At 35.9% G+C, this 72089-nt stretch overlaps 3 protein-coding genes and 2 long non-coding RNA genes across 5 annotated transcripts in view; all 5 read left to right on the forward strand.

The window, feature by feature from the left end:
* The window catches only part of LOC110912587 (endoplasmic reticulum-Golgi intermediate compartment protein 3), a 7219-nt gene extending 161 nt beyond the window's left edge, over positions 1-7058 (forward strand). The window contains exons 1-13 of the mRNA XM_022157355.2: positions 1-294; positions 1193-1266; positions 2184-2267; positions 2487-2567; positions 2698-2778; positions 2851-2943; positions 4276-4455; positions 4546-4613; positions 4693-4744; positions 6151-6204; positions 6293-6385; positions 6460-6526; positions 6823-7058. The exon at positions 1-294 is cut by the window's left edge and continues 161 nt beyond it. Of these exons, the coding sequence (XP_022013047.1) occupies positions 153-294; positions 1193-1266; positions 2184-2267; positions 2487-2567; positions 2698-2778; positions 2851-2943; positions 4276-4455; positions 4546-4613; positions 4693-4744; positions 6151-6204; positions 6293-6385; positions 6460-6526; positions 6823-6914 (1161 nt within the window). The 5' untranslated portion in view covers positions 1-152 and the 3' untranslated portion in view covers positions 6915-7058. The remainder of the gene's footprint in view (positions 295-1192; positions 1267-2183; positions 2268-2486; positions 2568-2697; positions 2779-2850; positions 2944-4275; positions 4456-4545; positions 4614-4692; positions 4745-6150; positions 6205-6292; positions 6386-6459; positions 6527-6822) is intronic.
* Positions 7059-28160: 21102 nt separating this feature from the next.
* On the forward strand, positions 28161-29019 carry LOC118487409. Its single transcript, XR_004881779.1, has 3 exons — positions 28161-28316; positions 28467-28773; positions 28846-29019. It is a non-coding gene; the product is annotated as an uncharacterized LOC118487409 (long non-coding RNA).
* Positions 29020-31650: 2631 nt separating this feature from the next.
* On the forward strand, positions 31651-32119 carry LOC118487410. Its single transcript, XR_004881780.1, has 3 exons — positions 31651-31736; positions 31823-31892; positions 31997-32119. It is a non-coding gene; the product is annotated as an uncharacterized LOC118487410 (long non-coding RNA).
* Positions 32120-32510: 391 nt separating this feature from the next.
* On the forward strand, positions 32511-33545 carry LOC110914286 (F-box/kelch-repeat protein At3g17530). Its single transcript, XM_022159088.1, has one exon. It carries the CDS (start codon positions 32511-32513, stop codon positions 33543-33545), a length of 1035 nt encoding a protein of 344 aa, XP_022014780.1.
* A 273-nt stretch (positions 33546-33818) lies between these two features.
* Positions 33819-38733, forward strand: LOC110914285. The gene is made up of 4 exons (XM_022159087.1): positions 33819-34230; positions 34314-35005; positions 35086-35323; positions 35426-38733. The coding sequence occupies exons 1-4, from the start codon at positions 33819-33821 to the stop codon at positions 38731-38733; spliced, it is 4650 nt and encodes a 1549-aa protein (XP_022014779.1).
* The last annotated feature ends 33356 nt before the right edge of the window (positions 38734-72089 follow it).

Here is a 72089-nt window from a genome sequence, read left to right on the forward strand (position 1 = left end):
ACAAAATCGATTGTTCATCTGTAACGAAGATCCATTGTTCTTACTTCATAACGGCATATTGAATTTAAGTTTAGAGGTGAAATCTGAAATTGAGGATTTGATATTTTGATCGAAGTGTTTCTGGATAGTAGAATTGTGTGTAGGTTTTAGAAATGGAAAGTGTAATGAACAGGATACGGAATTTGGATGCGTATCCTAAAATCAATGACGATTTCTCCAGTAGAACCATCTCCGGTGGTGTTATCACTATTGTATCTTCCGTTTTCATGTTTCTGCTGTTCTTCGCTGAGCTCAGTGAGTTCTATTTCTGTTTTTGTTTGATTTGTGACTGATTGTTTTGTTCGTATGATTTGTTTCAATCAAAAAAGTTAGGTTTAAGAAGTTTATAATTGGTTATTATATGTTATATTGTTAGACTGAGGAGGGGCTGTTTGTTTACCTCTTAATGAGAGGCTCTTAATGGTTCAGACCTCCGGTTCAGCACGCTCTTAATGGTTTGTTTCGTGAGCAAATGTCTGAATGATTCAGACATTTGCCTCTGAATGGTTCAGACCTCTTACTTACTGGTTCAGCACTTAACCATTTAGAAGTTGCCAAACAGCCTTGAGACTTTTGAATCAGAATTGGTGTGTAGTTTGGATTCTAAGGGAACAAAATTGTCAACATCATTGAACTTTTTGACTTTTAACTGCAAGTAGAATGATGATACTATAATTTCAACAAACATGTTCTATTTCATGCATAGTTATTAGGTTGAACTTTGGAATTATGAGGTGAACTGCTTAATTATTAATTTCTATAGTAAAGTAAAAAAAATAGATTGAGATCAAGTTTAACTAGTTCTCAATCTCTCTAGTCTCTCATTATGATAATCTGAAAAGATAACAAATTATGCTTATGGATAACACAAAATGTCGTGACTAACATCATTCATTTGTGTTGCCTACTACATCCATCAATGAATGTGTTTATAGTTGATGTAATCACTTATTATCAGTTAGACTAGGTGTTTAAGTTTTAACTGGACACAAAGTTCTTCTACTTAACAATGTTTAAATTCATTAGTAGTTAAGCTATGTTTGCTAATCTGTCGGTTTTCTTTTTCTGTATATTTTATAATTGAAATGTATTCTGCTGCGAATCAAGTACCAACATGTTTCACATTAATTGTCATATGTGTGTTTGGATGCAGGATTATATATTCAATCGGTAACTGAAACAAAGCTGGTAGTAGATACATCAAGAGGAGAACGTCTACGAATTCATGTAGTAATTTTACTATCTTTAACATAATTTTATCAAGGGTTATTGGATTTTATCACCCCCAACTATTATTGGCTGCTGCCATCCTCAACTATCACTTGACGCCCGTCACCCCCAACTTAACACTTAGTGTGTTCTGTCACCACGTCGTTAACTAATCACTAACTTTTGATCTTGTTACTATACTTTTGGGGTGTCCTAAGATCCCTATGACACCCCCAAAAGTATAGTACCAAGATCAAAAGTTAGTGATCAGTTAACGGCGTGGTGACATAACATACTAAGGGGGTGTTTGGGGTTGAGTTTTGAAAATAGATTATGCGTTTTGAATAATCAAAATCAGATAATTAGCTGTAACAAAACGTGCTGCAGAAAGATAGTGTTTGGATTTGATTATGTTGTTTGATATCACAATAATCAGATAATCAACATTGTTTGGATTTGATTATGTTGTTTGATATCACAATAATCAGATAATCAACTATTTGAGTGTTTGGCAAGTATATATATTTCAACAAAATAAATAAGTGAAAACGTAAAAAATCAGTTTTTGGATTATCACGTTTTCCCGCAGCAAGGGGTGACCTACTTATGGATTATCACGTTTTGAACTCTACAAAACGTAAAAAATCACTTTTTATTAATTTTTTACCAAACACTCAAAATAGATTTTTTGCGATTTCAAAACACAATAATCAAATAATCAAGTTGAAAACGCAATCGCAAACACCCCCTAAGTGTTAAGTTGGGGGTGACGGGCGTCAAAGTGATAGTTGGGGGTGGCCGCAGCCAATAGCCAATAGTTAGGGGGTGATAGAATCCAATAACCCTTTTATCAGTTATGGTTTTTAGCTTCTAAAATAAGTACGTTTTTATTTTTGTATTAATCGTTATACCCTCAAAATTATTTGAAACTGCAGTTTGATATCGTTTTTCCCGCACTTCCATGTACAATACTCAGTGTTGATGCTATGGACATCAGTGGAGAGGAACATCTTGACATTGTATGTCTTTAGATATTATTATTATTATTTCTTGTCTATTTAATTTAAATCATAGTATCAAACATGCAGACATAATAGTTTTAGTGCTCCTTGAACTGGTATGAGATAACTGCAGATGAAAATTCTTGAATGTGCTATGCATAACTGATCAATTTTTTACCATTGTGCCATCCTACTGTTCTTTCTCGTAGTGACTTATGACCGCGTCCATACGTGCAGAAACATGACATTTTTAAAAAGAGACTTGATGCGAATGGTAATGGCATAGAATCAAGACAAGATGGTATCGGAGCTCCCAAGGTTATTATAAAAAAATATCATTCTCACACATCAATTTGTTCAGGATGTTTAACTCTTTTGGTACAAAAGATCATAGAAGACTATTTTTCTTATAACCGTTTCCTGCTTTGTTATCTATTGAGAACAACAGATTGAGAAGCCTTTGCAAAAACATGGTGGTAGGCTTGAACACAATGAGACATATTGTGGTTCTTGTTTTGGTGCAGAATCGGTAAGCTTCCTAGCTATTTTCTGCCATTTGATGTTATGTGCAAATTCTTCAAACTATCCCTGAGTTTTGCAGTCAGATGAGGAATGCTGCAACTCCTGTGAGGATGTTCGTGAAGCATATAGGAAGAAAGGATGGGCACTGTCAGATCCAGACTTAATCGATCAGGTAATCTGCGTGTCTCTCTATCACACATGTGTACCTGGATGCCTATCTATGGTTGTTTTTTATTTTTTTCCCATGTAGAATCAGGGTTTCTGCTTTTTATTTAGTCTTTTGTCCTCCAGAATTCATTAAGTTAAAGTTACGATGGATATGAATTTTAACTTAAATGCGCAATTAGATCATTCCTTTTGTTCCATGCCAAGTGATTCATCTTGGAGTGCTAATATTCATAAGAGAAAACTTTAGGCAAATTGGAAATAAATAATCCCACCTAACTCAATTGGCCGATAATAATCCGAACTGGTCATTTTTTTTTTTTTTTTGTAAAATAGTTCGCCGTTAAAATAGCTTAACGGAGTTAAGTTTTTTTCCGAATTACAAACCGAAGTTTTAGGGCTTTTGATCAGAACGATGATACGAGTCGGTTGATGCAAAACTTACCTCGAAATACTGCCGCAACCCACGAAAACGGTGATTCAATTCGGGTGTTTAAACTTCCAATTAACAAAAATCAAGCCATTTCGAGCACAATTTCGAGGTAAGTTTTACATCAATCGACTCATATACTCGTTCTGATCAAAAGCCCTAAAACATTGGTTTGTAATTCGGAGAAAAACTTAACTCCGTTAAGCTATTTTAATGGCGGACTATTTTACAAAAAAAATTGACCAGTTCGGATTATTATCGGCCAATAACTGACTTGGGATTATTATCGACCAAATTGAGTTAGGTGAGATTATTTATTTCCAATTCGCCAAAACTTTAAAATGTTAAAGCTTCTCAATTAGTATGTTTATTTATCTTCCATTTTATGTGATTTTAACATTTGGTGTAATTTTCGTGTCTTAGATTTTAGAGCACTGGAACGACATTTACTGTGTGATTTCACAAAGATCATGACAATTGGCAGTCATATTACAATTTATAAACGAAAAAGCTTCTTGATGTAGAGCTTAGCTTCTTTTATCATGCATATACATAAAAACAATCCTTTTTATTAGCTTCTTTAGTTGTACATAGAGTTTCTGTATTTCATTAAATCTTGTGTACTTCTTTTATGGATTAAAAAGGATGGAAATGTTATCTTGAATTATTTATAAATATTTAATAACTATCAGACGCCTCATACATGAAGCTAGCGCCTTCGCCTCACAAGTCACGCCTCGGCTTCCAGGCTCTTTTAAAAACCAAGATCAGGAGGATAAATAGGCATATAATTAGGAGTCTTTAGCCTTTCTCATTCCAATGATCCTGTGTTTTCTTTGGTGGAACATATCAGAAACCAATAATATATTATATGACACTGAACTGAAAACTCTTGTTTTTTTCTATCAGTGCAAAAGGGAAGGGTTTTTACAAAGGATCAAAGATGAAGACGGTGAAGGATGTAATATATATGGATTCTTGGATGTTAACAAAGTGGCTGGAAATTTCCATTTTGCCCCTGGAAAGAGCTTTCAACAAGCAAATGTGCATGTCCATGATCTGGTGACTTTTCATAAAGACAGTTTTAATGTAAGATATAATTGTGGCATATTCGTGTATAATTATGCAAATATGGTATTAGATTATCTTGTAATAATAACTGGCTCCTTTTTAGTACAGATAAGTCACAAGATTAATAGGTTGGCTTTTGGTGACCATATTCCTGGTGTGGTGAATCCCCTTGATGGGTATTTTTCTTCTCAGTTTATAATTCATAGTGTATTATTCGTGCTTTTAAATCATCTCCTCACTTATGTTGATTTGTAGTGTGCATTGGACACAAAAAGCACCAAGTGGGATGTATGAGTATTTTCTCAAGGTAAGTACTCGAGGCATGACACTTGCTATTATTTATCTATTATTTGTGCTTTTAAATCTTCTTAGAAGTTCTCATATAACATTGGTTGCTCTTTGTTTGTTTTTCTCTATTTCTACTTAAATAATTAAACATCACTTGAATAATGCTCAAACTTGAGATCAAATGATGGTATTAGATTTCTCAACTAGATGTTTTTTTTTTCTTTTTTTTTTTTTTTTTCTCATTTAGTGGATTTCACTATGAATTGGTATCAAAATCCAATATTAATCTACCTAGTCAAGTTTTCTGGTGACCGAAAGGAATCAATGCTCAATGCTGACTTGGATATAAATCTACCCTTTGCTACCTTTTGTTAGCTTTATTCTTTCAATTCCTATATTATATAGATCACTAGTTTTGTAATTAACTTTTTTTTTTTTAAATCTACAATGTTATTGGTATCAAAACAGCTGTACATTTTTCTTTAAAATTATTTATTTATATTGTTTTAATAATGGTGAAACAAAATCCTTTTGTTTTCCATGTAAAAGGCTTGAAAAGCTAGACTTGGTTCATTTAGTTTATGTCTTCTCTTCTTCACTGTTAGGGTTATATCTAAGGGGGTAATCGAGCTTGGTTCATTTAGTTTAACAAAGCTCAAGCCTGAGCTCGGCTTGTGAGAAACATTTTCAAGCTTGAGCCTGTTAATTAATTATTTGTTACTATACATATATATAATATGTTCGTTTAGGCTCGCGAGCCTGGCCGAGCTCGGTATATGAAGCTCAGACTCGTTTTTTTTAGGCTTGAGCACTCGGCTCAATTCGAGCTTTTACCGAGTAGCTCTTGAGCGACTCGGCTAGTTATAACTCTATTTAGTTTTGTTTTGGTGTAGTGGGTTTATTTTTAGGAGACACTTGTCACTCTATAATGCCATTTTACACTTCTTATTTTTAGGAGTCTTTGTAGAATAACTTAACCATTATGATTAACATCTTTTTCACTTGATTCACTGTAGCTTGATTATTGGATAAACATTCATATAGGAGTTGATATTCCTATATGGTATTATCATGCCTAGAAGGTCCGTATTTATGAGTAATATTATACTCTTTAGGCTTCTATATAACCACCCTCTTTTGTACGCAAGCAATATACGGTTGCACCCTTCAAGTAAATGTCGTATATATCTATGTGTAATGTTATACTCTATAAAGCCCCTGTATAACCCTATTTTATACACAATTAATATACAGTTGCAGCCTAAGTAACTGTTGTATCTAGAAGGTATGTATGTGTAATATTATACTCAACATAACTAGTTGATATACATTCGCAGCCTTAAAGCACCCCAGGTACCTTGAGGTTATACTTGTTATCTAGAATAACGTTATTTCTTGGAATAACAGAAATATATTGTCTGCCAGGTTGTACCAAGTGTTTACACCGATGTTAAGGGACACAACATTCAATCAAATCAGGTTTTCACAATTTTTCAAAATTATATAAAACTGCTATATAGTATTTACTTATAATAACACAGGGTTCATTTGTTTCTATCCTATTCAGTTTTCTGTAACCGAACATTTTAAAGGTGCTGAAGTGGGATATCTTAAGACACTTCCTGGAGTTTTTTTCTTTTATGAACTTTCACCTATCAAGGTCCGCTTTCTGCTACCTAATACATTTTTTTTTATTATATTATTCTTCTAAATTTAAAAAAAAAAAATTTGCAGGTTACTTTCACAGAGGAGCATGTTTCATTTCTGCACTTCTTGACTAATGTTTGTGCTATTATTGGAGGTAAAATTCCTTTTTTATTTTCTGCACAATTCTTACCCTTGAAATCGTATTTAATCGTTTGAACAACTATTTTGATCTTATAATCATAAATTTACACACTCTAGGGATGTCAAGAAAACCCGAACCACATGGGTATATTCTATACATTCAGGATTTGGTATTCGAGTATAGGATCAAGTCATCAACTTTAAAAGTTTTTGAATTTTGAGGGTTTGGGATACACGTGGTATTACGTGATACCCACCCGATTACCCAAACCCGTTACCAGTAGTTTAATTTCATAAAATGTGAAACAGGTGTTTTTACCGTATCCGGGATACTAGATTCATTCATTTATCATGGTCAAAGAGCTATCAGGAAAAAGATAGAGATTGGAAAGCTAAACTGATGAGTATAAATGTTATCAAGAAACAAATTTGCTAATTTCTTTTAAAAATAGAGATTGGAAAGCTAAATGTTATCAGGAAACAAATTTGCTAATTTATTGTGAAAATCATATTCTTACCCAAATTAGGATTATTATGGTTCGTAATTTCTAAATGTCGTGGAATATATGTATCATATGATATTCATATATACAATGTAAACAAGGAACGGAAACGGGGACCAAATTCTACAAATTATTAAACATGACGCTCGGAACATTTAATACTTGAAAGCGGGTAGGTCTCGGTCTTGTCAATCTGGACCAGGACTGAAACTAACGCGCCGATCTCAAGAAGAAATTAAACTTTTTCAAAACTTAAAAAAACGCGCAGATAGCCTTTATAGATCTTCTGGGCTCAAAACCATCATCAACATTCTATCCAGCTACTATTTGAGATTTGTTAATCACCTGCATTAATGGATTTCAAACCATCAAAATGAATTCCCTTGCAAACGATTGGAACCTACAAAACCCAGAAGTGATTTCAAGAAGACAAGAGGAAGAAGACCCGAATTGTTTGTTCCATGTTCCTTCAATTTGTTTGTTAAAACTGTGTATCTGCTAGAAGTGTGGTTTTGAGCATTTGATATTTCAAAAGCCGGTTTTCAGGTGAGTTTAAGATCGAGTTTTTGCAAGGGTTAGGCTAAACGTACCCCTCTCGAAAAATTACTTAAAAACTTGTCATTTTCTCCCCTAGAAAACTATTATTATTTAGAAATAATTTTTTTTATTAAAAATATTTAAATAACAATTCGACATGCTACAAAAAGGCAACACACCAAAACCAAACAAAAGACGGTGGTTTGTCTTGTATTTTTCTTTTGATTTTTTTTCCGGTTTTGTTTTGCTTGCATGACTGAAAAACTAAAACGTATAACAATAAGGGGCTGTTTGGCAACTTCTGAATGGTTAAATGTTGAACCAGTAAGAGGAGATCTGAATCATTTTTGTTCTTAATTTCTTTTTTGTTTATATATTTCATTCGGTAAATGAGTTTAACACATGTAATTATGTATGACAGGATCCTGTATGTTAGCTATGAAAATGAAGAATTAAAGAGATAGAAAGAACACACAAATATAGCTACTCATTACAACTTATTAACTAGCATATGTACACACACCTAACTTTCCCGCCTAAACTAACAACCTTTCACCACACACAAAAGCTTATTACAATTTTAACGCAAACGGCCCCTATACTTATGTTCATTACATATTTAACCTGTTCTATTAAAACAATAGTAACATAACTCCCTCCCTAACATCATTCTTGTCCTCAAGAATAGAAATCTGAGCTGAAAATCATCAAGATATTCCTGCGAAGCTTCTGAAATAGGTAAATCCTGTCAGTGAACCAAAATCTGTTAAACTGCTTTATCTCCTCTTCTTACGACTCTTTTATCCACAATAGCTCTTCGTTGTAACATAAAACGTAAACCCACCGGTAATGGTAAGACAGGAGTATTGGAACCGTAGGCTTTCTTCAACAAGGATGCATGTAAAACTGGATGCATTTGGGCAGTCTCAGGTAAGTCCGACTTATATGCAGTCTCAGGTAAGTCCGACTTCAAAACTATTCTTCGAAGAATGTATTGTTCTTTTCAGTTTCGCGGAATCTGCAAGTTTCTTCTTGTTCTTCGAGTGATATCTTGAAACCGAGCCTTCAAATAGACTTCTTACGCTCTGATACCAATTGTAAGTCCAGAGATCTTTGTAGGATTTCACAAACACGTTCAAGAGTGCGGAAAACAATTGAAAGTGATGAACAAGAAAGTCGATTGTATATTGATTACACACAAGTTGTTTGCTTGTTTGGTACAATATCGATTAAGAACAGAAACAATCAACAACACTAAGACCTAATGCTTTTCCCTAATGCTTTTCCCTAATGCTTAACCCTAATAATGAACTTAACATAACATTATATAGGGACTACATATAAATCGGTCCACATGGCCTAACCTAAGCCCACTAAACAACTAAGTCCAATAACCTATAAGTGTGTTTGATAAAGACAAGCGTATTTTATGGCCTTTCAAAATTAGGTGATGTAAATCTACATGACCTCTATAGTATCTTAGTCCCAAGAGAGGAAGATATTTATGAAAATTCAAACCCAGAGAGGATGACCCATTGCTCTAATCTCCAAACAACAAAGAATGACAACATCAGATCCTCACTCCTCTCACACCCAAATCCCAGAAATAGAGAATTATGATACCATATCAGATTTCACTGCATTTGCTAAAGCCATAACTTTTCTTACTAAAACTTTTGAGCAAAGGCTAAGAGGAGGAAATACCAAACAACAAAAGAGTGATAGAGGAAGGATGAAAGGAAAATCAAAAGAAAAGGGAAAATCAGAAGTGGTGTGCTACAAATGTGAAAAAAGGTACACTACGCATCAGAGTGCAAGTATAAGAAGTTGAAGGATGTTTCTTACTACGAAAAGAAGCTAGAAGAGGCTTAAAAGCAACAACAGATTAGCTCGATTACTAGAACAAATACTTGGTTAACAGATGATTCATCTGATGACGAGTAAGAAGAAATGGCCAACTTTTGCTTAATGGCAAGGATATCAGATGAAGAATCAGAGCCATCAGAAAACAAAGTAAGTTCAAACAATCAAGACTTGAAACATCAATTGAACAAACTTATGACAAATTTCAAATGTCTGAATGAAAAAGAATTTGCAGAAAACAAAAAATTTGATGAATTGCAGAAGTTGCTAACTGAAACTAAAATCAGAAAAAGTCTTTACTTGATGAAAGTTTAAATAAAGATGCCAAATTTAATTTTACGAGCAAGAAAGAAAAACATTGTATAAAAGATTCATGAAACTGAAATCAATGTTAAAAGCTTTCAACAGGCAAAGAAATTCATAAATTTTACAGAGGCTACACCTAAGAATAGAGGAGAAGGGTTGGGATACACAAAACTAAATCCAACAATCCCACCATATTCGTAAGAGCACCTGTATCAAATTCTGATAAACTAACATCAAAATCTGATGCAGAATCCAACAAATCTGCAAACTCTGATAATCTATCTTTCCCTTTAAGATCTAGTTCGAAGTTTAAGAAATATGGGTCAAAACAAACACACTCAGAAAATACAAAAAGAACTCATTCAAAAATTCAAAGATCTTTCAATCTTCCGATACAATTCAGATCATCAAAAAAATCTAACAAACTGGACTGTATGTATATTGAAATACTGAGATTAATTCAACATCTTTCAAAATCAAAAGAATCTGTAAAGGACTCAACATTTAACAGTAATTCTGATGATAACAGCTCATCTTAAGAAGAAAATACAAACATTTGTTCATCAGAAAAGTACCCAAACAGGCTTGGGTACCAAAGAATTTCTAACCTTTCCATTTCAGAACCATAATGTGCAGCAGATTTGGTATTGCAATTCAGGAAGCTCTAAGCACATGACTGGGGATAGGAGCTTATTCAGTAACTATAAACAAACTGGGTAAATTAGTAAATTTTGGAAATGATGTAAAGGGAAGAACTTTGGGGTATCATTGCATTACATGTGGTTACATTTGAAAAGGTGGCATATGTGGAAGGTTTGAATTATCTTCTAACTTGTGGACAATTCTTGATAAAGGCTTCAAGGTAACCTTCTTACCATATAGTTACTTATTGGTTGGTTTGGAAGATGATCAAATTTATATAAGTGGGGAAAGAATCGGAAAATCAATATATTACTTTGATTTCAAAGAAGAGGTTGAACACCCTCAACTCTGTCTATTTTCAAAGATAACAAGGGTAGTAGTTGGTTATGGCACAAAAGATTAGCCCACTTAAACTTTAAAACTTTACAACTTGCAAGCAAAAATTTGGTAAAAGGCTTGCCATTTATTTCACCAAAAAGGATAAAATATGTGAAGAATGTGAGCTGGGCAAATAATATAGAAGCTCACACAAAACCAAAATTGAATCTTCAATTTCTCGGAACCTTGAACTTTTGCACATGGACATATGTGAACCTGTAAGTACAGGAAGTTTCCAGGAAAGAAATATATGTTAGTCATCGTAGATAAATACTCATGGTACACATGGGTGGATTTTTTAAGAAAGAAAATGAAACCCCAGATCTAATCATAAACTTTGTTAAGAAAATAGAAAATCTATTAAAACAAACTATCAGAAAAATTAGACCTGATAATGCAACAGAATTTAAAAATTCAAAACTTGAGACTTTCCTACTCAGCAAATGAATTTCTCATGATTTTTATGCTCTAAGAACTCCATAACAAAATGGAGTGGGGGAAAGAAGAAACAGAACTTTGGTAGAGGCAGTAAGAAGAATGCTTGCCTATGCTAAATTACGTGCATACTTTTGGGTATAAGCTGTAGCTAATACATGTTTCATACAAAATAGAACTATCATTAACAAATGACATCAGAAAACATCTTATCACATCATCAACGGTAGAGTACCCAATATCAAATTTTTACACACTTTTGGTTGTAGATGTTTTATATTTGATGATTTTGATAGTGTGGAAAAGTTTGACAGAAAAGCTGAAAAAGGATATTTTTCTTGGATATTCTATGGTATCAAAGGCCTACAGAGTATTTGTCATAAATACTCGAACAATAAGAGAAAGTTTGTATGTACCTTTTGATGATTCATCAGAAACAGAGAATTCTGATGATATTCTAAAAGAAATAAACAGATAAAATCATCTACAAAATTCTGAACAACTTCTAGGATATGATTGGGAAAACAACTATAATAAAACATGCAAACATTAATCATATACTAACCCTGCAGATAGTCTGAAATCAACATCATAGATACAAGGTACAAATAATCAGAATTCTGATAAAAATCATAAAACTCAAACACAAGTCAGAATTCTGATCCACTTCACTCAGAACAGAACATTAACCAGGGGGAGCAAGTGGAACTTCATCAGATCAAAATAACGATCAGATAAATTCTTATAACAAAAGAAAAGGATAAGAAGACATTCTTCATCAGATATAACTGGTAATCCTGAGGAAGACATCAGAACAAGATCAAAACCTACTCATGAATGTCTCTACACATGATTTCTGAGTATGATAGAGCCAAAATCTGTCAACGAAACACTCAATGACTCAGATTGGGTACAAGAAATGCAAGGAGAGCTAAACCAATTAAAAAAGAGTCAAGTGTGGAATCTGGTACCTAAACCAACCAACAAATCTGTTATTTGTTCAAAATGAGTATTTAGAAACAAATCTGATGAACAAGGATCATAACAAGGAATAAAGCAAGATTAGTGTTCAAAGGGTATTGTCAGCAAGAAGGAATAGACTATGATGAAACCTTTGCACTAGTTGCAAGATTAGAAGCGGTCAGAATTTTCCTTGCTTATGTAGCATCTAAAGATTTCAAAGTTTATCAGATCGATGTAAAATCAGCATTCTTAAATGGTAAGATTGAAGAAGAAGTGTGTGTTCAACAACTTGAAGGTTTTGTTGATCCAAAATTTCCAAAACATGTTTACCAATTAATCAAAGCGTTGTATGGTTTGAAGCAAGCTCCCAGAGCATGGTATGAAAGACTCTCACACTTCCTAATCAATTCTGGCTTCACCAAAGGTACAATTGATACAACCCTATTTCTTAAAACATACAAAGGGCACACTTTATTGGTTCAAATATATGTTGATGACAACATATTTGGATCCACTAACCCAAAATTTTGCAAAAAGTTAGAAAATTTGATGACCAACCATTCTGAAATGAGTTTGATGGGTGATTTAAGTTTCTTTTTAGGACTTCAAGTAAAACAATAGAATGATGGCATATTTTTGAGTCAATCAAAATATGTCAGAACCACTTTAAAGAAATACTCACTTGAAAGTTGCTCATCTTAAAAAACTCTAATGGCCACAGGAAACAAACTAGGTTTTGATCCTGATGGTAAAAGTGTAGATATTAAAACTTATAGAGGGATGATAGGATTATTGTTATACTTAACAACTAGTAGATCAGACATCATGTTCTCAACATGTTTTCTAGCAAGATACCAATGTAATCCTAAAGAGTCTTACTTAAAGGCAGTAGAAAGAGTTTTCAAATATCTCAAAGGAACATCTGATCTAGGTTTATGGTATCCCAAAGGCACAAATTTAGACTTGATAGCATATACAGATGTAGATCATGCAGGATGCAAACTTGACAGAAAAAACACATCTGGTGCTTGTCAGATGTTGGGAGAAAAATTGGTGTGTTGGGCAAGCAAAAAGCAAAACTATGTATCCACATCCACAACTGAATCAGAGTATGAAGCTGCAGCAAGCTGTTGCTCACAAGTCCTATGGATGCAAACTCAGCTGAGAGACTAGGTGTAAATCTGACGAAAATTCCAATACTTTGTAACTCAAAGAGTGCTATTGCAATAACATCAAACCCAGTTCACCACTCAAGAACAAAGCATATTGATGTCAGATATCACTTCATAAAAGATCATGTGGAGAAAGGTAATATAGAAATGTATTTTGTTCCAACAGAAACCAAATTGCTGATATTTTACAAGACCTCTTGATGAGAAAAGACATAATTTTCTAATCAGTAAATTGGGAATGGTCAACTTGAGGTATGAAGAAACATAAAAAACAGACTTGTCCAACATCGATCAGAAATCTGATAACCCAAAGATTATCAGAAATATGATCAAAATACCAGAAATTCTAAAGAATCATCTTAAATCTGACAAGATTATCAGAAATCTGGTAAAACATCAAAAAAAGAAAGAAAAGGTGTCAACAAACATGCATATCATACGTACAAAATTTATTGTCCATACTCATTTTTTTATTTAGGTTTTTAGCTAATTTTATGTATATATATAAAATTAGTTTAATACCATCTTTGAAACCTTTGCTTACGTCACAAAGCAACAATTAAATTCATGTCTTGCATATGTCTTCACATTCATTGCTTACTCACCCCAGCTTAGAGAGAAGATCGAAAAACGACACCTGGACTGCAAATGATACATATCTCACACTTCCAGGCCGCCTAAATCGTAAATGAGATGAGAAATAAGTCAAAATATCCCTTTATTCCTCTAAATTTGACCCACTTGGAGATTTCTTTTTCACCATAAGTCACTTTCAACTCTCTCACTTTGCTCAGAAACCCTAACCCTAAATCTTCAACTTCTTCCAAATCAAGCAAAAGGACACATTCGCCCAAAAGAGTTTCCCTTGAACTACGTTCCTTACCACAACCTTAGGGTCGGCTGAACGTCGTCGGAGATGCATGAGTAGGATGCAGCGTCATCTTGGCCCTCATCATGCACGCCCCCTGGCCTTCGCCCTAACCGCCAACATCTGGGTTCACCCAGACATCCTACAATAGTTCTAGTACACTGCTAAACTCATCATTGAAGACGGTAGATGCAGCACCATCACCGCCTGGGTATTGGACAGGGTCATCATTCTGAATAAGTTTACCATAAAGGAAGGCCTCCACTTCAATGATGACACCGATGTTCTCAGCTTCACCCATGCAAAACTGGACAACACTCTATGGAATATGGGATATGGAGTGAATGGTGCAACAAGTCAGATAACTAAATTGGGGTTCATCAAGCCATGGCAGTTCTTGGTCACACCCTTGGGATGTGTTTTTCGAAGAAAACCGTCAACTTCAACAAAATCTCTTACAAACTTATGGAACCAGTGCATGCATTTTTGTATGACGTTCCATACAACTACTCTCATTATCTCAAGAGAGATTTCGTTAGCAACATCTATTCTAGCATACTATTTCTGATGTATCCTTGCTTTCTCGTGAAAGTGATCACAAGTCAGCTAGACTTTAGTGGAGTTCTGGTCTGGTATCCTAGAGCTGAGACTGTGTTTCAAAATAACTTCTAGAATGCACAACTCATGCCCACGAACAACAACACTGGAATAGAAACACATCTCTGGGCCTTAATTGCCATGATCTATGACATTGAGTGATTGCTGCTACTTTTTTTGCTTTTCTTTGTCGTTGTTATATATATATATATAAAGATGTATATTATGGTCTTTTTTTACTATGAGTTTTTCTTTTACTTTAAAAAATAAGGGGAGGAAAAAAGGAGGAAATCAATCAAAAGAAAACATAGTGTAAATGGTATAACAAAATTGACCAAATAAATGGAAAAATTTTCTGACAAAGTTTGATCAAAAGTAAAAAAAAATGGTCAACAGAAAAAAACTTGGAAATATCAGATAGAAAATCATTTAATGAACATAAATGAAATTCTGATAAAAATTTTCAAATAACAAGAGATCAACTAAAACGAGAATTTCTGCTAAAATATGATAAAAAGTCAAGATGAAACGATCAACAGAAAAGATTTGCATATGTCAGATAGAAAATTATTTTAAAAAAAGGAAGGGAAATGTTATTTCTCTTTCTCCAAGAAATGTTATTTCTCTTTCAATTGCTTTCTAATTCTAATACTCAAGGAATTATAGAAGCATGAGAAGTTCATCACAAAGTGAGAAGAAAAACATGTCCACAAGAAAAACTCACTATAAATACAAAGTTCTACTCTCACACTCATTCCCCCTTATCAAAAAAGGGTACTGTTTAATCTAATGACTTTATGATAACATCAACACTGAAACAAAACACTCTCTCATCAGAAAATATGTTAAGATTCTATTTGGTTCAACAGAAGAAATATCATTAATTCTAATACTGTTCCGATGACTTCCAGAGTCAGATATTTCTTTCATTGGAAAATCTATCGGACCCACAAATGTTATAACATCTGTTTCTTGGTTTTCTAAAATTTTTTCTTCAGGAGCATTTTCTTAACCTTTTGAGGCCATGATGTGTGTAAAAGTTTCATTTGAAAGGCTATTCATTTCAAGGGCTTCACCCTGTTCAATTTTTCTTGTTTCAAAACCTTTTGTAGGTAGAAACTTATTAGGTCTGATATCAAATAAAGGGTTTGCCAGTTTGCCTTTTGACTGCTTTTATGTTTGCCACCATATCCATAAACAATGTTTGAGATAGCTTGTAATTTGTATTTGTCAGAATAGCATATCCTAAATACTGAGTTTTTAAGGTATTTCATTAAAAGAGGTGGTCTTGGCAGACAAGCAAACCAAAAGTGTATGGAAAAAGAATTTTATTTTTGGTGGGAAGTGTGGTTTGAAATTTGTTGCTCCCACCTGTTGAGCATCATATCCCCTTTTTATGAACCCATTTTGTAGATCATTTTTAGGGATAGTTTCCATACATGCCATGTCATTTAGGTTGAACATTGTGGAGATGGATTATGGAGTTATTTGGATGTGTTCTCCTTTGATTTTCAACATGATTGTGAAGGGCTTTTTATCTTTGAGCAAAAAGTCTGCATTTGCCCAAATTCACGAAGTGTAGCCAGCTAAACTGGTGCGTTGGCGGTGACAATGGTATGGTATTTTGATGATGTATGAATGTCGATGATGGAATGGAAATTTGTATTCTTGTCATGTCTAACAAGATACGATAGGTAGTTATGGGGTGATTTGCGATTGAGAGCCATGAATGAAGGTTTTGAGTGTATCTTTTAGAAATCTTTTAAATAGATGATCTTTTGACTGAAAATGGTGATTTTTAATGCAATTTCGAAGTTTATCTCTTCGAGAAATTATTTGATTTTGAGAATTTTCATGGGTAGATGTATATTCTGTTTGGCAAGGGTTCATATAGGGTTTAGTGAACAGGGATGCTGACGTGGCCAACAATCACTTTTTGAATGACATGGTAGACTTCTATTCGTTCAAAACAAAGCAAAACTCTGTTTTTCATAGAAGTTGGGCCCCATTCAGAAAACCCATAGATGAAGGAATGTAAGGTTTGTTTGGTAAAGGTCTGTTCTAGATTTTGAAAACTCTGTTTGTTATCAACAGATGTTAGAATATAAAATAGTGGTTGGTACATCTGTTGACTGTTGTCAACAGATGGATGGAAGTAGATGTTTGAAACCACTGTTGGGTTAAAAACAAAGTTTTGGAAAGAAAACGGTGGTTACTTTTGTAAAAACAATGGTTAAGTTTGACCTTTTTAGTCACATAGTGGATAATGAATACATTGTTCTGTGTTGCAAATAGTGGTTGACTATAGTCAAACAGAGTTTTGAACCACTGAAACAGATGTTTCACTCCTTTGAATGGATTTTCTTTTTTGATGATTTTTAAACAATCTTTTTTTGAGAAATGAATAGAAATTTTGGAATTTTTATAATAACAAATTATTGTTTTATTAAGAAAATATCTTTTTGATGAATTTTCAGAAAATATTTTTCAGATATTTATTCATGTGGTGAAATGTGCTAGGGAAACCTTTGTTTGTGCTTTTAAATTGCCAACAGATGTCCCCTGCAGACAGTGGAAGTTTGTAATGAATCCCAAGCTTTGTATGCTTTGGATTTGGTACTTTCTTCCACTATATCATCCCTTTGGCAATGGTCTTTTGTGATAAGTAGTTTTTGAACTATTTCAAGCATATGTTGTTGACTCCCTGCAAGTGCTTTTACACTTGGGTCAACAGTTGTTTGACCATTTCCAATGAGCTGATTATATCCATGAGGATGCCTGGTTAGTCTTGGCCTTTTGGGCATGTGCACAGAATCATTATACCTAGAAGGTACTCTGTGACATGGTGGTTGCCCATAGCCTCTGGGATATGTGTTTGATGATGGGGCAATAATGTTTGGAACATCCTTGCAAACATGGTTGTAGGGGCATGGTTTAGTAGGTTTATGTTTGTCTTGTATATATTAGTAATGGGTTGGTTAGTTAAGGTGTTCGGGTTTGATTAGTTTGTTTATGGGTGTACGATTTGGGCTTGGCCCGGTTGTAACTAGGTCGCACCCTATGTACTATAAATAGGGTGCACCTAGGTCTTTGAATGGTTGCTTATTGTTAGAGCTTTGAACGACACTTTGTACCAGACAAGTCTTTGAACTTATGTGCAAGTCATCAATAACAATCGATTTCATCTTATTTTTGTTCTACACTTTCTTAGTTTTCCACAATTTGAGTGTGGTTGTGATATCCGATTGAAGATCTATGAACTTACAATTGGCATTGGAGCCTAAGAAGTCTTTCGAACGCTCGGTTTCTCCAGATATTACACGAAGAACAAGATTGAGGAGTTTGCAGATTCATCAGTTTGTAAAAGATTGAAAGGTTGAAGTCTGCTCTGTTTTATTTTTGTTTTAATCTTTGTTATTCAACTGATCATCTTTCTCTAAGTTTTGAAAGGTTTTAATTTACTGTTTGGTCGAAATTCTGAAATAATCAGAACATTTTTTATAGAACAGTTTGAAGACTGATTGAAAGTTTAAAAATTTTGTGTTTTTGATCTGTTTTGGGACGAATTGAGTGGTGTTTGCAGGATTTTCGGAGTTTTTGGTAGTGTTTGCAGGTTTTTCGGAGTTTTTGGTAGGGTGTGCGGTTAAGTGTGCGGTCCATTGAGGGTGTGTACGGTCCAAAGCTTAGTGTACGGTTCATCATCACTTAGTGTGAAGCCCAGTTAAGTGTGCGACCCAATTAAGGAGTGTGTGGCCCAATTGTCGTGTTGTGTTCGGTCCAATTTGGCTGTGTATGCTCCAATTCAGAGTGTACGGGATAATGTGCGACCTATTTGGATTTTTATCCAGAATTGTTGACCGTTGATCGTAAACTTGGACTTTGACTTGGATTTGGACCGTTTGACTGTGTGACCCATTGTTATGTTGAGCAATGTTGTATAATCTTCTAACGAGACTTCAGGTGCCTCCTTCCAAAAATTATCACATGTCCACGACTGTGTTTCGTTACATTCCTGCATCTACAAGACTAACCAAACTTGTTTTGATGGGTTAGTGAAATATAATCAAATATCGTTTACACCTGAAATATTTCTTTGAACTTATTCCAATGTCTCTTCGCTTGACAAAGGTTATATCATGACAATAAGCTCAAGTGAAAGATATTATAACCATACATAGCTAGCAAAACATATTAATGCACTTATGCATTTAACGATGGTACTTCTAGAATGAGAATCTCTACTTTGGTAGGAGATGATAATAGGCATTTATTATAACAAATGACTTAACAACCTTTAACATACTTTAAGGTTCAATTATGTCCATACTAAAATATCCAAACATCATTTTCTAGATGTACTTGAGGGATTAGTAAAATATAATTACATATATACTCGAACTGTAGTTCGAGTAATAGTTAGGCCGTGCCAAGGTCATTCAAAAATTCTCCCTCTAAAAGCTCGACAATTTCTCTCGATGATGCCTAGACATGATTACTGTAAATTGCGATTATAGTGAACTTTTAAAAGTAGAATGTTCATAGAACATGGATAATTTAATCAAGCTTATATCCCTCTTTATGCAAATATCTCGAGTTGTACAACACTCGACCCAACTATTTTAGTCCATACATATTTCCTCAACTTCATATAATACGTTCTTGTGGTTTTGACATCATTAATGCTTCTAGGATTATCAATCCATGAGGGAATTCTTTCCATCTTATCCAAATATGCATGTGCTTTCACTCTTAGAAGTTTTGCTATATAAACTTGCCCTTTTAACACATAGATATCTATATCATATGCAAAAATATCAAGAACACTTGCTTTTATCTCCAAAATCCATATTGTACCATGTTTGTACACTGTGTACATTGAGATGCCATAATAACCAGGTACACATTTTCTATGTGTGTTTATTGGAGTATTGGTGCACTATAATTACATCCATAAGGTGTTTCAATTAACCTCTTAAGCACTCAAATACTTTAGGATACTCATGGGGAGTTCCAATTATATTCAATTCAATAACATATACAACATGTATATGTATTCAGATCTGAATTTATATAATAATCATAATATTCTCAAGAACTTGTTTTATATGACTTAGTATCAAGTAATACATAACTTTCCTAAGACGCGTGTCAATTCTCTTTTATATATTACCAGACTAATAAGATATTGGAAAGTCAATGCATCCACCACTGGAGAATACGTTTTCTCATAATCAATCATAGGTTTTTGTGAAAATTCTTGTGCCACCAATTTTGACTTATATCACTTAATTTGATTTTCACATGATTCGCGTAAAAGACACTTTTGTATCCAGCTTATTTTACAACTTCAGTTGTATGGACTGTTGGTCCAGAAACTTTCCATTTCATTAGAGAACTAATCTCTGCCTTATTTGCGTCATTCTATTTTGGCCAATCATTTCTTAGTATTCATTCATAGGCAGATCTTAAATCTTGATCCTTATCATATAATCATTTTAAGCTCTACATTATATACAAAAGTATAACGATGTTGATTTTTATTACGATCCCATACATATCTTAGACTTGATACAACTTATCGAGATCTCTTTATTTTCAGGTACCTGAGGTTTTTCTTGAACCATCATGTCTAATGTCTCTGCAGGAGATACTATTACTATAACCTCGACTTGACCATCTTAATTACTTGCTCCAATTTTCGAGGAATTTTATTATTGGAATCAACTAGTCTACTACGCTTTAGGCGTGCAATAGACTCATTACAAAAATATGTGGTTGTCCTCTTGGGACACAAATATAACTGGAGCATAAGCAGTTGATTATGTGACTTACTTAGTCACTCTATTTAGGTCAGTGAACTTGTCTGGTAACTTGTTCTTTAATATTGGTAAATGAGTTATACTTTAGACTTCTAGTTGATAGTTTATAGTCCGAGGATCAAGATGACTTCTAGTTGATAGTTTATAGTCCGAGGATCAAGATGACATGATAATTCATTTCACTTTTCACTTTTCAACTGCTTGTTATCTCCCCCTAACGTTGGGAACATTCATTCACTAAAGTGAAAACCAATGAGCCATAAACAAAATTCCTCACTAATGACTCTAAGTATTCAATCATAGACGATTATTTATACCGAACATATTCCCAAACTTTTTAGAAGTCCCATCTTTGTGCGGTGTGGTGGATGAGTTTCAATATATATTGCACAACCAAAATCTTTGATGAGACATCTTTGGTTCCTAACCAAAAACCAATTGTATGGGGAGAACAATAACTTATTGGCTTGATGTGAATTGATGGTACTATATATAAAATTACACGTATCTAAATGAACTTTTGTTCTTCTCATTATCATTGGTTTTGTAACCAATAGTAGACGTATAGTAATCATCTCAACAATAACACTTATTCTAATGATCGTTAATAACTTGGGAATCAAATTCGCTATTATCAAATAAATATACTAATCTGGATTAATATTCTTGCTATCACAATAGCTAAGCTACAATCACACAAGCTTCAGGTTGTGGATTTGATAACCATTTAGACGATGCATCGATTTAAAACACACTAAATGGTATCATGTTGGGATATGCATATCCTTTAATCACTTCAAGAATATTTAGGTATACACACCCTCGTTTATTTTGCAAATATATAATTTCCCTTGAGAGCAAACATTACATGCTAACTATTATCTTGAAGAATCTTCTAGTTCCTTCCAGTTCTTCAATATGTTTCACATCATCAATGACTCGGGATGGTCTGACCGGCCATGCCATTGAATTAAATAATCACAATCCATAAACTTCTGGTTTATGATCGTATATGTTTTAGTTGCAATCGTGTGTGTTTAATACACGATAGGAAGTATGAGAGAATAATGTAATATTATTTCAACATTCATGGTATAACATGTTTCCCATGTTTTATGTTCGTATAATCACTCCCTAAGTGTGCCACTTTATTGTGGTCGATTTCAATATTAAAATGGTTGTCAACATGAGGATTATTACAATTTCCTCAGTTACCATGATCATGACCTTTATAACAATCATTGTATAGTCATTGCACTATTAACATGGTTGATCTTATTACATGATCATCATAACAAATTCCTCAATTACCATCATCACGAAATTTACACCAATTATTATATCATCACATTCTATTCAAGGAATAGATTATACCTTTCATGGTCACATCATTACAATTTCCTCACTATGTACATAATCATGACCATTATACTAATCAGTATATCATCACATTCACTTCAAGGAATGGAATAGAGTCACACAACTTCATGGTGACTGTTTCAAACCTTATACATCAAGAGCGCGTTTGAGGTTTGACAAGTGCAAATTGTTTTATTCAACCTTCTTATATATCTCATTAGATGATGTAAATCAAGAAGTAGTTATATGACCGAGACAACAAAATTTATCGATCGAAAATCTTACGAGCTTCCATAAATTTATAATGAGCTTATGTGAGACCCACACTTCATATGTCATGTCTTTACTTCAATTTATTTCAAATAAACAGCTCTTTTAAGCATGCTTATAAACTTTCATGGGAATGAAAACAATACACAACTTTGGTCTTTATTAGCCTTATTCAATAATATATATAAATGATAATCTCCAAATGAAAATCATTAAACATCATTAGGCAGCGTGATATATGTTTTTCAGTATAATGTTGTTACCATAAAGGAGATAATTGATATAAAATGAAAGGCATTATGAAATACATAATGAATCATAAATTGCAATTATATATGCATGCATATAGATTTCATACTGAAATCTTAATTAATTCCTTTTATGCATATCAAACACCACGAATCTTTTATTAATCAGCGAACCATAGAACGCAAATATTGTGACTCTAATGTACAATTCTTTAGGTCTGATGGTTCTATTTCTTTTTATAATTATATATTCTATAATATCGTAAGAAAAGAATATGGTGAAACCTTGATGACTAAGTGTTCCCTATGAAATGTGATATATGTATGATGTAACGAACCATCCATTTAGAAAAAGATTATCATGAGTTGACAATAATGAATTTAAAGTGCATAATTAAATTTATATTTTAATTGGCTACACAAAATAAAACGTTTAAAACAATACGTTCATTAAAGTAATATAATTAATAACAATAATAACAATTATTGCCAGAAATATTACAAGTTTGTATCATCCACACCAATTTCAAATAACCATTTATTGTATTCATCACTGTGTATGCTATAGAACGATATCAACATCTATTGTCTCTAATTTATCATTCATCTAATGATTTGGCAATCTTGGTACATATATTCATATTAAATACAACAATTAAAAGTCTAAATATAATGGCAGTGGCTCACCTACACACATAATTATGTATGTAAAACAGTTAATCATACTTTCGCTGATTTTCTCACACGAACTCAAGTACATCGAATATGTATGGAACATACATTGACAAAAATACAAAGCCATTAATAAAGCATCACTAATTTTCAAGATTACAAGGAAATCAGTACATGTAATCAACAAAAAACTTTATAATCACAACTAATTTGAACAATAACACAAATTGTATTAACGCAACATAATTTATGCATGAAATAAACATATCAAAAATCATCTACTTGAAATCCATCACAAGAGAAAATTGAATATGTTACTCTACAACACAATTACAATCTGTTTTATGTACAAACAAAACACAACCAAGTAAATCTTACACTGATATATATGTATATTTATGCACGTATCAAAAAAAAATATTAGTAACAATTAGAAATACCAGCAGAATTTTTTTACATGAAAATAACATACATATTTGCGACAGTTATCAATACAGAAAAATACATAGTAAAAGTTAGATTTATGCGAAAATTTTAATGATTATCAAATACGATAATTATATTTAAAATTAATTACAATTGTAGCAATAACTAATAGATTATAAATAAATTACACATAATAATGGTTACAAAGGCTAACAAACGATACACAGTTAAAACTATTTAACAAATCACAATCATAATACTGCATAAAAAATCAAATTGCGACTTACAAAAAATGAGTATTAGAAAAAGATGAATTAGCCAATTGTAACGTCATAATTATGACGTAACATCTAAAACCCGATGAATACCAACATGCTAATTTATATAATAACTTCTAAAACTAATTGAAAAAATAGATAGAGTTCAATTATGAGACTACATCCTAGAATTTATAGTAATAATCAGTTTTAACTTTATATATTTATATTAATATTAATAAGTGCCACCAGTAAGATTGATGTATCATCATCATCAAATATAATATGAAATAATCTTACGAAGCATCATACCTTTATTAGTAGAGATTGCAGATCCGAAAGATCAAACGTTTTGTCTGTAGTGGCTACGCATCCATCGTTTCCAGCTTTCCATCGCATAGGAAACCCATCTTTCATCTTTTCGGATAATTATTTGGCTGCTTTCTCAGCGTGCGAGATTGATTTAGGTTGGAAAATAATGCACATCAAAGGCGAGGAAAAGGGACCAAGGGTGGCAAAACACATAGAGCACTTTCGTGCTGATAACGTGTTGTAAAACAACTAAACCTATTAGCAATATAAAGAGAAGACTAAGAGAATGGGGGAATGTAAATTTTATTGATTGATCTATACCATATACAAATGCCACTATATATAGGCACATACATTAATACAAAAGAAAATCAAAGAGATAGGAGTTATAGGAGTTATGTATGTGGAGAGTCACCATCTAAATTGTGACAACCCGAACTTTCAAGGTTAGTATTGTTTGATCTCGTAATTCTCTCCTTTTCACGCTCTTGTTATATTAAACTTCTCATTTAACTTCCTGCTATGATAAACTTGTCGAACGTGAATTTACTTGGTTATAACTAAGTGTGTGGTTGAATCCGTTTAAGTGTTTGGGCTTACTTATAGGAGTCACACATGGAACTGGGCCGCCGTATATATATATATATATATATATATATATCTATACTACTTTAATAAGGATATTAGAAGGACAAGATGGTAATTGAACAAGGTGTTGAAAAAACACTGAATGCACAATGTACAACTGTTAAGGCACAAGAAAACACAAACCCTTTTACCCTTTACAAGGGTATACATCTGCCGTCCATCTATACTACTTTCTCACACGGATCAACATCGGGACCGTCCATTTGACTTCACACGGATCACCATATGCTTTCTCTCTCAATGCTCACACATCTCACAAAACAACATCAGATCTTCTTCTCTCTCTTCTCTCTCTCTTTTCTCTCTTCTCGGCGATCTAGGGTTTCATGAGATCTATCACCAGATCCGTTTGAATCTATCACCAGATCCGTTTGATGAGCAGATCAAGGGTTTCATGAGATGTTCTGGCAAGGGATCCACAGATTTGAACAAGGGATCCGTTTTATCTGGCAAGGGATCCACAGATTTGAACAAGGGATCCGTTTGATGTTCTGATAAGTTGCTTTATCTTTAATCTTGATGTAGATTTGTTAGTAGATATCTTACCATGTTCTTCTGTGATTGTTACTTTTCAGGTGAAGCGGTTGACGGATGTTCGAAGGACGAAATCTGAGGTTTACGAAGGATTTTTTCATGTGTTTTGTGATGAATCGACTCAGGTTAGGTTCTAAATGTTGATTTATCTTTAATCTTGATGTAGATTTGTTAGTAGATATCTTACCATGTTCTTTTGTGATTATTACTTTTCAGGTGAAGCGGTTGACGGATGTTCGAAGGACGAAATCTGAGGTTTACGAAGGAGTTTAGCATGTTTTTTGTGATGAATCGACTCAGGTTAGGTTCTAAATGTTGATTTATCTTTAATCTTGATGTAGATTTGTTAGTAGATGCGGTTATTTCAAATTAGGTTGAAAGTCTTGTGATATTTGAATTTGTATTTTTGGTGATGATAGTTAGATTAATTTCAGATATGACATAGTGAAAGGATAAATTGTTTTTGTAGTTTTGATTTTACTGTGTTCTGTTATATTTTGATCTTTTCCTTCATTTTTGGGACTGATAAGTGTCATGGTTGTGTGATAATTATGATATTTAGGTCATTTAGATATGGAATTGTGAAAAGATAGATTGTTATGTATTTTTGATTTTGGTTTGTTCTGTGGGATGTTCGATGAGCAGATCTAGGGTTTCATGAGATGTATCACCAGCTTTATCTGGCAAGGGATCCACAGATTTGAACAAGGGATCCGTTTGATGTTCTGATAAGTTGCAATGAGTGTTATATATCTTACCATGTTCTTTTGTGATTCTTATCTTTAATCTTGATGTAGATTTGTTAGTAGATGCGGTTATTTCAAATTAGGTTGAAAGTCTTGTGATATTTGAATTTGTATTTTTGGTGATGATAGTTAGATTAATTTCAGATATGACATAGTGAAAGGATAAATTGTTTTTGTAGTTTTGATTTTACTGTGTTCTGTTATATTTTGATCTTTTCCTTCATTTTTGGGACTGATAAGTGTCATGGTTGTGTGATAATTATGATATTTAGGTCATTTAGATATGGAATTGTGAAAAGATAGATTGTTATGTATTTTTGATTTTGGTTTGTTCTGTGGGATGTTCGATGAGCAGATCTAGGGTTTCATGAGATGTATCACCAGCTTTATCTGGCAAGGGATCCACAGATTTGAACAAGGGATCCGTTTGATGTTCTGATAAGTTGCAATGAGTGTTATATATCTTACCATGTTCTTTTGTGATTCTTATCTTTAATCTTGATGTAGATTTGTTAGTAGATGCGGTTATTTCAAATTAGGTTGAAAGTCTTGTGATATTTGAATTTGTATTTTTGGTGATGATAGTTAGATTAATTTCAGATATGACATAGTGAAAGGATAAATTGTTTTTGTAGTTTTGATTTTACTGTGTTCTGTTATATTTTGATCTTTTCCTTCATTTTTGGGACTGATAAGTGTCATGGTTGTGTGATAATTATGATATTTAGGTCATTTAGATATGGAATTGTGAAAAGATAGATTGTTATGTATTTTTGATTTTGGTTTGTTCTGTGGGATGTTCGATGAGCAGATCTAGGGTTTCATGAGATGTATCACCAGCTTTATCTGGCAAGGGATCCACAGATTTGAACAAGGGATCCGTTTGATGTTCTGATAAGTTGCAATGAGTGTTATATATCTTACCATGTTCTTTTGTGATTCTTACTTTTCAGGTGAAGCGGTTGACGGATGTTCGAAGGACGAAATCTGAGGTTTACGAAGGATTTTCGCATGTGTTTTGTGATGAATCGACTCAGGTATGTCACTCGCAACTCGCAAGGAAACCTTTTTTTAGGATCTGAATTTAATTAGTTATACCTTTGGTTAACGACTGTCACGATCACTATTATTACAGAACAAGCTCACTCCGATCTTCTGGCTGCCGGAGAAAGTGTATCTGCTTGGAGAGTCTCGGAATTGGCTTTGGCGACGCTGAACGCTGCTTCATTCGAATCGATGGGGGCTTCATATGCAGAATGTTCCCTCACTTAGTGGTCTCATGCTCACTCAAGCAGAGGTAAAGTAAAGTTTATCATCATTTATCAATTTTCTTTTCTTTTTTGTTTATAATAAAGGTTTTTATATTTGCAACTTGACAAAATGTGATTTATATTAAATTTATTTTAAGTTAATAGTGTACTGGTTATAACTAATATCAAATCTTTACTAATACTTGATTTCTTTTTATGATGGTTGACTTTGCGAGAACTAACGGAGCATTAGTGTCAAGAATGGGCTGAGATTCGAATTCAGTCGGTTTTTCGCTCTTTTTTGGTAATTTCTAAGCCTTGAATATTAATTTTTAACATGCTATGCTACTGAGAGAATATAAACTTGACTATATTCTCTGTTTTTTGATCAGAGGTAAAGTAAAGTTTATCATCATTCATCAATTTTCTTTTCTTTTTTGTTTATAATAAAGGTTTTTATATTTGCAACTTGACAAAATGTGATTTATATTAAATTTATTTTAAGTTAATAGTGTACTGGTTATAACTAATATCAAATCTTTACTAATACTTGATTTCTTTTTATGATGGTTGACTTTGCGAGAACTAACGGAGCATTAGTGTCAAGAATGGGCTGAGATTCGAATCCAGTCGGTTTTTCGCTCTTTTTTGGTAATTTCTAAGCCTTGAATATTAATTTTTAACATGCTATGCTACTGAGAGAATATAAACTTCACTATATTCTCTGTTTTTTGATCAGAGGTAAAGTAAAGTTTATCATCATTCATCAATTTTCTTTTCTTTTTTGTTTATAATAAAGGTTTTTATATTTGCAACTTGACAAAATGTGATTTATATTAAATTTATTTTAAGTTAATAGTGTACTGGTTATAACTAATATCAAATCTTTACTAATACTTGATTTCTTTTTATGATGGTTGACTTTGCGAGAACTAACGGAGCATTAGTGTCAAGAATGGGCTGAGATTCGAATTCAGTCGGTTTTTCGCTCTTTTTTGGTAATTTCTAAGCCTTGAATATTAATTTTTAACATGCTATGCTACTGAGAGAATATAAACTTCACTATATTCTCTGTTTTTTGATGTGTTTTGTTATTTTTATGCTTTTTGTTTTTTAACTGATCTTAACCCATTTGACTTATGCTACAGACAAAAAGGGATCAAGATCGGGACCGTCCATTTGACTTCACACGGATCACCATCTGCTTTCTCTCTCAATGCTCACACATCTGACAAAAAGGGATGCCAAAAGCAGGGAAGTACAATCTACAGGAAAAAGCAACACTTTACTTTTGTGTGAAAGACAGCTTGCTTGCTGCAGTCTGTATAATATATCAACACTCTTCCATACACTGTTTGAAAGACAGCACTGCTTCCTTCAGTCTCTATAAATAATCCAGAGATATCTACACTCTACTCACACTTTACAAACTCTCAACTACACTCAACTGAAATTGTAAGTTTATCTCACTTGAATAATCCTACTTTCAAAACATCAACTTAACAACTTCTATTACTTCAATTTCAGAATATATCAAGTCTTTGCATTCGGATCTTGCGTTGTTTCTCGGCTCTCACATCAAGGTTTTAAAATTTTTGTCGGCTTTTCACATCTCCCTCTTGCATTGTTGTAAGTTCTTTCAGATATGACATAGTGAAAGGATAAATTGTTTTTGTAGTTTTGATTTTACTTTGTTCTGTTATATTTTGATCTTTTCCTTCATTTTTGGGACTGATATGTGTCATGGTTTTGTGATAATTATGATATTTAGGTCATTTTTGGGGATGATAAGTGTTGTAGTTCAATGAAAATTATGATAGTTAGGTCAATTTTAGATATGGAATAGTGAAAAGATAGATTGTTATGTACTTTTTATTTTAGTTTGTTCTGTGGGATGTTTTGATATATTTTTTCATTTTTCTGGATAGTGAAAGGATAAATTGTTTTTGTAGTTTTGATTTTACTTTGTTCTGTTATATTTTGATCTTTTCCTTCATTTTTTGGGACTGATATGTGTCATGTTTTTGTGATAATTATGATATTTAGGTCATTTTTGGGGATGATAAGTGTTGTAGTTCGATGAAAATTATGATAGTTAGGTCAATTTTAGATATGGAATAGTGAAAAGATAGATTGTTATGTACTTTTTATTTTAGTTTGTTCTGTGGGATGTTTTGATATATTTTTTCATTTTTCAGGATAGTGAAAGGATAAATTGTTTTTGTAGTTTTGATTTTACTTTGTTCTGTTATATTTTGATCTTTTCCTTCATTTTTGGGACTGATAAGTGTCATGGTTGTGTGATAATTATGATATTTAGGTAATTTTTGGGATGATAAGTGTTGTAGTTCAATTAAAATTATGATAGTTAGGTCAATTTTAGATATGGAATAGTGAAAAGATAGATTGTTATGTACTTTTTATTTTAGTTTGTTCTGTGGGATGTTTTGATATATTTTTTCATTTTTCGGGATAGTGAAAGGATAAATTGTTTTTGTAGTTTTGATTTTACTTTGTTCTGTTATATTTTGATCTTTTCCTTCATTTTTGGGACTGATATGTGTCATGGTTTTGTGATAATTATGATATTTAGGTTCATTTACTTTGTTCTGTTATATTTTGATCTTTTCCTTCATCATTACAGGAATTTTTTTTTAAAACCGTACTGTATTCAAAACAAAATAAAACGCCGTATTCACAAAACAATACTGTATTCGCAAAGCTGTATTCAAAACAATACTGTATTCAAAACAATACTGTATTCAAAACAATATTGTATTCAAAACAATACTGTATTCACAAAGCTGATTGTTATAGTTATTATGTGTATGTGTAAATTATAGTAAATTGTTTTTGTAGTTTTGATTTTACTTTGTTCTGTTATATTTTGATCTTTTCCTTCATTTTTGGGACTGATATGTGTCATGGTTTTGTGATAATTATGATCTTTTCATTCATTTACTTTGTTCTGTTATATTTTGATCTTTTCCTTCATCATTACAGGATTTTTTTTTAAAACAATACTGTATTCAAAACAAAATAAAACGCCGTATTCACAAAACAATACTGTATTCACAAAGCTGTATTCAAAACAATCCTGTATTCAAAACAATACTGTATTCAAAACAATACTGTGTTCAAAACAATACTGTATTCAAAACAATACTGTATTTAAAACAATACTGTATTCACAAAGCTGATTGTTATAGTAATTATGTGTATTTTTCAGTTTACAAATCACTCCAAACACATATCAATTGAGAGGTATGGGCGGTGGTTATCCAATTCCCGTTGAATCACTAGGATCAACAAACCATTTAAACCTTCCTGATTCAAACCCTCTAACTTCAAACCCACCTCCGGTGTCAACCCCACCTCCGGTTTTAACCCCACCTTCGGTTTCAACCCCACCTCCATTGGCAAACCCTGAATATGATGATCCATTTGGTTGGACGGATGAAGAGTTGAATTGGGCGTATGACTATACCTTCGCTCAACTACAATTTGGTGGACTACAAATTGAGGGGTGCCATCGTCCGGTGCCAAACACTCCTACACTTCCTATGCATCCTCCACCTTCAAACCCCCCTTATGTGGAAAACTATAGTCAAACACAAGAACTACCGACCTGGGCTGAAGGGTACGAAACTGTCCCTGGGGCGGTTTACGAACCACCATTGGATGAAAAAATGGTTTGGGAACCTTAGAAAAACTTTTATGATGACTGTAGTTTTTTTTTTCTCGAATTAGTTTGAATCTTAATTATGTAACTTTTAATTATGTAACTTTTAATTATGTATTACTTTAAATTTAAATTTGTTGCTGTTTAATTTTAATCATGTTTTAGTTTAAATTTTATTTCTGGAGTTTTTATTTTTTTAGTTAACTAATATTGAACACTTAATAGGATATGTCTGATCATTTTTCCGTTGAAGAATTTTCATCATTGACAAATGATAGAGCATGGTATAATATAATCTTTGTTAAGGTGGAGTTTATTTGGCATGACGTCGATGGAAAGAGATTAGTGGTTATATTTCTTGATCAACACGTAAGAACATTATTTTAATTTACTTTGTGTTATATAAGCGTTTTTCCACAACTAAATTTCTTTTCATTTTAGAGACAAAAAATTGTTGCGTTCGTCCCACAAAATTTGATACACAAATATAATGACGCGTCATTGATGGGTGGTTTTTTTTCGTTGAATCATTTCCAAATTGAGAATCTCAACTATCTTGAGTGCCCAAAGTACCAGAATTACGTGTTAGTTTGGTCCGAGAAGAAAATTGTCATCAACAAATATACAAAGCTTTCTTCACTTACGCTTACCATTCCAAGGGGTGCTTCTTTATATCCATTGGTCCCTTCCATTATAGAATTGAAGCATGACAGGAGACCTCAAATGGATATTGTTGGTACATATTAATTCTCTATCTATAATTTTTATTAAATATATAAAACTTTATATATGGTCTATACGATTTAACTGATTTGGTTTTAGATGTGGTTGGGAGAATAATAGAAGGCAAACGTGATCGATGTTGTTTTGAACTTTCTCTTCAAGATAAGACGTACGTTATTATTTATTATTAACATATTACAAACATAATATTTACGTTATATGTAAGAAAATATTATTATTAGAAGAACTTTAACCCAAAATCGTAATATACAGTGGTCACACAATACAATTGTTTTTGTCTGCCCTGAAGCCTTCCGATGTTATACGTTCCATTCGAGCCGTGCAACAAAGGTCCATCATATATGTATCACGTCTCAAGTTGGTTCATCTACCAGATAGTATGTTATGCTTTACACATGAACATTCTAATAATTAGTTAGATCTAATGGCTCATGTAGTTTAATAAAAGTTATATTTTATTTGTTATTTCAGTTAATATTTTGAAGTCTACGGAGTTGAGTACGATTACGTACGAACCGGATATGGTCGAGGCACGGGATATGTAAATTATGGATCGTTATCCAATTTGTGTTTAAGTTAGAAACATTTGGTGTTGTTATTTGTTTAGTTGTTGAATATTAAAGTCTCTCTTGGTGTTTCGTGTTTTGCTTTTTGTTTCCCTCATATTGATGTAATTGTAGAAGTATTTATAATCTATCACCAAGGTATAATCTTCTTAGATTGGACAACTAAATAATCATTATCTGTATTAAACGAAGGTATAACCATGGCTGACCTTCCTACTCATACAATCGTGTTTGAGATATTAACGAGGCTGCCAGCAAAGGATGTAGGTCGTTCTAAGAGTGTATGTAAGCAATGGTATGCGTTATTGTCAACACAAGATTTCGTAAAGATACATTGTTCTCGCTCAGTAGTTTCATCTAACCAGAGAGTTCTACTAATTGACGACCTAACGTGTTCTGTTCGTCCAATCATCTCTAATAACAATGACTATGGTCCAAGCTCAACAGTTACATTTCCATTCCATCACCAAAATAATGATGTCTCAATACTTTCACATTTGAACGGATTGTTGTGTGTTTGCTTGAATCATACATACGAGCTGCTTCTTTGGAATCCAACAACTACTGCTTTCAAGCGTTTGTCAACCCCTGATTCTCATGGATTCTATATAAATAACCTTGATGCCATTGGTTTGTACGTTGACGCTGACGATGATTACAAGGTCTTGCATATAAAGCGTAGGAGTGGTGTACTTGGTGTCTATGTTTATTCTAGGGAAGTAGACTCTTGGAGAAATATTCCTTTCATAACAAGACAAGAGTACCTAAGCCCTCATTTCAATTGGTCAGCTGGCACATTTTGTGGTGGTACTCTATATTTCACTGTTTGCGAATGTTGGATTGGAGGTACGAATGTGGTGATTTGTTTTGATGTTAATTCGGAGCAGTTCAAGGAGATAAGCTTTCCACCCGTTCCTTCTAATGGAATGGTTCAAGGTGTTTTAGTTAATGTAAAAAATGTGCTTCACATGTTTGCTAGCACTGGCATGTTTGAGATGACAATTGACCTATGGACACTACAAGGGGATTACTGGATTAAGGTCTTATCATGTCCTCCGATCCCCCCGATATCATTGTCATTGTGGTGCGATATAACACATTATGTGACAAATGGTAATTGGTTTGTGATGACTAAATTAGGGAAGTTGTTTACAATTGAAATGGATATGAAGCCCTTCGAATGTTTTTATCCCGTTTCTTGGTTTCGAGGTTTTAAGGGTGCGGTGTTTGTGTAGACCATTGTTTCACCAAGTATTTAGATTGGCTTTCACTTAATGTTATCATTATGTATGTCAATGTTTTAAGGATTTGTGTTTTTTTTCTCTAAGTCATGATATTCCGTTTAAGTCATGTATTTTAATGTTATCATTATGTATTTCAATGTTATCCTTCGGTTTGTTTTTCTCTAAGTTATGTGTTGGAATGTTGTTATGATTTGAGAATTTCATCATCTATGATAACTCTCTTTTATTTAATTTGCAAGGTATTTGTCATTTTTTCAATTTACAATGACTAATGGACTCTCAAACCCTCGAAATCATGCTTCTAGCTCGAGTGCATCTACTAAAGCTGAAAAACGAAAAGAGTATCAAAAAAGATACTATGCTGCACGCAAAGAAAATAACAAAGTATCTAAATTTGGGAGTGGTGATGCCCCCCAAAGTGCTTCATCAATATCTTTAATGAATAATAGGTCAACAGAAAGGACACCGTTAAGAAGTTTACAAACTAATATTACTCAATTTCTACAAACAACAAATGAGAACGCCTCAAGTGTTTCTACTACAAAATGCAAGGAGTACAATGAAGGATGTTCTAATACACCAAACGATAATGGAATGCGTATTTCAAATGGCAATCAAGTCAACCAAACCCCGATAGATGATGTAATTGACGTAGTCAGGCATAGAACATCACGAGGTTTCTATTTATTTAACAAAGATTTCTTTTTCGAACTTGACATCTTTTACAACCTTCATTACTTAATACACCAATTTTTTTAGGTATTCAAATTCATCCGCGTACTTTATTACCCCAATTTGCTGAAGTAGTTGATCAACCTTCCCTCCAACATGGGAGCGTAGAAGATGATCCTTATAATTTTGTTTACAATGGTGTACCTGGAGAGCATCGTGTTTTAAAGGAACGAGCCGCATGTCCTAATTGTGGAGCAAAACGATTTCAATTTGAATTTGATACCTTTTGTTGTATGAGTGGGAAAACCATGTTAGCAAACTTAGAAATTCCAGAGGAATTGTACCGACTTTTCACGTCTCAAGATGAAATTGGAGATTTGTTTAGGCAAAACATCCGTGCTTATAACACCAATTTTTCTTTTGCCTCAATGGGTGTGACATTGGATGATACATTGAACAATATGAGAGACGGCGTATATACTTTTCGTGCACATAAAGGAATATATCACAGAATCGACCAATTAGTTCCGAGGGATGGGACTCCTAGGTACTTGCAGTTGTATTTTTACGATCCTGATACTGAGTTAGATCACAGACTCCGATGGCCAAATCTTGATCGGCGTATTACTCAGATTTTAACACGCGTTCTTTCTACAAACCCATATGTCGATACATTTAGAAGACTTGCGGAACTAGGACCTCTGGACAACTATAGAGTCACTTTGAATACTTCGGTTGAACTTGACCAAAGGGTGTACAACCGACCAACGACATCGGAGGTATATATAATATATTATATTAATTGCAATTATTTAATATAATTGCTTATTTTACTTACTTATAGTTCACAATTATATAGGTTGCTGGTATTTGGGTTGAAGGTAATGACAATATCACTTCGTATAAACGAAGTATTGTAGTGTACGGTAGGTCTGAATATAGACAAACTATTCAGCCGTACTTCAGTTGTTACGATCCATTGTCGTATCCTTTATTTTTTCCTAATGGTGAGTCGGGTTGGCATGCTAACATACCACGTCAAGGAGTATCAATCAATGAGGTTCGCAACAATGACAACATCGAAGGAGAAATGGAAGGTACCAACAATTTGTTATCCTTTTTAAGTGAAGATCATAAAAATAGCGTAATGCGTTTTATTTTTATTAACTGTTTGTTTTTAATACATCTTCATCGTTCAGAGGCTAACACACGAAGTGGTAGAACAACCGTGGCTATGCGAGAGTACTACTGTTACAAGTTCCAGATTCGATCTACCGATAATGTGCTTTTGTTCGGTGGTAGGCTGCTACAGCAGTTTGTGGTTGATGTTTACATCAAAATTGAGACGTCACGCTTAGAATTTTGTGAGAGAAACCAGGAAAAAATTCGAGCCGAATTGTACCAAGGTATTGTGGATTGCGTCAATACTGGCGAGGTTCATGCAAACAGAGTCGGGAAAAGAATTGTGTTGCCTGCATCTTTCATCGGGGGGCCTCGCGACATGCGACGTCGGTTTCTAGATGCGATGACGTTAGTTCAAGACGACGGCAAGCCTGATGTATTCCTTACAATGACATGTAATCCTAAGTGGCCTGAGATATGTGATAACTTACATGTTGGTCAAACTGCTACAGATCGTCCAGACCTTGTTTCAAGAGTGTTCCGGGCTAAATTAGAAGATCTTAAGGATCAACTCTTCAAGAAACATGTCCTCGGGGAAGTTAAGTCATACGTCTATGTCATTGAATTTCAAAAGCGGGGTTTGCCGCACGCACATTTTCTCCTAATCATGTACCCGCAACACAAGATCAATAACGCGGACCATTATGATAAGGTTGTGTGTGCTGAAATTCCTAACAAACTAACACATCCCAGATTGCATGAGATGGTTGTCAAGCACATGATTCACGGTCCTTGCGGCAATTTACGATCAAGCAGTCCTTGTATGCAGGGTGATCCTAAAATTTGTCGTTTTCACTATCCTAGACAATTTAACGAACAGACGACACAAGGAGAAGATTCGTATCCGTTGTATCGAAGGAGAGACACCGGGATAGAAGTGGACCTACGAGGACAAACACTTGATAATAGATGGGTGGTCCCATATAACCCAAGGCTTTTGATGATGTTTAACTGCCACATGAATGTTGAAGTTTGCTCAAGTATAAAATCTGTGAAATATCTTTTCAAGTATGTTTATAAAGGACATGACAAACAGGTTATTCAAGTCGATCAAAGTGAGCCAGGGGTTGTTATTAATGAGATAAAAAGATTTCAAGATGCACGCTACATATCGCCCCCAGAGGCTATGTGGCGAATTTTTTCCTTCTCTCTTTCTCAAATCTTTCCTGCTGTTCTAGCCTTACAACTTCATCTCCCAAATAATCAGATGGTTAGATTTAGAGATGATGACTTGATGCCTAATATTGTTGATAGGGAAAGGGATAAGAGAACCATGCTAACAGCATTTTTTGATCAGAATAGAAACGATGAAACAGCAAGGGTACATTTGTATAAAGATTTTCCAAAACACTATACTTGGAATGGAAGCACACGCCGTTGGAGTCGTCGTTTCGGTAAAAAACAAAGAGGTCGTATCGTTTCCGCTAATCCAGCCGAAGGAGAAAGGTACTACTTACGCCTACTTTTGTCAAATGTCAGAGGGCCTACTTCTTTCGAACATCTTTGCACAGTTAATGGTCAACGGTGTGCGACATTTCGGAAAGCAGCTCTTGAGTTAGGCTTAATAGAAGACGATGAATATCTATCACAATGTCTCGAAGAAGCCTCTACGTTTCAGTTTCCCAATGCTCTTAGAAGGTTATTTGCGACCATAATGATTTTTTGCCAACCTGGAGATGTTCGAAAGTTATGGAATGACCACTTTGATTCACTATCTGAAGATCATCGGTTACACTGTCAAAGTATAGAACGAGTTCAAAATATGGTTCTTACCGAAATAAGTGTCTTGGTACAATCCATGGGTAAAAATTTCAATGAATTCGACCTTCCTAAGATAACTGACGATGTTAACTTACAAGATGCAGGTTATCGTGAGTTACAAGAAGAGTATGGGATTGTTTTGGAACCTGAACACTTGAGTGCCAAACATTCACTTAATCCGGACCAAAAAAATGTGTTTGATGAGATCATGATGCATGTTGATAATGATCTTCCAGGCGTGTTCTTTATTGATGGTCCAGGTGGAACTGGAAAAACATTTTTGTACATTGCCTTGCTTGCTGAAATTCGGTCACGTGGTCTTATTGCTCTCGCAACAGCTTCATCAGGTGCAGCGGCTAATAATATGCCAGGAGGTAGAACGGCTCACTCGAGATTCAAGATTCCTCTTAATCTTGAAAATAATTCAATGTGCAATATTAAAAAACAGAGTGGGGCCGCTAAACTGATTCGCTCTGCCAAAATAATCATATGGGATGAAGCGTCGATGGCTAAACGACAAGCGATAGAGGCAGTCGATCGTACATTCCAAGACATTATAGGTGTTAGTCTCCCATTTGGTGGAAAGATAATGGTTATGGGAGGTGACTTCAGACAGGTGTTGCCGGTTATCAAACGTGGCACTCGAGCACAGATTGTAGACTCCAGCGTACGAATGTCACCTCTTTGGTCTTTGACTAAGAAGATGCGGTTGACCATAAATATGAGAGCGCTGAAAGATCCATGGTTTTCTAAATTTCTTTTAAGAGTCGGCGATGGAACTGAAGAACCAATCGAAGGAAACTATATCCGCATACCCGATGACATGACAATTCAGTGCAACAACAAAGAAAACGCTATAAAAGAATTGATCCATGCCATCTTTCCATCAATTGAAGATAATGTATATTCTTCAGATTATATAATCTCTAGAGCAATATTGTCCACTAAAAATGATAGTGTTGACGAGATTAATAATCAAATGATTGAAATTTTTCAAGGGGAGGAAAAAGTTTATTACAGTTTTGATGAAGCTGAAGACGATCAGCGCAACTTCTATCCGGTCGAGTTCTTAAATTCGCTAAATGTTAGTGGATTGCCGCCTCATAAGCTTCATTTAAAAATTGGATGCCCAATAATATTGTTACGTAATATCGATCCATCACATGGCCTGTGTAATGGCACGCGGTTGATATGTAAGGGTTTCATGCGAAATGTTATTGATGCGGAAATTGCAGTTGGTCAACATGCCGGAAAAAGAGTTTTTTTGCCAAGAATCCCTCTAACCCTTTCTGAAGATGACATGTTCCCATTCAAGCTGAAAAGAAAACAATTTCCAATTCGACTTAGCTTTTCCATGACGATTAATAAAGCTCAAGGTCAAACAATTCCGAACGTTGGTATTTATCTACCGGATTCTGTATTTTCACATGGACAACTTTATGTCGCGTTATCAAGAGGGATTTCAAGACAAAGTACGAAGGTGTTGGTACATCTCGCCAAAGAATTCAAACAACGCGGAGTTTACACATCAAATGTTGTCTACCAGGAAGTGTTGCGTGATTAATTAATCGCATCCTTATCAAAAAGAAGGTAAGTTAGTAGATGTTGTGCCTTATTTGCTTCCAGAAATTACCTTTTAATTACTATTTTAAATCACTGTAAGTGTCTAACATTTTTTTTTATGTGTTGAAATCTGGTACAGTAGAGGAGAAGATGCAAGAAAGTCATAAGCGAACGGATGTATTGGTAAAACAGGAAGAGATACAAGAGACTCCCCACATTTTGTTTTTATTGTTTTGTCCAGCTACTTGACTATTTTGAACTCTTCTTGTTTTTAATTACATCTACTTCCTTGTTTTGTACTCTTCTTGTAGAAGATCACCAAAGAATCGATAAACTAACAGAAAAACCAGTGCCATCATATCACGAATAAGAAAACTAACTTAAGTACTATACAATATATCACGAGACGACGGATAAACTAACGGTAAACAATTATACTATTGTAAATTGCCACTCCCGCCGCATCGCGCGGGTACGTGACTAGTATATATATATATATATAGTGGAGGGTTCAAATGAGAAGAATTTTTTTGTAAGAAGAAAAAAGAAGAAGTTTCAACCAATAAGAGTGCTTCATTTAATATTTGCATTTAATTTTAATATAAGGGTATATTGGTAAACTTACATAAATCATTAATTTGTAATCTTCCCATTTAATAACTAACTAAATTAAATTTGTAACTCCTTTTCAAAATATATATTTTTCCAAATTAAAAAAAACAACTTAATTTAAAATGTAGAATAAATTACTATTTGTGTAGGATAAATTACGAGTTGTGTAGGATATATTTCGAGGTGTGTAGGATAAATTTTGACCGTGTAGGATAAAATTCTATGATGTGTAGGATATATGTGGGAAAATTTTGATATGTGTAGGTTTTGTAGATTATATGTAGGATAATTAATAATTAGTTGACTAATTAATTAAAGAGAGAAAAAATAATGATATGAGTCATAAATGAAATAGTATTTTACTAATATGCCATTTCTTCTTTTTCTTCTCACATTAAATTTCTTCTCTAATGAACCTTCCCCTATATATATATATATAGAGTAGGAGTTGGGTGGAAAGTCTATTTTTCCTAAAAAGTCTAGGAAGGAATAAGAATTGGACATGTGTCATTGAGGGATTTTAAGTAGAAGGGCTATCATGTAATTTCACATTTTAATTTTATTGTTGGAATGTATCTTCATTAACTAAAATTCCATGATTTTCGGAATTTTTATTATTTTCGAATTCAAATCTGGAAGTCAATGTGTTCATTAACTAAAATTCCATATCACATTACATCGCATATTCCATTGTTAAGAAGATTACTAGAATTTATCAGCATGTTCTTGGTGCTGTGTTTTAACAGTTTACAGGGCTAAAGTCAATTTTTTTATAGATCCCACAATATAAAGATGGTAAAACACAGGGTATGAATATGATTGCTGTTAAAACACAACTGTATGAATCTGAATGCTAAAACACAACTGTATGAATCTGATTGCTGTTAAAACACAACTGTATGAATCTGAATGCTAAAACACAAGTGTATGAATCTGCTTGCTGTTAAAACACAACTATATGAATCTGTTTGCTGTTAAAACACAACTGTATGAATCTGAATGCTAAAACACAACTGTATGAATTTGCTTGCTGTTAAAACACATTTGTATGAATCTGGATGCTAAAACACAACTGTATCAATCTGAATGCTAAAACCCAACTGTATGAATCTGCTTGCTGTTAAAACACATCTGTATGAATCTGCTTGCTGTTAAAACACAACTGTATGAATCTGTTTGCTGTTAAAACACATCTGTATGAATCTGAATGCTAAAACACAACTGTATGAATCTGCTTGCTGTTAAAACACATCTGTATGAATCTGGATGCTAAACCACAACTGTATGAATCTGCTTGCTGCTAAAACATAATTGTATTAATTTGCTTGCTGTTAAAACACATCGTCAAGAAAACGGAGATGATAAGAACAATATTTGAATGGTAATGATCAACTCGGAGATGGTGGAGATGGAGAAGTGTTTTAATTTGATCCGGTGCTCTCCATCGTTTCTAAAGTTATCTTCTTCCATGATTGTAGTTATTTTTGGTAGGGATTGGGGTTTCCAAGATGGGTTTGGAGAGAGAGAGAGGGAAAATCGCTTGAATTTAGGAACTGGGCGATTATCTAATTGATTTAAAACACGGCCATTGACAAAATTGCCTCTACTCATTTAAAACAATCAATTAATTAAACTCAGATATTACAAGATTGCCATTGATTTAATCTCAACCCTTAAACACACCAATCGGATGGACCAGATCGCTTCCTAGACTTTCTAGGAAAAACACACTTTCCATGCGAACCCTACTCTATATATATATATATATATATATATATATATATATATATATATATATATAATTTAAGTATCTATAGAAAACCCACTTTAATTTAGAAAACCCGGGAAACTCAAAGCTCCCAATGTTTTTTTTTCTTGAAAAAATTTACACATGTTATATACATGTTTTTAAGGGTTTTGGGCAAAAAAAATCAAAAAAGCGCCGAGTAGATATTTTTTAAAAAAATAAACAAGTTTTGGTGTAACACATGTTACAAATATGTCATATGAATGTAACATGTGTTACACCAAAACTTGTTTATTTTTTTTTAAAAATATCTACTCGGCGCGTTTTTGATTTTTTTTGCCCAAAACCCTTAAAAACATGTATATAACATGTGTAAATTTTTTCAAGAAAAAAAAAACATCGGGAGCTTTGAGTTTCCCGGGTTTTCTAAATTAAAGTGGGTTTTCTATACATCCTTCCCCTATATATATATATATATATATATATATATATATATATATATATATATATAGGGGAAGGTTCAAATGAAAACCACTAGTTAACGCGAAAACTCGAAAACTAATTAAAAAAAGCCAAAAAAACATGCAAAAAATTTTTTTTAAAAAAATTTTTTTTTTCAATCAAATTTTCGCAGGTTTTTTTATTAAAAAAAAAAAATTTCAAAAAAAAAAAAAAAAAAAAAAAATTTTTGTGTAGTGCACATGTGTAATACTGCACATGTGTCTGTGTACTACACATGTGTATTATTACACATGTGCACTACACAAATTTTTTTTTTTTTTTTTTTTTTGAAAAAAAGTTTTTTTTATATATAAAAACTAGCGATTTTTATTAAAAAAATTGAAAAAAAAAAAAAAAATTTTTTGTGTGTTTTTTAGGCTTTTTTTAGTTAGTTTTCGAGTTTTCGCGTTAAAAGTGGTTTTCATTTGAACCATCCCCTATATATATATATATATATATATATATATGGGCCGCGAGTGTGTCGGGCCACACATGCACTCCTCAAACATGAACTCTACCCCTTTTCAATCACTTCGGCCCACATGTTATAAGCCCAAACCGAGCCCATCCCCAAACCCATTAGTGGTGTTATAATATCTTTGCTTGGCAGTTGTTTTAAGTTGCAAGTTACGTATCAAACAAACCCTACCCTCCTCCATATTCTACGTACGGCAGTAGAAGACCCCCCCCAGTCATGATCACCATCACCATCTCTTGGTTAGTACTATCTCATGCGTATTTAGCATTGTTGATTGTTTTGATTATATGTGAACTTGTATAAGGTTGTAATTAGAATCTTGTGGGTCTTGTTGTGATTTAGTATTGCGATTAGAATATATGAGAACTAGCACACGATTTAGGGTATGTGATAGAAACTTTGATGAATAATGGTGGAAACAAACTGTTAGGATCGATAAAGTGCATATAATTGTTCATGGAACTAGGGTTTAATAATTGGATATAATAATTAAGTGTGAGTTGCATGATTTTAATAATTGGCTGATCGATTATGTGATACATGTGGCTGCCTGTCACACCCTGGCTTTGCGGAAGCGTGGTTAGTTTGGTGTGACTTCTTAATACCATAGCTTAACCATAACAAAGCTATATGAAATAAAAACCATGCAAGATCATCCATTTAATTAAGTTTTAAAAACCAAATACAACAACATTGTCTCAACGGAAACACATCCTAACAACATAAACAGTGTTCAACAGACACAATCATCAACATGACATAAACATAGTTTAAGGACTGTGACTTGTCCAGGAAAGAGTCACATCCCCTAAACCCGGATGACCTCAAAACTAGTGCAGCGGGAAAACGTGTCATACCGCGCCAGATCCTTTAATTCCCTGAAATACATGTAAGTTGAAAAATCAACAATAATCTTGAGCGAGTTCATGTGTAAGTGAGTAAATAAACCTTTGTATGTATAAAACCCTGGTATGTAGCAAATAAGGAAAAAGAGATCACCAATGGTTTGTAAGGCCATTGATATGTGTGAAGTGCAAGTAGGAAGACTCAAACCTAGCGGATTTATGCGTTGGGCACAAAGTCACCACCTGGTCCATTAGGCGGGCTCAAGGGTTGGGCTCGCTACACCCAGATAGATCTACCGCTACTGTCCCTCGGTCCTACCTTGAGGATTAATGGCCTCAAGTTTCCGCCTACCCACTCACATGATCTAAGTCGTAAACCTCCTTACGCTAACCATACCATGTATAAAGTATTCGTAATCAAAGTAACATGTATTTCACCCCCGCAGTTTAGAAAACTGAAAACAGTTAAGAGAAAAGGGGGACATGAACTCACAGTGGTGCGTCTCTACCAAGTATGTCTCCTGATCAAGCAGCTGTGCGACGACCTACACGTACTAACTCTATTAAATGGACGGCCGTGCCTTAGCTTTATGGTTTAAGTTTTTGGGAAATAGTTAGGCAACTATTTCGTGTTTACATTATGTAAATACTTGGTAATTATTTTCCTTCCCAAGGATGGGGGATCTAATACATGTGCGTTCGTAAAATTCGAAATATATTATTAAGTCTCACTTAAAATATACTTTAATCCTTTCTCCAAAATATAAGTATTTTTCTCAAAAATATTATATTTTAATACACATAATTTTCCAAAATAATACCTTGACAAAAATACGCGTTTGTAAATATTTCCTTAAATGCGTAAGTTACGTTTTATAGATCGAATGGTAATAATAATTACCGGTGTAACTTAAATAATTATCGCGAAGGCGTTTGTATCATTTTGGAATTGTTAACACGGTAATATTATTTTTACCCTAAAAATAATATTTGTATACTTCACAAAATAATCATAAACACATAACAAGTGACGTTATGAAGAATATATACTAAATATATATTTACCAAGTTTTGTTTTGTGAAATCCCACCTCCGATATTTTGTAAATAAAGTCGTGGCGAAATCTATAATTTGAAAACAAGTCGAAAAGTATTTCTAACACTTGTAGTGAAAATAATTCTAAGTGTTAGATTTTTGGAAAAATTTCGCCAGAGTTTCCTCTGTAACAGGAGGTGGCCACGCTTTCAAGCGTATCATTTTCTTTTATAAATCAACCCAACAATTTTCACATTCAAACAAAACAACGTTCAAAGCAACAAACTAGTCAATAAATATGTAAATCGCAAAAATTACATGAACTTGTAGTTTTTTCAAAACTATGAAGTAAATCCCATTACTTTTAGTGGATCTTTATATAAATCAATCCGGTTTCATAAAAACCTCGTTTTTAAAGAAATTCCATCTTTACAACTTATTGTAAAATTTTGACAAAACTAGTTCTTTGTCGAAACTTGGTGTTACACATGTGTTTACACACTCGTGTGTTCTAAAAATCATCCTTGTTAGTGTAAGATCCAGCTTTAGTAAATATGGTTTCTTTAACACTCGGTCCTTTGAAAATATCGCTTGTAGATCCGTAGATCTACTAGTTTTAAACACTATTTCGTAAGTAAAATCATTTTTACACAAGTTCAAGTTTGATGTGTGGTAGAGTTTCATCACTTAACCCTTGTTACACTTAAACAAGCTTTATGTCATGATCCATGATCATGACCAATCCGGGTTAAACGATGATCCGAGCTACCAGAACATAGATCGGGCCTAAATAACTACACAAATCAAATACTACAAGATTTACACAACATTCAAGCTTTTAACCATCATTACTAGCATTTTTAGTAGACTTTTATGTATCATCTTGCATGTTTACGAGTTTTAACCGTTACATATCATTTTAACCACCTTAAAATAGTTCGAGAGTGTGATTATAGTAACTTACTACTAGCTCGAGGCTAGGGAAGAATCTAGACGCAAAATGAGTGGATAAAAGCAATGAGATGAGGTCCTTCGAGTTCCGAATGCACCAAGCCTCCTCGTAGGTGATCCTTAACACTTGAATAATCTTGGAATGGCTTGAACAAAACTCGAAAAATTGATGGGTTGGATATGGGTGTTCGGCCGTGAGTTATTTAGAGAGAGGGAGAGTGTTTTGAGTGGTGAAATGTTAAGTAAATGAATGAGGGGTTTAGTGGTGATCTAATAGGCAAAGGTTATGAACATTATTCAAGGGTTTGTGTGTCTAGTAGATATGGAACAAGTATAATAAAATAATCACAAGAAGGACAAGGGTGTCCCCCTCTTGGGGACGGTTTGGTTGGGGAGGGGGGGAGGGTAATCCGGTTCCAAATCAACCATTTAGTTAGCATGTAGTTAGGTTAGTTTAGTTAGTTTAGGGATTAACCCGGTTACTAGTGTGTTGTGCATTACAGTGGGTGTTCGGGTATTCAGGGACCCTAACTGGCTCAGAAAAAGATAAACAATGTTAATGGCAAAATTTTCATGTCCCGGGTAAAGTCCGGTTGTTCGGTTGGATAGTAATCCGTTAAAGCGTTTAACAAAGCTTTAAAGTGTCGTTAATATTAATTTTAGTGACACAACTTATTCCCGACACTTTGGAAAGTGTCTAGTAATATTTTTCTCATGATTTGGCACTTTATTAGTTAACCAAGTGCTGAATTTTTAGTTAAATTGCTGAATTTTGTACTTAGAGTACGTTTTAGGCACATCCTGTCATTGTAACTTATTCCTAGAGACGCAGTTCTACAACCCTTGTGTCCCTACACTCACCACTAGTGTAGTAATTATTTCTGGCTCATACAGGCCTTAGGGGCAGTGCATGCCCGGTGCTGGCTATATCAGCATGTTTAATAGGTTATCCGTTCATTGTGCTACTGTGCTTTTGTGCATCATGGTTGTCACTAAGGTTCAGCATGTAAATAATGTAGTGACAGTAAATAGAGTATGATGCAAGTATGTACATGTATCAACATTCAAGTAGCAGTTTATCCATAAGTTCAAGTAAGCACAGCAATTAATTATTAATTAGGTCGTACGGATACCTGGTTTAGTGAGGGTTGTCACATTCTCCCCCCGTTAGAAAAATTTCGTCCCGAAATTTAAAGTTCTGCTTCTAGGTGCAGGGTTCTTGGGAAATAAGTGGGGGTACTTCTCTTTCATCTCGTCCTCATGCTCCCAGGTGAATTCAGGTCTATGCCTAGCATTCCAACGAACCTTGACGAGCTTGACACTACTCCGGCGGGTTTTGTTCACTTTCCATTCCGTGACCTCAACAGGTTCTTCAACAAAGTGGAGCATGTCGTCAACATGAATTTCGTCGGTGGGAATGACAACGGTATCTTGAGTTGGACTCTTCCTCAAATTTGATACGTGGAATGTATCGTGAACACCATTCAGTTCAGCAGGTAAGTCCAGCTTGTATGCTACTAGCCCAATTCTTTCCAAAATTCTGAACGGACCAATATACCGCGGATTCAACTTCCCACGCTTCCCAAAGCGTGCCACACCCTTCCAGGGTGATACTTTCAACAAAACCATATCACCTACGTCAAACTCTAGAGGTTTCCTTTTTCAATCCACGTAGGCTTTCTGACGGTCACGAGCCGCATTGATGCGATCTCGGATCTGTGCAATCTTATTTATGGTTTCCTGGACCACATCAGGACCAACCAATTGTCTATCACCTGCGTCAGACCAACAAAGCGGTGATCTGCACTTGCGGCCATATAGAGCTTCGAATGGCGTGGCTCCAATACTGGTGTGGTAGCTGTTGTTATATGAAAATTCGACCAAAGGCAAATGCTTATCCCAGCTACCGCCTAAATCCATAACACACGCTCTCAGCATATATTCCAAAGTTTGTATCGTCCGTTCGCTTTGCCCGTCAGTCTGCGGGTGAAATGCGGTGCTCAAATTCAATTGCGAGCCAAAAGCTTCTTGGAAGGATTGCCAAATCCTTGATACAAACCTTCCGTCTCTATCAGAGATGATTGAGAGAGGTACTCCATGGCGCGTAACGATTTCTCTCATGTAAATTTCAGCCAACTTGCTCGTATTATCCTTCTCTCTGATAGTTAAGAAGTGCACTGACTTCGTTAAGCGGTCCACTATTACCCAAATAGTGTCATGGCCTCTTGGCGTTCTTGGCAACTTTGTAATAAAATCCATGGAGATTTGTTCCCATTTCCACTTGGGAATTTCTGGTTGTTGCAGAAGTCCTGAAGGCTTCTGGTATTCCGCTTTCACCTTAGCGCATGTTAAACACTTGCTCACATAAACAGCCACATCGCCTTTCATCCTAGGCCACCAGTAATAATCTTTGAGATCTTGGTACATCTTATCCGCTCCTGGATGGATAGAGTACCGCGATTTGTGAGCTTCATCGAAAATAACTTTCCTTATACCTCCAAACAAAGGAACCCAAATCCTTTTCTCAAAACATAACGTTCCTTCCTCGTTTGGCACCAATTGCTTCTCCATCCCACGGAGATATTCCTCTTCAAAGTTTCTATCCTTAAGAGCTTCTTTTTGCGCGGCACGAATGCGCAAGGAAAGATCGGTTTGGATAATCATCTCTAAAGCCCTAACCCTTATGGGCTTGATCCTCTCCTTTCGACTTAGGGCATCGGCGACCACATTCGCCTTCCCTGGATGATACTTTATCTCGCAGTCGTAATCGTTCAACAACTCAACCCATCGTCTTTGTCTCATATTCAACTCCTTCTGGTTGAATATGTGTTGTAGGCTCTTATGATCTGTGAAGATTGTACACTTCGTACCATAAAGGTAGTGTCTCCAGATCTTTAAAGCAAAAACCACTGCGCCAAGTTCCAAATCATGTGTGGTATAGTTCTTTTCATGCACTTTCAATTGACGCGATGCGTAAGCAATAAACTTTTGGCGTTGCATCAACACGCAACCCAAACCTTGGCGTGAGGCGTCACAGTATACCACGAAATCATCTGTACCTTCTGGTAGTGCTAAGATTGGCGCATTGCAGAGCTTATCTTTCAATATCTGGAATGCTTCTTCCTATTTGATTCCCCAATCAAACTTCTTATCTTTCTGCGTGAGGAGCGTCAATGGTTGAGCGATTTTTGAAAAATCCTCAATGAATCTTCGGTAATAGCCAGCCAAACCCAAGAATTGCCGGATCTCGGTTGGCGTCTTTGGCGTTTCCCAATTCTTGATCGCTTCGATCTTGGTAGGATCCACGTGGATTCCATCTCCATTTACCACGTGTCCAAGGAACTGGACTTCTCGTAGCCAAAACTCGCACTTAGAGAATTTGGCGTACAACTGTTCTTTCTTCAGCAACTCCAAAATGGCTCTTAAATGATGTTCGTGTTCAGCCTTTGTCTTTGAATAAATCAAAATGTCGTCGATGAACACAATCACGAACTTATCCAAGTACGGCTTACAAACTTTGTTCATCAAATCCATGAAAACTGCAGGTGCGTTTGTCAACCCAAACGGCATAACAAGGAACTCCTAGTGTCCATAGCGAGTTCTGAAGGCTGTCTTCGGGATACTCTCCTCGTGTACCCTTAGCTGATGGTATCTAGATCGAAGATCGATCTTAGAGTAAAAGCTTGAACCTTGCAGTTGGTCGAATAGATCATCGATTCTCGGCAGAGGGTATCTATTCTTGATCGTCAGCTTATTCAATTCCCGGTAGTCGACACTCATTCGAAAACTACCGTCCTTCTTCTTGACAAACAAACCTGGAGCTCCCCAAGGCGAGAAGCTTGGTCGGATAAATCCCTTGTCTAACAACTCTTGAAGTTGTGTCGACCATTCCTGCATCTCAGACGGGGCAAGTCTATAAGGTGCCTTAGCCACAGGCGCGGCGCCTGGAACTAAATCGATGCGAAACTCTACTTGTCTCTGAGGCGGCAATCCAGGCAAGTCCTCTGGGAAGACTTCTGGATATTCCCTCACGACAGGGATGTCTTCGATCTTTGGTTCTGCATCTTTCTTATCTACAATGTGTGCCAGAAAGGCAGTATATCCCTTCTGCAAACACTTTCGCGCTTTGAGGCAGCTGATAGTTCTTAACGGCGTATCACGCTTCTCTCCGTGAACCACAATTGTTTCACCATCTTCGGTTGGGATACGAACAACCTCTTCGTGACAAACTATCTCAGCCTTGTTTCCTGATAACCAATCCATTCCTACCACCACGTCGAAGCTTCCCAACTGGACTGGTAGTAGATCCAGAGCAAACTCACGTTCTCCAAATTCCATCACACATCCTTGGACCACTTCACTGGTCTCAACTAGTTTCCCATTTATCAATTCGATCGAATATGGGACGTCTAACTTACTAGGCGTCAAACCAAGAATATTCTTAAATTCTAATGACGCGAAGTTATAATCGGCACCAGTATCAAACAAGATAGATGCAAAAGTTTTTGGTTGATAGAGAACGTACCAGTAATCATGCCTGGATCCTGGCATGCTTCACAAACTCCGATGCTGGATGTTATTTCACGGTCTTGTTTCAACTTCGGGCATTCCCTCTTAAGATGTCCAACGTCCCCACAATGGAAGCATCCAGGCACTCGGCCTTTTCCTTTCCCATTTCCACCTTGAGCGTTGTTACTGTTTTCTCCTTGTCTGGGACTCTTCATCCCACAACCATCCTTGGTGTGTCCTTTCCTCCCGCACCTAGGCTTCTGACATCCACATTCATGGTGATACTTGCACCCAGCACGTCTTGGTTTAGTTTCTAAGTAAATCTTATCATTGGCCTGATTGTTGTTAGGGCAATCTTTCTTGAAATGCCCTTTGTCCCCGCAGTCAAAACAACCTCGAATAGATCTTTGTTCATCATCATTCGTTCGGGTATCTTTGGTGAGCTTCCTTTTGTTCTTTTCGGACGACTCTACCTGAGTCTCCTTGTCAGGGTTTGCAAGTTTTTCTAGTCTAATGGCTTCCGTAACGAGTGCCAAGCCCATCTTACTTGCAGCCATAGTTGTTGGTGGCGTAGATGCTGTCATTAAGCTCAGGACTTGAGGTGCCAGTTCCCAAATGAAATGTCCTAATTTCCTCAATTCTGGTTCCACCAAGTACGGAACGACTCGTGCCAAATCATGAAGTCTTTGAATGAATTCCAACATTTTCGGACCTTCCATTATCAGGCTCTGGAATTCACCTTCCAACCTCTGTGTTTCTGTTTGGGTGCAATACTTCTTACGCATTATTCCTTTCAACTCATCCCAAGTTAACGCGTATGCTGTAGTTAGGCCCATTATTCGAACCTGAAGATTCCACCATAATCGGGCTCCATCTTGCAACAACTCAGAAACGTATGGGACTTGTTGTTCTGGCGTACAACCACTCATTCGAAAGATGGATTCCATACTTTAAATCCATTTCACAAAAGTTATGGCACCCCAGTGCCGTCGAACTTCGGAGGCTTGTAGTTGAGGAAGTGCCAGTAGGAACAACCGTTATTTTCTGAGGTGCCTCTGCTAGGTTCGGAGCGTAGGGCCTCGTGCTGTGCTATAGCTGCAGCAATTATCTCTTGAAGTTCTGCCTCAGAGGTGGGCATGCGCATTTCGCGTCTTGGCGGCATCTTCTAAAAGATGTTTTACGTAGGTTAGGTCATAGCAAGTCAAGTGCACGTATGTATTCATCAATATCAGCACATAACATCTCATGCTATAAATAGATCAGCCACATAACATCTCATGTCATAGAACATAAACAATAGATCACTGCGATTGCACTGCCACAAATCGAGACCAAAATGTAAAGCTTACAAGTACACAACTGTATCATACAATATCAATGACTTAGTAGGGGACGACCCTAGACAAGCCGTGAGATCGCTGGACGTATTCAGGAATCCTTGGTTTGTCCATCTTCAAATTCCAGAACTCCACCTCAAACTTTTGGATTCCATTCCTAGAACCACATTTCTTCTCAATCATTTCCTTGAGCTCGTCCCAGCTCAGTGCATAAGCAGCATTCTGTGCCAAGGCCTGAACCTGATGGTCCCACCATGAGAGTGTGTCATCTAGAAATGACCCCGAGGTAAAGGTAACACTCTGTTAGGGTGAACAGTTAGTCATTCTTAGAATGAAGTCAATCTTTTCGGACCAACGAACAAATGTAACGGCGCCTCCTGTTCCGTCGAAGTTTAAAGGCTTGTAGTTCAGGTGCTGCTCATAGGTGCAGTCAGTTGGAGGGTTATTTCCAATAGTGCCATTGCTGTGCTAAAAGCGGAGAGCTTCATGTCGTGCAATTGCCAGTGAGTTGCATTTTTGCAGCTCGGCTTCTATCCTTGGCAACGTACCGGTGTTTGTGTCATGCCTGGGTGGCATTCTCTTTTGCCGAAGTGGCATGAAGCGGGTTAGACATCATCTCAATTGTCTAGGAGATACATAGCACCATAAGCCATCATGTAATCACCCAATTTCACACGAAAATATATTCAATGTATAAGTGAGGAAATAAATTCTGAGCCTTCACATAGGTTTGCCAATTTGCTCGTTGCTTGTAATAGAATGAACTTGAGGCTACATCGCCTTGGTCATTCGTGTTTTAGTTATTTCCTGCTACATTGGTTTTCATTAGCTTGACCCGCAGAGTCTACCAGGATTTTTGTGCACTACAAGTCGTTATTACGTGGGCCCCCGTAATAATAAATTGTCTTGCACAGTTACCCCAAATTTTCTCTCGTCCAAGCAGATGATCAATTAAGGAGCAACAGCAGGTGCATCGGCATGAACAGGGTCATGCTCCAATGCAGGGTAAAGAGCAAGGCCTGGTTCAGGGGCCACGGCTAGCTCCGGATCAACAAACTCCATCCCAAAAATCAGCCGGATCAATAAACACAAGGGTTACAGGATCCCCCAAGGGCTGGTCTAAGTGTATGAACTCAATATCATGGTCTGGATCAAAACCAGGTGGAAAAACAGGATCATCCTCAATATCGTGATCAAACTCAAAGCTGTGTGCGGGAACTGGCGCAGCTGACGACGCCATATCAGGGTCGGCGTCGTGTGAGTGGTACTGCACTCCCTGTATATGCGAAGATGCGGGCGTCAGAAACTCAAATGAGTCTGGGACAGGGGAATGGGCATGAGCTTCCTCTGCAGGAGCGTCCGCAAGCAGTAGGCTATTACCAGCAGCAATAGGGCCTCGCCCTCAAGTGGGTCCTCCTCTAATGGTTCGACACCGTCGTTGGAGACAACGTCGGGGGCATATCTACAATGGGATAAATGGCAAGGGGCATAGAAGCAGGGATCACCACGAGTGGCAAATTCTCAACAAGATGGCCATCAGCAGGCTTTGCTACGACATCAGGCAGCGTAAAGGGCTGAAAGTCGTCATCGTCTGTGCCGGTAGTATCGGAAATGTACACCTCGTGCTCCGATGAAACTATGTCTTCTGATACTATGGCCATGGGATTCGTAGTGTCCATCTTTCTAGTACATGATGAAGGCATGACGTTTGTAACACAAACACACATACGTATAACAATCAATCATATAATCATATAAACATATTAGTCCAATAATCAATCAAACAGTCCTCCTAGTCCCACTAGCCTCCCAGCCTCTCAGACTGCTCTTCCTAGTCCCACTAGCCAATTCTCCTCTTAGACTGCTCTTCCTAGTCCCACTAGCCAATTCTCCCAGCCTCTTAGACTGCTCTTCCTAGTCCCACTAGCCAATTCTCCCAGCCTCTCAGACTGCTCTTCCTAGTCCCACTAGCCAACTACCTCGGTCTCCTAGACCGAGCCTCGGCCTCCAAGACCGAGCCTATAAATAATAAAGGAAATGTGCTCAACATTTGTTTGTAAAAACGTTTTGGATCTGGACTTAAGTGGTATGCAGTAAAAATGTTTTCGTGAGAGCCCTAGTGATCATAGTCTAGACAAGAGAAGGAATCCTCGTTCGCTATGATCAGAGCTCTGATACCAAGCTGTCACACCCTGGCTTTGCGGAAGCGTGGTTAGTTTGGTGTGACTTCTTAATACCATAGCTTAACCATAACAAAGCTATATGAAATAAAAACCATGCAAGATCATCCATTTAATTAAGTTTTAAAAACCAAATACAACAACATTGTCTCAACGGAAACACATCCTAACAACATAAACAGTGTTCAACAGACACAATCATCAACATGACATAAACATAGTTTAAGGACTGTGACTTGTCCAGGAAAGAGTCACATCCCCTAAACCCGGATGACCTCGAAACTAGTGCAGCGGGAAAACGTGTCATACCGCGCCAGATCCTTTAATTCCCTGAAATACATGTAAGTTGAAAAATCAACAATAATGTTGAGCGAGTTCATGTGTAAGTGAGTAAATAAACCTTTGTATGTATAAAACCCTTGTATGTAGCAAATAAGGAAAAAGAGATCACCAATGGTTTGCAAGGCCATTGATATGTGTGAAGTGCAAGTAGGAAGACTCAAACCTAGCGGATTTATGCGTTGGGCACAAAGTCACCACCTGGTCCATTAGGCGGGCTCAGGGGTTGGGCTCGCTACACCCAGATAGATCTACCGCTACTGTCCCTCGGTCCTACCTTGAGGATTAATGGCCTCAAGTTTCCGCCTACCCACTCACATGATCTAAGTCGTAAACCTCCTTACGCTAACCATACCATGTATAAAGTATTCGCAATCAAAGTAACATGTATTTCACCCCCGCAGTTTAGAAAACTGAAAACAGTTAAGAGAAAAGGGGGACATGAACTCACAGTGGTGCGTCTCTACCAAGTATGTCTCCTGATCAAGCAGCTGTGCGACGACCTACACGTACTAACTCTATTAAATGGACGGCCGTGCCTTAGCTTTATGGTTTAAGTTTTTGGGAAATAGTTAGGCAACTATTTCGTGTTTACATTATGTAAATACTTGGTAATTATTTTCCTTCCCAAGGATGGGGGATCTAATACATGTGCGTTCGTAAAATTCGAAATATATTATTAAGTCTCACTTAAAATATACTTTAATCCTTTCTCCAAAATATAAGTATTTTTCTCAAAAATATTAAATTTTAATACACATAATTTTCCAAAATAATACCTTGACAAAAATACCCGTTTGTAAATATTTCCTTAAATGCGTAAGTTACGTTTTATAGATCGAATGGTAATAATAATTACCGGAGTAACTTAAATAATTATCGCGAAGGCGTTTGTATCATTTTGGAATTGTTAACATGGTAATATTATTTTTACCCTAAAAATAATATTTGTATACTTCACAAAATAATCATAAACACATAACAAGTGACGTTATGAAGAATATATACTAAATATATATTTACCAAGTTTTGTTTTGTGAAATCCCACCTCCGATATTTTGTAAATAAAGTCGTGGCGAAATCTATAATTTGAAAACAAGTCGAAAAGTATTTCTAACACTTGTAGTGAAAATAATTCTAAGTGTTAGATTTTTGGAAAAATTTCGCGAGTTTCCTCTGTAACAGGAGGTGGCCACGCTTTCAAGCGTATCATTTTCTTTTATAAATCAACCCAACAATTTTCTCATTCAAACAAAACAACGTTCAAAGCAACAAACTAGTCAATAAATATGTAAATCGCAAAAATTACATGAACTTGTAGTTTTTTCAAAACTATGAAGTAAATCCCATTACTTTTAGTGGATCTTTATATAAATCAATCCGGTTTCCTAAAAACCTCGTTTTTAAAGAAATTCCATCTTTACAACTTATTGTAAAATTTTGACAAAACTAGTTCTTTGTCGAAACTTGGTGTTACACATGTGTTTACACACTCGTGTGTTCTAAAAATCATCCTTGTTAGTGTAAGATCCGGCTTTAGTAAATATGGTTTCTTTGACACTCGGTCCTTTGAAAATATCGCTTGTAGATCCGTAGATCTACTAGTTTTAAACACTATTTTGTAAGTAAAATCATTTTTACACAAGTTCAAGTTTGATGTGTGGTAGAGTTTCATCACTTAACCCTTGTTACACTTAAACAAGCTTTATGTCATGATCCATGATCATGACCAATCCGGGTTAAACGATGATCCGAGCTACCACAACATAGATCGGGCCTAAATAACTACACAAATCAAATACTACAAGATTTACACAACATTCAAGCTTTTAACCATCATTACTAGCATTTTTAGTAGACCTTTATGTATCATCTTGCATGTTTACGAGTTTTAACCGTTACATATCATTTTAACCACCTTAAAATAGTTCGAGAGTGTGATTATAGTAACTTACTACTAGCTCGAGGCTAGGGAAGAATCTAGACGCAAAATGAGTGGATAAAAGCAATGAGATGAGGTCCTTCGAGTTCCGAATGCACCAAGCCTCCTCGTAGGTGATCCTTAACACTTGAATGATCTTGGAATGGCTTGAACAAAACTCGAAAAATTGATGGGTTGGATAGGGGTGTTCGGCCGTGAGTTATTTAGAGAGAGGGAGAGTGTTTTGAGTGGTGAAATGTTAAGTAAATGAATGAGGGGTTTAGTGGTGATCTTATAGGCAAAGGTTATGAACATTATCCAAGGGTTTGTGTGTCTAGTAGATATGGAACAAGTATAATAAAATAATCACAAGAAGGACAAGGGTGTCCCCCTCTTGGGGACGGTTTGGTTAGGGGGGGGGGGTAATCCGGTTCCAAATCAACCATTTAGTTAGCATGTAGTTAGGTTAGTTTAGGGATTAACCCGGTTACCAGTGTGTTGTGCATTACAGTGGGTGTTCGGGTATTCAGGGACCCTAACTGGCCCAGAAAAAGATAAACAATGTTAATGGCAAAATTTTCATGTCCCGGGTAAAGTCCGGTTGTTCGGTTGGATAGTAATCCGTTAAAGCGTTTAACAAAGCTTTAAAGTGTCGTTAATATTAATTTTAGTGACACAACTTATTCCCGACACTTTGGAAAGTGTCTAGTAATATTTTTCTCATGATTTGGCACTTTATTAGTTAACCAAGTGCTGATTTTTTAGTTAAAGTGCTGAATTTTGTACTTAGAGTACGTTTTAGGCACATCCTGTCATTGTAACTTATTCCTAGAGACGCAGTTCTACAACCCTTGTGTCCCTACACTCACCACTAGTGTAGTAATTATTTCTTGCTCATACAGGCCTTAGGGGCAGTGCATGCCCGGTGCTGGCTATATCATCATGTTTAATAGGTTATCCGTTCATTGTGCTACTGTGCTTTTGTGCATCATGGTTGTCACTAAGGTTCAGCATGTAAATAATGTAGTGACAGTAAATAGAGTATGATGCAAGTATGTACATGTATCAACATTCATGTAGCAGTTTATCCATAAGTTCAAGTAAGCTCAGTAATTAATTATTAATTAGGTCGTACGGATACCTGGTTTAGTGAGGGTTGTCACACTGCCATACTTATTAGTTGAAATTTATTAGAATTGTGGGTCATGAATTGTAATTGTTGGTAAATAAAAACGGAAGTGTGATTGGTTAAACATAAACAGATCACACACTAATTGGATTGCATATAATTACACATGTCACTTAGGCCTGGTATGTTAATTTGGGCTGCGTGTATGCTGATAGTAGTTGAATAGCATGAGTTGGGTTCGATAATTTGGTGATTATATTAACAATGTCACTGTTGATGTGGTTGGAAATCTAGATCCCGATGAAACTGTTAGAGAACTAGGGTCGTGTTATAAATTAGAATGTGCAATTAGTTCATATGACATCTACTTGAATTGTATGCTCCTGATCTTGTAACATAAGATGAAAACTGGTATGCTTGCACATCAAATTCACGTCACACACTCCCTCATGGATTGCACAGTCCGAATGAGCTTTACATGGATCACATAATCAAGCCCAGTCGCACTTGCTATATGTCTGGGCTGAACTTCCTGCTTTGGGCCGGTACCTAGCTGGGCCGCACTAGTATTGACCAAACAGAATGTGTGCTTGATCAATATATGAACATGAGTGTAGTTGAAGTGGGCCGAAGCCTAGTGGGCTGTTACAACTCAAAGTGTTAGGCTAGTTTCAACTATGAGTTATGTTAATAAGTTGAATTTGGGCTTCAATGGACTACCCACACACACACATGCACTTGTCAGATAACATGTCGTTTTGGGCTGCACACTCGGGTTCGGGCCGATTACTTCTTTGGGCCGCACCCCTTGGGTATTAAGTTTTAGGTCGTGGTGTTGATGCATGGAATGTCTGTTGACTACGTCTACATCACGTCTTAGGTCAAGATTGGTCAAATTAGAAGCTAGAAAGTCAAAATTGTATTTTATGATTTAGTTTCGCTTTTGTGTACATTTTACTAAAGGTTCCGCTTATGTGTCAAACAAAGGTTTCGCTTATATGGTAAAGTGGTAGTTTCGCTTATCTGTCATGACAAATAAGCGAAACCCCAGGGACTATATAAGGCACTTATGAGCGAAACCTTGTCATTCATGCATGTACCTTGAAGCGAAACTGTTGAGAGCATTTGGTACTGAAACTCTGTCAATTTGTAATCAGAATGCAATAAAAGGAAAGGAATTGAATAGGAAAGCTGTTGTAACTTCATTTACGTTGATTCCGCCTTCGTACGTGAAGATGAACATTCTCTATTGACTATTCAGGGTCGGAACACGGTCCAACAAGTGGTATCAGAGCTCAGGACTAGGAGTTCATACTACTACAGCTTGATTCTACCGAATTCTCTCATTTCTACTCACTTTCTCTCATACTTTTTCAGTTTGAACTGGTTCCTACGGTTGAAATGGCCTGAATTTTGACTATAACGTGTGAAATACAGTAATAACGAACCCTAGAAAGTTTCAAGTTAAAATTCGGACTAAAACATGGTGAAAACTGGTTAGAACTAGGTTCCGCTTTTCCGGACATCGAGGTTCCGCTTGAAAATACATAGTTCCGCTTGAAACGAACTGATAGTCTCGCTTATTCAGACAAGTAGTTCCGCTTATTCGGACCTTTCGCTCATAGGTTTCGCTTGAAGGAACATAGTTGGTTTGCTTGTAGTGACAATTAAGTGGTTTCGCTTTTCAGTCACTGATAGTTTCGCTTATCCGGACTTATTAGTTTCGCTTATTGTGACACTTTACTAGTTTCGCTCGAACGAACCTGTGACTTTCGCTTATTTGAACATTATACATTTTCGCTTGTTTGTTCAAGTGATACTTTCGCTTATCTGTCACAAGCTGGTTTCGCTTATCAGTCATACCCTGTTTCGCTTATTTGTCACATTTTTCAAAATCTCGAAAATTTTTCTAAGTGTTTGTTGATTTTGCAGGTATATTCACGATGGATGATATTTTCTTAAACCCGTTCAGCGATATGTACGCGTTTGCAGGAAATACCGGAAACGATGATACTCCGTCAAGTAATACGAATGAAAATTCGACGGTTGTGAAGAAAAAGGAAGCTTGGGAATCGGAAAGTGCTTTTGGAACGTTCAACAAACCCCCAAAGCTAATGGCTATCGAAGAGTACAGTAGATGGTCGAGAAAGTTTGAAGACTGGTTGATGGCGTTTGCATTTGCTAGCTGGAAGAGTTTGAAGAACGGCTATGAACATGGAGATAAATCTGGTGAAATGTTGACCTCAGTTGAGGAGATTGATTCATTTGTAGCTGAACAGAAGTGTATAGCGTTGTTATTTTAGTCTGTTCGTGAAGACATAATCTCACTAATAGATTATAAAAATGCAAAAGATCTTTGGAAGAAATTAGAAAAGAAATGTATAGGTAGTGAAGAGATCAAGAAAAACAAAATGAAACTACTTAGGAAAGAGTTTGACATGTTTGGGTGTCTAAAGAACGAGTCGGTTTGTAAAATGATAGAACGATTTGGTCATCTGAAGCTGGAATTGGCAAGGCATGACATCAGATATTCTGAGGAAGATCTTATCGACAAGTTGTTTGATTCGTTGCCAGACGAGATGGACTGGAGATATTATGCGTTAATGCTAAAGAATACCATCAAGGCACCAGAAAAGTTGACATTAGATCTGCTGATTAAGAAACTCGAGAGTCACGAGTTGGAGCTGAAAAAGACATTCAAAGTCAATCACTCATCTTATCAACAGAATCTGGATCTTTATTATCCGAAAAGCATGATGCCAAAAGCGACTTCTCCCAAGACTGCGTTTTCTGCTGATAATGTGTCGACAACAAGCAAAGAAAGTCAAAGCAGTCAAAGCAGTGGAAGTCACAGTGGTTATCACGGTGGATCTTCATCATCTGCAAGTCATTCTGATGCAAAGAATTGTTTTCAATGCAATATAGCAATAGATTTGAAGAATGCATAGAATTTTGATGAGGAGTCGGCTAAGCAGCAGATGGTCTTCTTGGCGTCGGTGTTAGAATCATATGAAGGGTTAGTAGCTGGGAAGATCGGTAACACAAACCTAACGAAAGAGGACTATGACCAAATAGATCCTGATGAAATGGAGCTAATCGATATTCGTTGGGCTATGGCCAGTGCTGTACGTCGTGCACAGCGTTTCATGGAAATTACCGGCAGAAAGACAATTGGTGGTCTATCTACTAAGCTGGGGTTCGATAAATCCAAAGTGACATGTTTCAAGTGTAAGCAGAAGGGTCACTTTAAACGAGAATGCAGAAACGCTTATGCTGATGAGTCGGAGAACCCTTTCAGAGATGATTACTACAAGAAGGCGATTTATCATCAGAATAAATCTGAGCCGCCTAGATTAAAGCAGGCTGAAGATAACAGAGACAAATCAAGGGCTCTTGCGGTGATTTACGATGATGAGGGGTATGATTGGAGTAAAGAAATACTATCGGAGGAAGATGCGGTTGGTTACGCGTTCATGGCAAAAAATGAACCTATTCCGTGGAAAGATAATCGAACAGAAGAGCAGAAGTATAGATACAGAAAAAATGATTGCTGAAAACAAAATCATTAGACTTTCTGGTATCTATTTGGAAGCAAAGAGAGCGAGAAGATGGCATCCGGACAGAGAGTGCTACCTTGATCCGTATGGAAACATTGCGATTGACGACAAAACACTCGATATCGAAGCCATCATCAAGGAGTATAAAGAAGAGGATGAGTATTGGCAGAACAAATGGTGGGGAACTCCAGCCGAGAAAATGAAAGAAGAAGAGAAAGAGAAAGAAGAGAAAGAGAAAAAAGAGAAAGAGAAAGAAGAGAAAGAGAAAAAGTAGAAAGAAGAGATCGAAAAATCAAAGAAGATTGATACTGGAGCTATCGATACAACGCAGGAGTTGACTGCAGAGAACCTAGGAAAAATGGCTGACAAGGTGCTGGCTGCTAAAGCACTTGAGGTAGACTCTAACTCCGTGTCTGAGTCAAAAGGCCAGGTCAGTCCAAACTCGTCAACAAATGCGTCAGGTAAAAAGATCGAAGGAAATGTTGATTGCAAAAATTGCAACAAAGAGTGCAAATTTTGTAATACTGTCATGTATCTCAACGGGAAGAAGATTGAGGATCTGACAGCAAAAGTCAGAAGCGTTGAGAATCAGATTCTTGGGCATGACAAAACAGTGAAAGCTTCAACTGAACGGATAAGAGAATTAACTGGCCAAATTGAAAAAGATAAAATTGAACATGAAAAAGTTAAACTAGAAAATGAAAAGTTAATTCTTGAAAACCGTCAGATTTCTGAAAAATTTGAAAAACTCAAAAGCACAGTGAAAGATAGTGATGATCGAAATGGTAAAACTTTTAAAGAAAACGAGCATTTAAAAGCAGTGCTGAGAGTAAAAGAAAAATCAATCAACAAGCAACTGGATGAAATCGCTAAATTGAAACTTAAATTTCAAGAGGCTGAAATTGAAAACGAGCGAATCCAGTTGAAGCTTAACAGTTATAGCTCCGCAAGCTTTGTTTTGCAACATATTGTGCCAAAACCTATTGGCAAAAACAAAGCTGGCGAAGACGTGTATTCTGATGGAACCGGGGTGGGTTTTCACAGAGTTCCACCACCTGTTCTGGATAACTACACGAAAAAGCAATCTGGGTTGGTTGAACTTGAGGAAGGAAGTGAAGTAAAACTTCCTGAGAACATTGATATCACGTTCACATCTTCCAATGATGATAATGTCCAAAATGATATTGTAAAAGGTGTTGTTGAAAAAGTGTTAAAACTGGATAGTGACACTACTGAGGAAGATGGGTGTTTCTTGGACAAATACATTCCGAAACAAAAGTCCAAGAACAACTTAAATGATGAACCTACTCTTGTCATGTACAAGATATCGGGATCAGATAAGTTGTTTTCGGATTCAGAGTTTCCGATTGAGAATGTAAACATGAACAAATTGACAAATGTTTTCAAACTGGTCGAAGTCGAATTGTCAGCAGTGAATAATCTGAGCCAAAAGAAAAGTAAAATGAGGTTTGAGAAAGAAAAAGTTTACAACAAGAAAGCTGTTAATCCACCAAGTTTTTGCAATAACAAAAGAAACAACTGGTTGGGTGGTTATCAGGGGGTAAATAGTATTAGAAAAGAAATGTTCCAAACAAGAGGTTTGTTGAGAAGAAAAAGTTTGTGAATAGTTCGAGTTCACTTGCTGATGAAGAGAAAGAAATTTTTTCAAAATCAAATAAAGAGTTCTTTGAGAAAAGAGCTTCTTAGTCTCAGTCTGAAGGCACAAGTCGAGTGGCTGATACTCGAACTTGTTTCAGATGTAATCAAGTTGGTCACATTGCACGAAAGTGTACCAATGTGAAGCCTAAGACTGAAACTGTGAAGACTCAACAGAAGAAAGTTGATGTGAAGGGTAAAACACCAATCGTTGTTGAGAAAAAGAGTGTGAAAAATGAACCCGTAAAGAAGTTGGTAACTAATAACGACAAATTTTACAAAAGGGTTGCATTATCTCAACAAGTTTGGAAACAAAAAAATGAAAAGAAAATTTCAACTTCTAAGGTGAAAAAGGCTGAAGAATCAATTACGGTTGATTATGATGCAAATTTCCCACCTCTCAAGGCTGAAAATTTCAAAATTCAAATTGCGAGAGTCAAGGTTACACCTAAGGCTGATGAGGCCTGGGTAGACTCCATGTTTGACTAAACAATTTGAATTTGCCGGAGCTTCCTGGATCGCGAAGCATGAATCGGCATCTTTCTTGAAGTTGTTTAAGTCAAAGTTTGTTATGTGCAGGATCTTCCAAAACTTGTATCCAGATGGATCATGGATAGTGGAGCTTCGAGACATATGACAGGGAAGACCGCGTTGCTGTATGATGTCAGAAATATCAATGGTGGTTACGTAGGTTTTGCTGGTAATCAAGGAGGAAAGATTATAGGTGAAGGACCGTTATCCAACGGAATTGTAACGTTTGAGAGAGTTAACTACATTGCTGAGCTGGAGAATAATCTGCTGAGTATCTCGCAGATCTGTGACAGGATGTATATTACTCACTTCACTGACAAAGAATGTTTGATCTTGAAACCTGGATTTGTGATACCTGAGGAATGGATCATCATGCGGGCACCAAGAGTCAATGATCTGTACGTGTTGGACATGAGTGTAGCTACTACAACCACGGGTCAGGCTCATTGTTTTGTGTCCAGAGCAACTGAGAAAGAATCAAGATTGTGGCACCGGAAAATGGGGCATATTCACCTAAGGAAGATGAATCATTTGGTGCATAATGATTTGGTCACAGGAGTTCATGTCAAAGGTTTTCATCTAGAAGGGGAGTGCATAAGCTGTGTCAAAGGCAAGCAGAAGAAAAAGTCACACCCTACAAAGCAAGTCAATTCAGTTTCGAGACCTCTGGAAAGACTTCACATGGATTTGTTTGGTCCAGTGAATGTCAAGAGCATTACAGGAGATTACTACTGTTTGGTCGTAACTGATGATTATTCCAGATTTTCGTGGGTTTCATTCTTGAAAACGAAAGACGAAACATTTGACAGTTTAATGGCGTTGTTTAAAAGAATTGAGAATTTGTACCAGAGGCCTATCAGTAGAATTAGAAGTGATAATGGTACTGAATTTAAAAACAGCAGGATGGAAGAATTTTGTGATGAAAGAGGTATACTGCATGAGTTTAGTGCTCCGTACACTCCGCAGCAGAATGGAGTTGCAGAACGCAAAAATCGGACGCTAGTTGAGACAGCTAGAACTATGCTCGCAGATTCAAAGTTACCTATTAATTTTTGGGCTGAAGCTGTTTCCGATGCATGCTATACGCTCAACAGGGTTCTTACTGTCAAGAAATTCAACAAAACGTGCTTTGAGCTAATCAATAACCGCAAACCGAATTTGAAGTATCTAGAACCATTCGGGTCATCCTGTACAGTTATAGAGCCTCATGGAAAGTTTGGTCCGAAGAGCATTGAGGGAATATTTGTTGGTTATGCCAATCCATTGCGACGTGTCTTCGTTCCAAGTGAAAAGCGGATTATTGAAGCAGCGATTGTTGAATGTCAAGGTCACATTATGCCGCCACAGAATCTTGGTGATTCATGGCGATATCATTATGACAAACTTTGGGATTCGTTTGACATGAGAGAAGAATCAGAGGAAGATGAAGATTTCTTTGATGAGCTGGATATTTTGCGAGAGTATGAGTCGCAGCTAAGGTTCCCAGCGGAATATTCTAGAAGACCTCAGGAAACTTCAAATGATGATGAAGCAGGTCCTAGTAATGCTGGTGAACACAATGATGAAGTTGCTCCTGATAATCAGTCGGATGTGAATGATAATCAAGAAACTGACAACATGCCAGTATTTGATCATGGTGATTCAGATCCTGAGGGGGAGCAGATCCAGATATCAAGTCAAACAAACCAAGTTGGTGAACAAGATGCAGATCAAAATGTTACTAATCTGGAGGGAAATGTAGATGTTCCAGGCGAAGTGATGCCGCGAACTCTTTCTTATCATCCAGAGGAGTTGATTATAGGAGAACTGCATTCAGGCGTTCGTACAAGACGTCAAATAGACCAGGGCCTTACATGTTTTTATTCTACAGTAGCACCTTTACAAACTGAATTTTCATTAAGTTGTTTTATTTCGCAGATCGAACCGAGAACTTATAAAGAGGCGCTTACTGAAGACTCTTGGGTCATAGAGATGCAAGAAGAGTTAAGTCAGTTTGAAAAGTTGGGAGTGTGGAAGTTAGTGGATTTACTGGATGGTTAAAGGAAAATCAATACGAAATGGGTATTCAAGTGTAAGAGAGACGACAGAGGAGTGGTTGTAAGGAACAAAGCTCGACTCGTTGTTCAGGGCTTTAGTCAACAAGAGGGGATTGACTTTACAGAAGTCTATGCTCCTGTAGCACGACTAGAGGCAATCGTAATTTTCCTAGCATTTGCGTCTTGGAAGAACTTCAAAGTTTATCAGTTGGATGTAAAATCGGCATTTCTTTATGGGAATGTCAAAGAGGAGGTTTATGTCGGTCAGCCGCCGGGCTTTACTGACCCAATCCACAAGAACAAAGTTTATCTGCTGGACAAAGCGTTGTATGGTCTACACCAGGCACCGAGACCCTGGTACGAGACTTTGTCTCAACACCTACTTGCTAACAAGTTCATACGTGGAAAAGTGGATGCCACTCTCTTCACTAAAGAGGTCGACGGGCATCTTCTGATTGTTCAGATTTATGTGGACGATACAATTTTTGGGTCAACGAATGAGAAATTGTGCAAAGATTTCGAACAGGTGATGAAGCAAAAATTCGAAATGTCATCAGTGGGGGAGATGAAATTCTTTCTGGGTCTACAAGTCGAACAACTTCCTGAGGGAATTTTCATTCACCAGACGAAGTACGTGCATGATATTCTAGAGAAATTTGGAATGTCAAGTTCTACTCCAGCTGCTACCCCACTTGCGACTAATCATGGGATTCACCCAGATCTCACCGGAGACAGGGCTGATGAAACGTTTTACCGTTCCATGATAGGTTCTTTGATGTATCTAACTGCTTCACGTCCTGATATCATGTACCCAACGTGCCTCGCAGCAAGATTTCAGTCTAACCCAAGAGCATCGCACATGATTATTGTGAAAAGGATATTGCGTTACCTAAAAGGTACTCCGTCATTGGGGTTGTGGTATCCTAGAAAAGGCGATTTTACGCTCGAAGGGTATTCTGATTCGGATTTCGGATGCTGCAAAGTCAACGCGAAATCAACAACTGCAGGATGCCAGTTCTTTGGACCTAGATTGGTTACCTGCCAGTCTAAGAAACAAACGTCTGTGGCATTATCTACATGTGAAGCGGAGTATGTTTCTGCTAGCAGTTGCTGTTCTCAGATCCCGTGGATACAACAACAGATGCGCGACTACGTTTGCAGTTTCTTAACACACCTCTGTTTGTTGATAATGAGGCCGCAATAAATATAACAAAGAATCCAGTACATCACGCTAAAACTAAACATATAGAAATTCGTCATCACTTTATTCGCGATTGTTTCGAGAAAAAGTTAATACGAATTGAGAAAATCCACACTGACAAGCAAAAAGCTGATTTGCATACCAAAGCTTTTGATAAAAATCGGTTTCAATATTTGTTAAAACTTAATGGTATGAAATTGCTTTCGGTGTCGGATGGAATTGTGAGCGTTGATGAGAGTACTGTTGCGGATGAAGACGAGAAACAATCTGCAATGGTTTGTCGATTTTTTACGTGTTTTGGTATTTAGGGGGAGTATAGATAGATGTATATATATATATTTTCAGAAAAATACAAAAACAGTAAAAAATGCAAAAATACAAAAACATGATAAAATTGAAAAAGAGCTTGTGTATATAGGGAAAATGATAGTACATCGGCTAGACAATTACAGTATGCTAAAGAATTGTAAAGACAAAATGAGTTAAACAGTCTCACTAATGATGTGTCGATAGGTTTTCACACATTTAGTAGATTTATTCGGGATATAAACCTAAAATTTCAAACTTGCGAAATTCATGGGGAACACTACTTGGATATATAGATAACCCCTGAAATCTCGTTTGAAAGGTCCCGTATTCTGATATACTAGGTTTTTATACTCAATGATGTCTGGGGTATTATTCCGGGACTTCTGCTGAACGGAAGTTCTGACCTAGTCCTTGGATAATACTTTCACCAAATGCTTGAAACACAGCATAAACCCTCAGCATGCAGATGAAACATAAAATTGATAGTCACTGCTGTTGTAGTTAAAAGATCCTCTAAAGGGGACATACTGAAAAGTCGAAGCTGATATCTCTCTGCGTATACGGAAGTATCGACCTGAGATCCATCGGCCCTCGCATACCTAATTTATGTACATATATCATTGTAGTATACTCACCTGTAAGACTGAATATTGGGATTCTGGATACGGGAGTATATTCAAGAGGTGGGACACATGAATTGAGCTAAGTTCTTAAGTCATCTAAATCGTATCCTGAATAGATTGAAATCTGTGTGAGAATTTAAGATGGATCAGTATATCGACAATCGAGGTGAATTGTTTAAGTCTGAGCATGAAATTAAGCTTAACGGTACTAGTAATTTGTCTGAAAAGCTGATATGATTCCCTGACACGCTCGCCAAAAATAAGTTTGTATATAGTTCAATTTCTTTGTTTTTCTGCGATTTAAGTTTTCTGCATTTCATTTCTTAGTTTAGAACACAATATAAAATCCAAAAAGATTTTATTTCTGCTTTATTTTTGACAAACCAAAGTGGAGAGTTGATTGTTGGATTCTCAGAAGATTCAAACAGATGCAGGAGATTCTGGACTGAAGAATGAGGAGAGCTTACTTTGTTGGAGTTTGAAGATGTTTTCAAAGCTAAAACAAGTTCATTAAGTTAATGCTTGTTACATTGTTTTTAGAAAAAGTGAAAATATTTTTACAAAGTCAGTTTGATTCGTCAAATGATCAACCAAGGTCATTAAATTGAACTTGGTAGATTAATCGAGTGATCAGGGTCATTAATTTGTACCTGAATACTTGAGTGGATTGATAAAGCTGATTAAGTTGGTGATTTATTGTTGAAGAGATAGAAGTGTAATGTTATTTGTTGAGTAACAGGTTTGGACTTCATTATTCCCAACGGAAGCTAAATGACAAAGCTTGAACCAGATTAAGACCTCAAACTTTAGCATACTGAGAGGGGGAATCTGTGAAAGGGGGAGTCTGGATCAATAGTCAAAGGGAAGATGGAAGTTAGAGTCAGATATTGATTCTGAAGCCTGTGAAGATAGAATGCTTATGATGAGAAGACAGAGTTGGAGAAAAGACCAAGACTGAAGACTCGGGAGCTGAAGACTTCGTCAACATCCAAGGGGGAGTCTGTTGATGCATGGAATGTCTGTTGACTACGTCTACATCACGTCTTAGGTCAAGATTGGTCAAATTAGAAGCTAGAAAGTCAAAATTGTATTTTATGATTTAGTTTCTCTTTTGTGTACATTTTACTAAAGGTTCCGCTTATGTGTCAAACAAAGGTTTCGCTTATATGGTAAAGTGGTAGTTTCGCTTATCTGTCATGACGAATAAGCGAAACCCCAGGGGACTATATAAGGCACTTATGAGCGAAACCTTGTCATTCATGCATGTACGTTGAAGCGAAACTGTTGAGAGCATTTGGTACTGAAACTCTGTCAATTTGTAATCAGAATGCAATAAAAGGAAAGGAATTGAATAGGAAAGCTGTTGTAACTTCATTTACGTTGATTCCGCCTTCGTACGTGAAGATGAACATTCTCTACTGACTATTCAGGGTCGGAACACGGTCCAACACGTGGTGCGGGGCCGAGCACATTATGGATATGTGTATTGATTGTGTGTATGATTGCGTGGTATGTCTAACTGATGAGTAGTAGGTGAACCAATGATGTATCGTATATGTTTTATGGTAGTATTCTTGTGTGACAACATGATCAACTTGGTTGCAAACTGATTATTGTATATATGAACATCATAGGCTTTGATCGATTAAGTGTGATCAAGTAACTAGTCTTACCGAGCAATATGAGGTGAGTTCACTCCTCTTTTTCCAAGCATGCATCCCGGGGAGGGATATCGGGTAACGTTCTGGGGAGGAATGTCAGGTTATTGGGATGTTTGTTATTTTACTCAGTTTCTATCATATAAGACCCCTTACATCTACCTATAGTTGCCGGGGAGGCAACGAGGTTATTAGTTGATACCCCTATTAGGTTTGGTACCCTCACACCGTACCGGGGAGGACGGGCGTGAACTAATTACCTTAAAGCATGACCAATGTTTTGATAGAGACATTGGGGTTGGGCAAATACATCTTGTAGCCATTGCGGTAATCGAGTTAATAACAACATCAAATCAAATCGTTTAACTTTTTATACACATATCTGGTAACGAAACGCGTTAACAAAACTTTGAACTCACCAGCGTCGTCTGACACACTTGTCTGCATGCTTGCAGGTCGTTAGATTCTTGATGTGGACTTGCTATCTGGGAGTGCTGGAGTGGTCATTGGTCAAGATTCTTGGATACTCGCTTCATTGATTACGAATACATGTTTTGAAACAATTGAACTAATGATTACATTATGCTTCCGCTGAATATTTACTTTGGTTTAAACTTATGACTTGAATTTATATTTTGAAATGAATGGATTGTTTTATTTAAATATTATGCGTAGTTCAATGTGATTGGTGGCTAGGATCCTGGTACGTCACATGTCTCGCGATGCTTCCGCATGTGGTATTTGGGAGTGTGACATAAATGGTACATTCATAACATAAACATACATAGAAAAATAAAAATGGGTAAATTACACTTTTCGTCCTTTATGTTTGTATCGAATTGCAATGGTTGACCTTTAACTTCAATAATTACAGTCATAGTCTTCTATTTGTAAAACTCACTACACACTACGTCCTTTTGCACTAACCTAGTTAAATTTTTAGGTTAAATCATATCACATAAGGGTAGTTTAGTCTTTTACTGATTTTATTAAAAATAGTTTAATATAAAAACAAAAACCTAAAATACATATCACATATCAGATGTTAGATCTCAGATCTCTCTCTCTCAACACACACATTCTCTCTCTGAACCTTTTCTTCCCCAACCAAACCCACCACCATTACGTCGCCACTACACATCTAAACCACCACCATTACGTCGCCAAACGAAATCAGATCATGGCGGTGAAGAAATGGGTGCGAGCATGGTTTTTCAGAGCATCATCTTCATCTTCCAACGAAAAACGACCATATCTTAACGGAAAACGAAGGGATACGGCGGTGAGGCTGGATTCGATGGCAGTGGTGGGGCTTGGTGTAGGAATCATGGAATTGACGGTGGATGTTTAATTTTCCTTTGCAACGTAATTGAATGCTTCATATATGAAATTAGAGTGTTAATGTTCGTTGAAATCCATCCATGGTGGAAACTGAAACATTAACGCCTTGATATTTGGTGGCAGTGGTAGTTATAGACCCCATGAACAATGTTCGTAGCCATTTTTTTGTCTCCTTCTACTAGAACATCAAATTTGGTGGTGAATTTTGTGTTTGTTTTATTATCCACTCAGTAATGTGGAACCTTTTTATCCAGATTGAATTTTTTGTTGGGTATTTAGCCTACCATAGTTACCGTGAGTCACTGGATGGTGATGCATATGGTGATCCAGAGATCGGGATGACGATGGTGGTGCATATAGCCGTGGTGCTTATGACGGCGGTGGTGGATGTGATAAATGAAGGGTTTGTTTATAAGGGGGAAGAAACAGGGTACAAAGAGACATAAATGCCCTCACATGAGGGGCATGTGATATAACTTAACATTTAAAATTAACCAAGTTAGTGGTAAAGGATGTATGGTGTAATATGTTTTACAAATAAAGGACTGTGACGGTAATTATTGAAGTTAAAGGTCAACCATTGCAATTCGATACAAACATAAAGGACGAAAAATGTAATTTATCCAATAAAAAATTACTGAAATATTCATAAAATTTTACACACTAGAGTTAACACTTGCAAGGATTTCGTAGACTCTGGCCTTTCTCCATGTGGTTTCATGCTCTCTTTTGTTTTTCAGATCAGTTAGCATGTTGCAGATTTTCTGATCCTGGTTTAGTAGTTGTGTCAGAAACTTTTCTGCATTCTTCTGGAAATCTGATGGAGGAGAGTGGAGGACTTCATCGAGCAATGCTATGTTGTTCCAGGTTTTGTTGTAATTAGTGTCATTGATTATGTCGACTTTCCTGTTTAGTTCTTCGTTTGTTCTTTTTTCTTTGAGTGACCACATCGAGAATTGTGTTTTAACATCGCTGGTGTCTGACCAGTGGTAGAAGCTGAAGTTTGCCATGTAGATTTTTGTTGGATTTTCTGATTTGAAACAATTTTTGAAAGACAGTGATTTGTAAGACAATTTGTTGATGTTTTGAATCAAAAGTAATCATCGGTCTTTAATAGAGTTTAAAAACGCGTCTATATGGTAAATGAAGAGGTTAATTGTAATTGTGATAATCTGCTTTTTCTTTAAAGTTCTAAAATTTGTCTCTTGGGTTTCTTGATATTTAATTTTATAGTTTTCCTATAAAAGTTGGGGTTGGAAAAGGTTTTTGCATTAAAAGACTATTGTTTTGAAATATACATTAATATGTTTATATTAAATCTACACATTTTGATTGATTGGATTATTAAATGTAAAATGAGTTTAAGTATGATTTCTTTCACTGTTAGATATTTCACTATATAAACTTATTGCTACTTCACCTATTTTTTATCACGTTTTCCTACGAAGATATCATACTTTCAGGAAAGTCGAGTAATATAGTTTATTGAAATGGCGTCATACACTTCTGCAAAATCAGATGATTTAAAGCAGTGTTTTATCAGGCAAATTGAGGAACAGGTGTATGAGGATAGGGATACTCTTCGAGAGCTGAAGAGATGTTTTGATGGACTGCAAGTTGACCTGTTCGTGAGAGAGCATGTTTCCAGAAATCTGATGCGGGTGCCTTCAATTTCCGTTCGTGAGCTTTGTGTTGTCAGTAATATAGAGTGCGGTGATAGAGACGTGGAGTTCATGGCGATGCTGAAGGACATACATCGAGAGGTTCAGCAATCGATGCAGTTGAAGCTAAAATTTCTTAACTCTTGCTGTTATTGTTAGATTTGAAAGTTTAGTTGTTCAGTATGTTATGTAATTATTGGTCTTTTAATTTCATAAATAAATGAATAAATTTTAATCTTATGAATCTATGTTGTTGCATTTTACTTTTACTTATTTAGTGTTTGAGTTTGATTTAGATTATGTTGATGTTGAATTGTGTGTGAACAGATGTTTGGTAAGCCAAAAGAGGTTTAATAGGATCAAGGGTTGGTTTAATGGTGAACACATGAGTGCAAAGATAAAACAAGGTATAAAATTTGATCATTGATAGCGGTTTTTTGAAGAATTTACTCGTGCAAATTACAGAGAGTCAATATTTGGAGTTGTAAAAGGTCTGTTGTAGTTAAAGTCTGGTAAAAGAGAACATCTGCTGATGATGAAAGATTGAAGAAAGAAAGGTCTGTATGGGAGACCAGATTCTAAAGAACAACAGATGATATTCAAAATATGTTGAGCCAACAAAAGGTTTTTATAGTAACAGTGGTTAGGTATATAGCAAATATTGGGAGTTTGTTAGTCCATTAGATTAGATGTTGCACAGTATGTGAAATTGTAACTGTAGACCTTTGTCAGCAGATATTTGAACATTCTTATGAAACAACTATGTATCCTAACTACTGTTGATTTACCACTGCTGAATAAATGAATAAATTTTAATACTATTAATCTTTGTTGCTGCATCTTCATTTTAATTATTTCAGTCATTCCTAAGTATTATTATATAATTTTGAATAACATCTAAGGATTGCAAACTGATAATGATGTTGATGTGTAATTGTCTCTGGGTTTGATTTAGATTATGTTGATGTTGAATTGTGTCTGAACAGATGTTTGTTAGTCAACAGAGGTTTAAAAGGATTAAACGTATGTTGTAGCTAAAATCTAACAAAAGAGAGCATCTGTTGATGAATAAATGTCTGAAGATGCAAAGGTCTGCTATGGGCCAAGAGATGTTAACGAACAACAGATGATATTCAATCTTAAAATGCTTAACAGAGGTTTTGATACTAATTGTGGTTAGGCTAATAGTCGATGTTAGAC

The sequence above is a fragment of the Helianthus annuus genome, chromosome 15 (genome assembly GCF_002127325.2).
Source record: "Helianthus annuus cultivar XRQ/B chromosome 15, HanXRQr2.0-SUNRISE, whole genome shotgun sequence".
Lineage (NCBI taxonomy): Eukaryota > Viridiplantae > Streptophyta > Magnoliopsida > Asterales > Asteraceae > Helianthus > Helianthus annuus.

What these genes read in the sequence shown, in the direction of transcription:
- LOC110914286 (XM_022159088.1), top strand. Translation starts at nt 32,511, where the DNA reads ATGGCTGACCTTCCTACTCATACAATCGTGTTTGAGATATTAACGAGG.
- LOC110914285 (XM_022159087.1), top strand. Translation starts at nt 33,819, where the DNA reads ATGACTAATGGACTCTCAAACCCTCGAAATCATGCTTCTAGCTCGAGT. An exon ending in CAGGCATAGAACATCACGAG is followed by an intron (nt 34,231 to 34,313) that starts GTTTCTATTTAT and finishes CAATTTTTTTAG; the next exon opens with GTATTCAAATTCATCCGCGT. An exon ending in ACCGACCAACGACATCGGAG is followed by an intron (nt 35,006 to 35,085) that starts GTATATATAATA and finishes ACAATTATATAG; the next exon opens with GTTGCTGGTATTTGGGTTGA.